Source organism: Myzus persicae, unplaced genomic scaffold, assembly GCF_001856785.1.
Source record: "Myzus persicae strain clone G006 unplaced genomic scaffold, MPER_G0061.0, whole genome shotgun sequence".
NCBI classification, from domain to species: Eukaryota; Metazoa; Arthropoda; class Insecta; order Hemiptera; family Aphididae; genus Myzus; species Myzus persicae.
The window spans coordinates 115,301-187,389 of NW_019101632.1; the positions used below are offsets into that span (position 1 = coordinate 115,301).

Sequence of the window (72,089 nt, forward strand, 5' to 3'; positions counted from 1 at the left end):
CTTATGCATACCATTTATTTTTAATACAAATATTCATCCGGACAAGATGAAACCAATGATCTTTTTAACATATTATTACGCGTGTTTAATAATAGGACACGACGATACAACGACCTGCTGCAATGGGATTGGAGGGAAATAACGAGATTTTCAAAAGTTATTGTGAGAGAATACCGCCGACATGGATGTGTCAAAAATGTAATATTTCTATTAAAAATTGAACGAGAAAAAATATGCACTAGGTGGCATAAAAAAACGGTAATTTAAAATATAAAATTACCTCTAGAATAGCTTGAATAAAAAAACGAATACCTATAATATAAGTTACACGCCTTTGAATTAATTTTTTTTTACTTCGGAACCCTTTTGTTTAAGATTTTACAAAAGAAAATGTGTTTTAGTAATTAAAATTAACACGACGGCTTTACATAATAATAAAGCATTATACATTGTAGACGACAGAAAGGAAATTAGCGATTACAAATATACATACAAATCGACTATAGAATATTAACACAGGTATCCGAAAATTGGAAGAAAGGAATAATTAATAATCTGTCAGGTTCAGAATTATACCTATTTGAATAACATTTGATGTTTTAATTGAATTGTAATATATATAAAATCGGAATAGTGGATTAATTAATCACTAATTGCTTTGAATCGTATAAAAGGGTAAAACCTTAAGAAAATATTATTTTATCAAAATGCGTGTATTTTTATTACAATTTTATGTTTGACATTAATCTTAGACATTGTATACTAAGAGAATAGAGGATATAGTGTAGCCCATGCCTATGCACATAGGTACTTATTTTAATAGAATTGTAATTTGTAGACTTGTAGTAACACATTCGAGTATCACGTTATACCTATAATTATATATGATATAATATATCCACGATGCAGAATGGCTACTTTTCTTTATACATTGATAATAAGTAAGAACATAAGTTTATATCTTGAATTCTTGGCTGATGACTTATGAGTTGTGTGATCATAGTAATGTTGAAAGTGTGTGATCATAAAATAACTTTTTACACGACTCACCAGTTTTTTTTTTTTGCCGATGTATACACATCAGTGTACTGAATTATCAGAACTAAACAAATAAATAGTTCGAATAATAAATTATTTACATTAAAGCAATTTGTTTGATGTCTTACAACAACGTATGCTTTTTGAATTCCTACTACATTAATATACCTTAACCTAACGCTTTTAAGTTCTAGTTTTTATAGTGGAAATTGTTTCTTTTAAAATAGCCTATGACATATATTCCTGTAGGTATTTATACCTTATAGGTACCTATATACAATAGTACTACCGTCTACCTTATAATAGATGCCTATCTAGTAAATAATATGCGATGTGCACACATTTTCAATATTTTCATTTACCATTTTTTTATTTCAAACTCATTAATTTCTATTAAGTATTTTATTTCACCAGGATTAACAGTATATAATATATTGTTATGTACATTGTACCTATATATTATATATACATACTAATGTATTAAAATTATTTTATATTTTTGTTAGATCCAATAGTAAGTTTATTAATTTAAATAAAGATTTACAATAATAACTGTTATAAAAATAAAAATAAAACAATTCAAAGTAGGTAGTAAACCAAACATGATAAACCACTTACACAGTCACACAGTTTAGTAGGTATACAACTACGATTAAATTGTATACACGTATTTAATTATTTAATTATTATAGGGTTAATTTAATAAGAAATAAAAATCATAGTGCTCACAGTTCAACTATAGCTTTGAAATAAACATATACGCAATACAATTAAGTAATAATAGTAGATACCTACCCATAAGGTGCCTGTAGGCTAAAGTATATAATAATAACTGAATTCACAAACATTCCTATTTAGGTTGAATTAAAGTTTGATTTTCAATACATGTCACGTAAATACATTGTCACCTTAATTTTGTACAGCATTGTGCTGTTATACATGAGTAGATGGGTACATTATTATTAAATGGACGCAATACATTCACGAGTATATCTATTCCATGGTCACCGAGTTTCGCTCTAAAAAATCAAATCAAATTGTTTTCATTGCCTGTATTATATAACTTTTATAACATCTTTAGACTAAACAATTATTTTTAAACATATCCTTGCTTGGGTCGGAAATTGGTTAGCGATAGCATAAAATGTATTCAACCCTCCTTATTGGTTTGTATTAGAACTTTATTTTTTCTTAACATATCAGTCCACTATTTCAGTCTTCAGGCAAATTGAATCATATTTTAATTTATAGGTATATTATGTACTTATCGCAGTTCAGTTTAGTGTTTATTACGAACAAATCTTGAGAGTTGAGATCAACAATCATAGATCTTATAGTAATGTATTTTAATACGTACCATAATTTATGGACTCATAACAAATGTCAAATCGAAAATTAAATTTGATGTGTTTAGAATATAACATGTTTTCTTACATTTTGTGTTTGAAGTATGAACCATTTTTTTAATGATCTATTTTTCAACTAAAAGATGTAACGTCACGAATGAATTGTTTTTTTATAATATGACACGTAAGAAATTTAAAACAAAAAACTGATGTCATTAGTATTATCCAACTATCGATCAGTTTATCCGACAGTTTTATTCCGGGGAAAATAACAATTTAGGTACTACAAATACATATAACATACAAATAGGTAGTATAAAACGTGTTATATTATACACTTTAGTTGTTGTTCGTTTCAGTTTCATGGTGCAGCAGCAGCAGCAGTTGTATCACAGAATTAATACTCTAAGTCAGCAATACAAAAGTGTATCAGAGAAAAATAACTCGCACCACTGTCGCACCACTGTGCCTACAGAAACGCTCGATTAAAATATCCTCTTGCAGCTTATCAATATATTATAATAATTACATTATCCGATCGTTTCCGATGGTTCGAGATTAATCCGTCATCGAGATCGCTGCGGAACGATAACATTATTATAACCGTTCAGCCTCTGACGGTGTGGCGCCACCATACGTCGGGCAATCGTGTATATACCTAAACGTACCTTACCAACACCGAAGACAAGACGACTGTGGACAAAGTGTACCCATGCATATGGGCATATGGCTATATTGTCCAAAACGGACCTCTGCGACGGTTCGGAGGAGACGTTTTGCCGGGCCGTATACATTGTATTAAAATAATATTATATATTGTTGCCGACGTAATATTATAAAGCTCAAGTCGTGTGGTCGTGAGAACCGAATCGCCGTCGCCGCCACGTCACGGGATTCCGAGATCGGAGCAGTCGTCATCCATCCTCACCGGCAGCAACCGCAATTTATGTGGATATTCGTGTGCAAAAGTCGCCGCCGCTATTGTGTTTTCCGTTTGGGACCTATTCAATTGTCATGTGGACCCGATAAACGCGTCTCGTCGCGTCTCATAATAATAATAGTAATAACAACATTAAACGTATATACAAGTACTGGTATATAATATATATCTATGTCACGGGTGCCTATACATGTTATATATACATATAAATATACAATATATTCTGCGAGACTCGACATTATTACTTATATATATATATATATATATTTATATAGATACACATACATAGGTACACGTGTTTACGCGCAATATTGATATGTCTGTCGGGTTTATGTACATAGAATATTATATACATAATACATATATATTATAAGAGAGCATACCGTCGGCGTTTAAATTTATGACGGTCAGCTCTCGCACTCGATACAATATTATAATATCACACATACACACACGCACACACACACATACACGACCTACAACCGTCTCAACTCTGGGCCTTGTGACCGTCGTTGTCGTCGTCGTCGTCGTCGTCGTCGTGCCCGCGGTGGTCTACGCGATATGGTGGCGATTTCACGCCGTCTTCAGGACGCTGCTCTGACACGTAATATAGATCTCTGGTCACGATCTATCTCCCAGGACTCGCGTTTTATTATTATTATTATTATTATTATTATTAATTCCTATATTATTATATTGCCGAATAGCCAGTTTTTTTTCCGGAATTCTTGCCTCCCGGCGATCGATGAAATTTAATTCGCCAATAAATATCCGTGTTTATTATTTGAGTTTTGAACACTGAACAGTTTAAACACCTATACATATTGACGTTATATATCATTATAAGTGTATAATATATGAGTTATATGTCTAAATTACACCATAAGTGTGTAATTATAATTAGATTAATTACAGTTTAGTGGATATTATTTTTGAGAATTCATATTGAAAAAAATCAATAACTTCTCATTTGTTGTATCTTTATCTTGACAGCTATCTTGACTGCACTGCGAAACAACAGCAACTGCTGCGTAAGAGCTAGTTCCGTTTTTTACAAATATTATGTAACTGATTTTCGTATTCCGTTAATTTAAACGATTTTGTGGCTTATATAAATATAAACGTCTGGAAGTCTAAAATAATAATAATATATTAGAAGGTATGAAAAATTACTCAAACAAATAAAAAAATATGGTGACACATAACTAAGTAGGTAATACAGTAATATACGCACGTCAATAATTTATCACACAAATTAAAAAAATTAAGTATGTTTTAATATTAGCAAACGTTTTAAATTGCACAGTATTTTATATTTTTTAAATATTTTTTACTAACAAGTTTAGATATCACAGAAAATAAACAATTTTAAATTTTAAATACTCAATATTCTACATTTTGGTTTAGTGTGTATATTGTTTTTGTTGCTATTTTTTATATTACTGACTACAAAAAGGGATTCCTACACTACGTACAATTACCCACCAGGAATTCAACTTACCGGTTAGACAAACCGATCTGTTCTTATTCCAATGAATAAATCGTTATTATTTAGTGAAAAAAATTCTCTACCGACCCGTATAATAACGCTCAAGCTTATCGACGTCATATGTGTTCAGTATAAGATGTAAGTGGTGTAAACGTGCGCACTTCATATATAGGCGTCAACGACCGGTTTTTTTTAAATGCCAGTTGATCGAAAACCAATGTCCCTCCCTCAACCAGCAATCTGTTAGAACATTTCAACAAACTCGCAAGTCGCAATTGTGAAGATTAGACCTTTATTTTTTTTATTCTTAAGAATAAGAATTAATTCTTAGAGAATTCTTAGAGAATTCTTAAGAATAAATACGGTATAAAACGAAAACTCATATCGTTCCAAAAAGACTCGTCGGACCGATTAAGTCTTTTAGGGTAATTTAAACGTTAATTTCGTATCGATTATAACTTCACCATATTTTAAACCACCATAGCTTAAAATCCATTATACTAACATTAACGTCCACCAAATTATTAGCTTTTAAATATATTCGTGAAATACGTAAACTGCAAATGTGATATATGAAAGTATACCTATGTGTAATAAAAGGTTAGGTACACCGGTACACGATATTATTTACACAATAACAACGATGTGTAAATTTGGTTTTATTTACAATGAAAAAATTCAAAATCTCGGAGAAAAAACTTACCATGGTAATATTTTAAGTTGAGTCAAATATTGATTCCTTTATGATATGTAATAGCTGGTATGTATTTTATAAAATTGTTGATATTATTGTAATGGACTGTAACTGGAAATCAATAGGGTGAAAACGTTCAAGTGTATAACAAGTTAAATTTATATAAAATATTTTTAATAATTTTTAAATATTCAATAAATCTTTTTAATTTAACATTTAAAAGGGTAAAGTACATATAGGTGTGGAAATAATATAATACAAATTACAATCATATTTTAGTAAAATATAAGTGGGTACTTTTCCATTGTTCGATAAAAACATTTTTTTTTCGACTGTTATATAAGTTGTTTACTTTTATATATATAATGTCTTTATACGTAATATATATGTATCTATAAAATATTTACCTTATTTATCTAGTTGTTATTTCTATATACGGGTAATATATCTTTGATAGGTGTATTTAAAAATGCGGTAAGTTATAAATGTAAGGTTTTCATAATTTTTTCAACCGTAGTTTTTTTCGTAGACGTTTTTTTTACTTTTAATGTGAATCGTTTTTGCTAAAGGTAATCCAAATGAGGAAATAAAGAAGTTAAAGAATTTAGATCACGTTATTTGATGCGCACAAGATCATTCCCCGGGAATCATAATATATAACGTCATTACTCATTACAAATGCAGTCTATAAAGTACATATAGGTACATCTGAACATCCTTAGGACGTATTTATGCGTAATACATTAATGCGTTTATAACAATGTACGATTTTTCCAAGCCTTTTTATTTATTTTATTATGTTGTGAGCTATATAGTTATTACGTACTTTTCTCGTAATTAATTTTGCACCACGAATCTGGCAACGACAAACGAATACCTCCTCAAGTTACATCGATATTGCAAATATAGCCGTTCTGTAACAAAAAAACAGTTACAGCGTTTCGTAGAATCGAATCTTGACTTATTGTTATTTTTTATTTACGGACATTGATCCACATCAAATAATATTTATTGGTAAATAATTTTATGTATTTACTTAAAAGTTTATTATTATGTTTAACATGATTGTGCACAGTAAATATATCATTATAAAATTTACATTGTAACCTGAAAAATGTATTCCATAAATCAAAGATTAAGTTCTACTCGATAATAATGTAACATAGTGTTGAAATTTGGTTATTTTCGGTGCTATTGATGTATCTTTGATACTTGGTAGTTGATGGTGGTCCACGCAAAACGTGTTTTTGTGTAATCAAATTACGACGTGTTGAGTCCCCTTAATGAATAATATTTTATTTCTTATGGCAGTGTGTGACATTATATGTGCATATAATTAAATTTTAGTACACATATTTAAAAATAATAAATTTAAACGTGCACATAATAATAATTACTATCAATGCTCCTTTAATACACGTGTATTAACTATTTCGGAAAAAAACAATTTTAAAATAATTGATTATATCTAAAAACTACATGAGAGTACACATGTAAATATGTAATACAGTGGTCTAATTATTACTTTGAGATAGTAGAATTTTGAGTGGGTACAAACGTAGTATAGTAAGCATATAAAAAATATTACTCGTAAGATATTATTAAAAGTGCACTTGATTATTATTTACCTTAACTTAATATATAACTTAATTAAATTGAATCACTATATTATAATTACATTTCAGATCAACTAATTGAATAGTTCATAAACGTTTTATTACGTTTTTGTATAAAATACTGTTTAGTTGTTATTTTTTTAAGGTAACATCGATGACAAAGGCTCATTGTTTAGTAGGTACGTCACTTTTGTAACTGATAAATTAATACTAAATAAAAATATTAGTTGGAATTTGAAAATTGTATATTTGTGTTTATAAAATAATACATTATGAAACACTTTTTATTTAAAATATATTAATATAGGTTGATCAATGAATGATTTCAACTTTTCAAATATATTTATATATAATATATAGGTACTGGAATATTATACGTTCAGTATAGTTTATGCGTGACTACAAAACGATACAATTTTTACCTATTGTATTTTTTAATATCCGTATGATATAAATGCATTATAATTTATATTTTAATAATACATGATGCATGCATATTAAGTTATTTTATACATTTGGCCACTATTACTTTTAAAGGTTTAATTGGCCTTGATAATTAGGTTCCTATCCACAGAAGCGCACACAATTATTCCACTGTATTTAAAATAACTTCAGACTTATTTGTATCATGATCTTTTTTAAACATTCACATCCATCTCGCATTTGATCATAATTCTTTCAAGGTCTAAGATTTGGTCACGCTAATAATTTTGAAAAAAAGTAATGGGTGAATAGTTTCCTGAGAACTCCGCTTCAACGTGTTCGATTGCAAGTAAGTACCCAATACAATTTAAACCCATGAGCCATATTCAATTTGATACACATAGAATAATGAATGAAAATATTTTAGTCAGTTCTTCATTCAGTTTATATCATATTGTACAAGCTTCGTTTAAATATAAATCTAAAATGTATAATACGGTTTTTATAAGACGAACCTAATGCTAACAGCTCGATTCATAATTCATTTCAACATTATACGCATTGACATGAAGGTATTGTGTAGTAGTGTAGTGCCTATAAAATAACGGTCACTCGATAAATATTTGTTTTTCTATTAAATCGTTAAAAAATTATCTTAAACTGGAAAAGTAAAATAACGTAACAAACGGTTAGGTATATTGTATGAACTAAATTATAATAAAATGATATATATAATGCATTTTAGTGTTGAAATTCGTCATCTATGATCGTATACATAGGTACATTACTTTTTAATAATATCTACCAAAATTAGCTTAGATACATACCATTTGTCTGGTTTGAATAGACATACCTATCTATTCTATTGAATAACAAAACATTCGATTACAGTGCCAAGATTTTTTTTCACGACATAACATCCGCAAAATCCAAATACATTTTTCATTGTTAAATATTATAATTTAACACCTACCGAATAAACCGAACAGCATATATTATAAGTAATAACTAATAACTGTCGTCATAATGTTGTCACCAAACGAAACTTAAAGCCTTAAGGCTTAGGCTTAGCATTTACAATACACCGAAATAGTTGCTAAAATATGTATTTGCGCTGAAAAATATAATTTTAGGGTGTGTACTGTGTTTAAAGATATAAAACACTTCATCATTTTACAAACGTTTGAAATGGAGAAAAAAAATTTTCGCATAGTAATTATTTATTATAATATTTGAACTATATTATTATTACGGACACATTTAAAGCTACATAATAATAGCCATGTTGTCAAATATAATATGTTTAGTTCAAAACAAGTAAACAGACACGTATTAATATTTATTTTTTTTTAATGCATAATAAATAAATGACCGGCGTTCTCTTTAAACATAAAAACAGATAAATGTATTATTAATATCCTTGGATTTTAATTTATGGAACATAATACATAATTACAGCGGTTATTGATTTCATTATTATGTACAAGCTAATGTATTGTATATAATTAAGATTAGGCTACTTATTGTACATACGATTTATGGACCGTGAGTATGGTAGGGCCTATAGGCGATTCGAGTGACGAGCATTTCTTAAGTTGTATGTAGGTATACCTATTGTAATAGTTTCGCGGTCTTCCGCGACACCAGTGTGAGAGAATTTGTCAGAAGAAGAAAATCTCTGAACATAATATATGATGGACTCAACGAATCGATTTGTTCGGAAAAATCAGAGAGTATTTTTCCGCTGAAGAAGTCCCGGGCATCGTCCGTCGTCGGTCTGTAAACTGATCAGTGATCACGAACTGGATATCCCTTTCCAATTCCAAGGCACCAAAGCCGTCGATTGGCCGCGGAGATTCCGGTCGAGCACCCACCGACCCGACTGAACGTATACTATAGTTATACCCTTTCCGGACGACCTTGAACCGGTCGGTGGTCACACTCCCCCCCGGACACGATCGATCCGGAACGGGGTGGAGACGCCGCTGCCGCCGTGACCGCGGAGGCTTACCGACATCATTCTACCGCGGGCCGCGCCGTCCACCGGACACATCATGCCTCGTCGTCGTGTCGTCAACCGCCCAAACAACCGCCGCTGGTCGGCCATCAGCAGCACCACCTCAGGTATATTATAAGCTCGAATATTATACTGTTTCGTGTAGAGTAGTTTCGATTTTGTATAATAAAATCGTACCTATTCGAAATATTATTATCAACAATCGTCGTCACATCGTTGGGTAGTTAAAAATGTATATAATAATTGTATTGTACCGTTGATTAGTAATCAGTAGTGATGACGCGACGTAGGACTATACGGGCACGCGACGTGAATCCTAAAACATATTATTAATACAATATTAGAGAAAAAAAATCCTATACGTTATAGCTGATCGGAAAACCCGAGCGGGTGACGCCAGTGCGCGATCAGTGCACGCAGGACGCGGTCGTCGCCGTCACGAAAACACATCATTGTAACGGTGTACATTATAATCATAAATCGTAAGCATTATTACAAATAACAATTCAACATTTTCGTCTTCAACTGTTACACCATTTCTGGAGTTTTTTTTTAGATTGTTTAATAACGATTCCATGCTACTTGTTCGTCGTTCGTATAATATATAATATTCATACATTCGTTTTCCGTTTACAAATTATACAAACCCGTACTATAGGCTCTGTAGTGTTAGACGCGATCACTCAAGGCTCAAGGCTCAAATCGTTTTGTTTACTCCCGTCCAGATCGCCCGGGGATCATCCGCGGTGTAGATTATGTATATTATATTGTATTTTTAATCCGTTCGAGATTTAATCCATTTCGGGAGTTTGACGAGTCAGCGACTTCGATGTAGGTAGGTACCTGACCTGTAAGATATTAATAACTATAATCTCGAGCTTTTATACGACACGACCACCGGAGCCACTCGGTCAGGTCTTTCTGTCATCCGATGCGATCTTGAATAGAGGTACGTAACATAATTATTATCGGTTTAAACCGCATACATAGAATTTCCGTCTCGAAATTAATTTGCATGTTTCTTTTTTGTCATTTGTCGTCTTAATGTGTTCGCATTTTTTTACATACATACTTGTTTTGTTTCATTGTTGGATATAAAATAAAATTACGTTCAACACATTAAATGTTAACTTGTAATGATATTATTAAATCCCTATCTCTCTCTCTATGAAGTACATTATGTAAACTTAAAATATATTCCGCATTTATTTGTAATTTTCTTCATTTGACTTAGTGCCTTCTCGTTTTTAACATTTTTATCGTTTCTAAAAATGAATGCTTTTTTAACATCTCGTAAGACAGTTTTTCGAATATTTTTTCTACGAGATTTAATAAATAATCAAATTACATTTATTATGAACAAAATATAATTTTATAAACTGACATTAAATTTTTTTGTTTGTTTTTACGATTTTTATCATTTGCTAACTCACTGTCATCTCTAATCATACATATATTATTTTTAAATAATTGTTTAATGTATTAATACTTTTTTTCGCAAGAATTCATACATACTATAATATATACGATCCATGAAAAAAAAATAATTCACCAATTTGTATTTTGTACGTAACACTGGTAAGTTATAACCTTAATAGTGTAGGTATATTATATTATCTTCTGCTGACGGTTAGTTGCCTATATTAGAATTACAGAATCTCGTGCCAAGTGGAAATTGTTTTTGAAATTGTATTTACATTTTATTTGGTTAACAAGTTACATTAGCTCATTATAATTTGATAACAACAAACATTATTATCGAAGATTAAGATGATGAGAGATGACGTACTTTTGATGAATATTTTATAAGCTTCTTATAAATGTTAAACAGTAAATTTACCTATTAACGGATAATTCTATATTATACTTTAGTATATTTACATTTTACATTTTTAAGTATTTACATATTTACATTTTGCATGATTATTAACTATTAAAATTTAATTAAATTATATACTTATAAGTTTTAACTATACGATGTCGATAGATTTAATATACATAATTTACAACTCATTTTGAGATTATTTAAAATATATTGTATGTAGGTATTAGTTTTCAGAAAATCAATTTTCAAAATAGAATCTAAATGTTTTATTTTTCTGAGTTTCGCTATCGAATATGATTTAATTTAATGTTGTTTCTCGTCTCATAAAATATGGTGAATTTAATTTTAATGCTTTTTTGTTCCAACTTATTATACGATATTAGACCGGAAGTTCAAACGCACGTAGGTACCTATTGGTAATTTTTTTTTTATTAATTTCTCACTTTATAAACTGTTTGAGTTGGGAATAAAAATAAAAATTATTGTCACCTAAATACGAGTATCGTTAAGACTTAAAAATATTCTAATCGAGTTTACAAAAGAAATGAATAAAGAAAACACTAAAATCACTCCAAGAACCATTCAATGTTATAAATTATGATATATTGAGGAGTGGTGCCTTTTATTACCTGCGTTATATTACAATATATATATTAATATAAACACATTTTTGGTTTTGTTCTTACACAACATTGAGGCGTAAAAAAATCGCACGTCTGATTGGGTTCGATTGTTTTGCGCATAGTAGCGGTGGCATGGCGGTTACTCATCTGGTGACGACGGTATCCCGCCATTATTATTATTGGCCCATACTGAGTGATCGGGTGTTCTTATATCGCCCCGAGGGCGAATATCAGCGGCACATCTGTAATGTAATGGTCCAGTTGTAATGCTACTACGGGCGCGTCTCTGTGCGATTATGTAGATTTGTCGGCACTCCAATTAAACCAACAGATCGCGTCTAATACGAGATAATTACGGAATTTGCCCCCGAGTCATACGGTAGTAGTACCATATTATGTACCAGGTGTATATTATATTATTTTAGTCACCGTCCAAACGATGTTGCCCGGGCTTTATTGCACTTGACCTCTCGCAGTAACTAACCTGTTGTCCATATGCATTAATACGCGTCTCAGCATTTGATACATATCGGTATAGGACATCTATAATAGACAATATTATGTGCACTGTGCAGTGTAGGAAGTGTTGACAGATTACACGACAAAAAGGTATTTACCAACGGACGTCGGCGGTTAAAAAACAACTCCGGGAACGTTCGTAAAAAAAAATTGATCGACCAGAGATACAATGATATATATATTATGTACATAATATGATATATTTATGTATATGAAATAAACATTATTTATCGTCACGACCTTGAAATCGCTTTGCACAGTCTGGTAAAAAAAAAACACAAATAAAACGTTATGTATTTGGAATTCGGATCGAGAATAAAATCGTATATCGTGATTTTTAACTTTTGTTGTAATAAAAATAAAAATAAGTAAGTAACACTAATTGTATTAGTTTGTATTAGCGACGATCCTACTAATGGTGTCATACTTAAATCATTAATTTGGGGTGAAAAATTTGATTGCTTAATTTTGGACAGGTTGCGCGCCAAAATTACATAACATATTAAAAGTATTAAAAGTATTAAACTAATGGAATCGATTTGTAACGTAAGAGTTCGTGAGGGTCGTGAAACCACTTTTTCTAGAGAAGAATAATCCTTAATTCTGTGGGTCAATGTATTTACATACTCCGCACGAATATTAAACAATAAGACCGTCACTAATGTGTTATTGCTGTTTTTTATAGATAAATAGTGATTTTTTTATGGTATACAAACATTATTTTTTTTTTATATATATCAGACTTTTTAAATGAAGGTCTATAGAACATATCATTATCATATTTTGTTTGTATTACGGTAAAATCTAAAAATGATGCAACATAATGCGTTTTGTTCATAAAACATACATGCAAGTACGTGCAATGACGGTTATTTAAAATATTTTCAGCCATGAGGATCATCGGTGTTTTGTTTACCGTTATCCTTTTTTTCATACCATCACGAGGTTCGACGTATATAGATGAAAATGAATCATCGGATAATCACAACAGGGAATTCAATATTTTACCAAGTAGAGCGGCTATTGAACGAGTACCTCATCAATTCGAAAGGTAATGTTTATTAAACCAATTAACCAAAATTTATTCATTATTATTAATACCTACCTATATTTTTATCACTCTAAAAACTGATTTCGTGACGTTAAAATCAAAGTCACTTATGTTCAATATAATAAAAATTCCAATTGATTACTCATGTATAAAATACTTAATATTTATTTTAATTTAATTCTAAACAAGTATTTATTTATATAACATCTCAATTTACATATTCGTGGATGAATACAAATTATATTGCAGAATATAGTTCTATTTTCGACCAAAATTATAACCATGAAAATAGTGCAATATTTCATATGTTCTCAGATATAAAATTCACGTTCCTGTTCGCGATGCCGTTGAAAAACTTCCATCAAAAAAAGATCCATCACCCTCAAAATATAGACTAGCGTCTGGAAGTAATGTTTTTTTTTTAAATATTAAAATATAAATATATAAATAATATAAATATAATAAAAATAAAAATTATTTTAAATCATAAAAAAATGTTTAGGTGCCAATGTTTTTTGTCATCTTGACTCTACACAATATCATAAAAATCAAATTCCTCAAAACTTGGAAAAAATAGTTTTGTCTTCATGTACTCATGTATTGTTCAGTTCTGCAGACACAAATTTTGACACTATTGCTAACAATTGGTATTCTAGTCAATCAAATGGTATAAACATTGGAATAAATATTCTGTGTACATTGCTCATTCGTTGTTAATTATTGTTTTATTAATTTTTAGGCACATTTGCTTCAATTGCTCGTTTAAAAAAGAAAAACCCTTCCACAAAAATATTATTATTAATTAATGAAATTTTACCCGAAAGTGTATTGTTTTCGAAGAGAGATTTTATAATTTCAGTCTCGGAAGTTTTGAAAACTAGTGGATTTGATGGACTAGTTTTATCTGATGTTACACCAACAACTTATAGTAATACATTTTTATAATAATGCTAAATTTTAAGTTTTATTGCTAAACACATTTTTAGACGAGTTTGGTGAAGACGAATACACTAAAGAAGAATTTCCGCTATTGATTGAAGAATTGGCCAGTGTGCTAAAACCAAGAGGATGGTCATTATCACTAATTGTACCACCACTGGATCAAACGTCAAGAAATTATGACACGAAAAGAATTATTCTAAATTTAGATTTCATTATTCTCAAGAGTTTTGATTTCCGACAAGATGAGGAGAAAATTATTGGTCACCACGCTCCACTGTACAGTGCAGTAGATAGAGATCCATCGTCAAAGTATCGCAATGTGGTAAATATTTTTAATATTTATTAAATTATTGCTTTCATAGACAACAGATATTATACATTTGAGTTTTCAAGGATTATATGGTGAAGCATTGGATACACAATGGTGCAGATCCAAATCAGATAATAGTTGGTGTGGCACTATTCGGGAGAAGTTTCAGATTGGCTGACCCTAAAAATTTCCAACCAGGTTCTCGAACAACCGGTGATGGATATGCTGGTAGATGGACCAAAACGTCTGGATTCCTATCGTATTACGAAGTATGCGATCGTACAAAGAAAGATGATTGGAGGCAGTATTCGGACAAATCTGGTTCCCCGTTTGTTGTTAGAAAAGATCAATGGATCAGTTATGAGAACCATCACAGTTTAACAAGAAAAGTAAATTAAATTAAACGTCTGAAGTTGAACTTAATAATAAAATTATTGTATTTTAGCTCGAATATATGGAAAAACTAGCGTTAGGAGGGGTTATGTTATGGTCATTAGATTCAGATGATTATAATGGACTTTGTGGCACTCCTTGGCCACTTGTAAACACAGTTAAAACATATATTAGCAATGGTAAGTTTTAATACTACAAAAATATTTGTATACTATTAAATTGAATTGTTTTTACTATTTTTAAAGTTAATAGAAAAAATTCAATGGCAAACGATTTACGAGAAACACCGTTACAATTTGGTAATTGTCATTAGCAGTCTAGCATTTTTTGATTTTGGTACCTAATAGTTAATTTGTTTTTAGATCTAAACAAAAAAGTGGTATGTTACTTTGCCAGCTGGTCATGGTATCGTTATGGAGAAGGAAAATTTGCTCCGGAGTACATCGACAAAGGACTATGTACACATGTAGTTTATGCATTTGCGTCTCTAGATCCCAATGATTTAACAATAACATCGGGAAATGAATGGGAAGATTTTGAGAACAGTAATAATCGATTAATAGTACAAATTTTGAAATTTACCTTTAGTATAAAGTGATAAATAAGTACTTTTAAATTTTAGAATTTTATGAAAGATTGGTGTCCAATTCAAAATCTGGGGATATCAAAGTTATGATCTCAATGGGTGGATGGACAGACTCGGCTGGTGACAAATATTCAAAATTAATTAGCAGTGGAACTTCTAGAAGAAGGTAAATTTTCAGAAAGGTATGGTAAAATAAATTAAAAACAATTTATTCTATTACAGTTTTGTAAATTCTGCTGTTGCATTTTTGAGAAAATATAATTTTAACGGTCTCCATCTGGACTGGAATTATCCTGTGTGTTGGCAAGCCGATTGCACTCAAGGTCCATCTTCGGACAAAACAAATTTTGTTAAATTAATACAAGTACTGTCTTGTTTATATAAAATGCAATAGGTAAACATTTAATTGATTTGTATACTATAGGAACTTAAATCCGAGTTCAATAAACAAGACCCGCCATTTGAATTATCAGCTGCAATCTCTGGTTATGAAGAAATTATTAAAGAAGCTTATGACTTTCCAAGTCTAAGTGAATATTTAGATTTTATGTCTATAATGACGTATGATTATCATGGCTCTTGGGAAAATGTAACTGGACACGTGAGTCCAGCTTATTATAAAGACGGTGACGAATTTCCAAAGTACAATATGGTATGTTAATAGAAAACAAAATTACATTTTTGTAGTTTCAAATAACAATTTTGTTCATATATTTAGGATTCCACCATTAAATTAATACGAAAATTGGGCGCAGATCCATCAAAGATCGTAGTTGGGCTTCCATTTTATGGCCAGACGTACACATTGTCATCAAATTCAGAACACGGGCTTGGTGACCCAGCTAAAGGATCAGGATATCCTGGTGAATATACACAGCAACCGGGAATGTTGGCGTACTATGAAATTTGCAATAGAGGTACAATCGAAACTATATTAAATAATTTTACAGTGCCTATGCATGCATAATATAATTACACCCATGTCACATATACGATATTCCCTTCTGTATATCACAGAACATGTGATTAATTTCATTAATGGATACAACTTTCATCATGAGTGATACTTTGATTAAATGCATATTACAAGAGTACATGTAGTACTTTTTCCTTGGCTAATTTAAAATTATTATTAATTGTCATCATATATATTTATTTACTTATTTATTTAACCCAATGAATTATTAATGTGAATAGAAAATCTTTATTTATGTTAAATAATAACGTTATTATTTTTTACTTTAAATCAATTGTATTTATGAAAAAAATGGTTATTTGGTAGTTCGTATCATATTTATTTATAAATACTAAATATATATTTTAGTTTCTAATGAAAAATGGCAAGTATCAAGGGATAAAAACAGTGGATTTGATCCATATGCGTATGAAGGAAATCAATGGGTCAGCTATGACGACGAGATATCTATTAAATTAAAGGTAAAATAAAGTACAAACATTAGAATATTTTATTCTTTAAGTTTAGAATATTGTTTAATTATAAAATCAATCATTTAATTTCAGTCCGAATATATAGTGAATCAAGAACTTGGCGGAGCTATGGTTTGGACTATTGATTTAGACGACTTTAACAATATATGTTGTAAAGGTTCTTATCCACTACTGACAAAAGTTAACGAAGTGTTTAAAAGGATTCCAATTAAATCGTCAAATTTGATATGTAATAAACCAGATTATCCAACTACACCAATTTATCAGATTCCTACGACTACAGAAGAAGGACAAGGTTTGTATTTTATACTATAAATTATAATGGAGTAAAATGTTGTAGTCCCGATGGAAATCTATATGTATCTATAGGTAATAATAATAAAATACTGAATAGTGGAGTAATACTTCTTTTTACTAGTGCCATTTCAATACCACTATTAGCAGCTTCAACTATAGTACTTTATATTCAAATCTTAACATACATAATGAAAATAAATAAAAAGATAATTAATAATTATACTGTTACAAGCTAATCAAGTAAATGTATACAATTTTACATATTTTGTAGCGTTATTAATTTAAAACAATTATTAAAATATTATGTAGATAAATGTATGTATATAGACTCAATTCATGAATATTGTTATGGGTTTATTGTTTATTAGTTAATAGTTGGTAGTATATATTATATAATTATATTATAATTTATAACTTTTTTTTATTGATCTTTATATATAACACAGCAGCAAAAGCCATTAGTTAATCTCTTGAATGGTAATTATAGTTTTTACAATTTTTGTGAAGTTTAAATTATGTTTACATTATCTTAACAGGTTATAATTTTCGTATTTTGATCGGGGTTTGATCGGTTTTTATTTCACAACAAATGTTAAAATTAAAATTTCATACTATCACCACAATTAATTTCTATTGACAATGATATATTTGAATCACTTATAGGTTCTTGGGAAGAACAATCTCCATCAACAGTAACAACAACACAACCTACTAGACCGACAACACAACCACCTACTAGGCCGACAACACAACAACCTACTAGACCGACCACACAACAACCTACTAGACCAACAACACAATATATAACTAAACCACCAACACGACCTTCAACAACAACCACTACTACAAGTACAACAACAACTACAACCCCTCTGACTACTTCAACAACAACCACAGCTGAACCGACTATTGATGAAGTAATCGAAATTGAACAACCGACAACTCACAAGCCATCTGTAAATCGTCCTTGGTGGTCCGAATATCATACTCAAAGACCAGAACAACAAGAGTTATGCAAACCAGGAACGTATCAGTCTTCTAAAGACAGTTGTCAGAATTATTATCAATGTAAAAACGGACGTTATAGAAAATACGCTTGTAAAGAAGGATTGCTGTGGAATAGAAATGCCAACAAATGTGATTCGCTAAGAAATGTTGACTGCAATGAACCCAGTGAGTTTTTAGCTTCATATAGTTATTATTAAATATGTTAAAATTAATGTTAAAATTATTCACAGCCAACTCTCAAATTTCCGAAGTAACCACAACTACAACTACGACACAAAAGCCTGTCACTACATCAAGACCGACAACAGTTAGACCAACCCCTACGTGGCGACCAACGACAACAACAGGTAGGCCGATAACTACATGGAGACCAACTACAACAGCCAGACCGATGACTACGTGGAGACCAACAACAACTGTAAGTCATAATATAGAGAAACGTTTAACATTTCAATTTCAAAATGCTAATTTTGTTTTATTTGTATATTGAAGACAAAAAAATATAGAAATTGCATTGAAGGTGAATATGTCGCTGCTATTGGTGACTGTACATCATACTATGTATGTTCGTACGGTTATTTCGTGAGACAGTTTTGTTCAGCTGGATTGGCTTGGAACGATCAAAAGAAAATGTGTGACTGGAAATACAACGTGTATTGCAACTACCAACGTTCAAATAGTATATTTACGTACACCAGTAAGAATGCCTAAAATAATAACTGTATTCGTTATATGGCTACATAATAATCATTATATCATTTTTTATTTGTCAATACTCTAGGTATGTCAGTCAAATCTTCGGTGGAATGTCAAGAAGGTGAATTCGCGCCTCATCCAGGAGATTGTAACAAATATTTGCAATGTTTATGGGGAAAGTTCAAAGTTAACTCGTGTCCTTCTGGTCTCTATTGGAATAATGTAAGATTTAAATAAAATAATAATTATGGTTACCTTTTAATAATTTTATTTTGGGTACAGAGGTACAGGCTTTGTGACTGGCCAATGAATTCTGGGTGTATGCCGTCTCAAGAAATTAACACTTATCCAACCGATGAGCCAGAAATCCCATCATCGCCTAGTCAACCATCAAGTACTGAAACAACCACAAAACCAACTACTTCGAAACCAATAATAACAAAGCCAACTACGTCGAAACCAATAATAACAAAGCCAACGACTTTGAAACCAGCAACACTAAAGCCAACGACTTCTACTTCTTCTACTACAACTACTACTACTAATCCAGATTCAACTACAGAAGAAAACTATATTCCATGGAAGCCAACAACTGGAGTTCCCACTACGGAAGATCCGTGGGCATGGAAACCTACCACTACAACTGCCGCAACTCTTCCCACAACCCAGTCGAACTATCATTTGACGGGTAACTTAAGACAAAAATTAAATCTTATAACACTTGTAATACAATTATTTGACCTTGTAGGACAGTATAAAGTTGTATGCTATTTCACCAACTGGGCATGGTACAGACCTTCACCAGGTAAATTTTTCCCAGAAGACACTGATCCAAATCTCTGCACTCATGTAGTGTATGGATTCGCAACTTTGGATTACACAGATCTAGTTATTAGAGTATTCGATTCATGGGCAGACATTGATAATGGTAGGCGTGAAGTTAAGGTTCGATAACATCAAAAAAATGCTAAACAAGCAATTACGTTTTTTTTAGGTTTCTACGAAAGAGTAGTGGCACTCAAACGACGTGGTGTCAAAGTATCTATTGGTTTAGGTGGATGGAATGATTCGGCAGGTGATAAATACAGTCGTTTGGTCAATAATCGTTCCAGTCGCAAAAAGTTCATAAACAATGTACTCGATTTTATGCACAAATATGGCTTTGAAGGTCTTGATGTCGATTGGGAATATCCCAAATGTTGGCAGGTAATAAACTAATAAGCACCTATAATATGTCATTATATATATTTTTTTGTTATTTTTCTTTTATCAATAATAATTAAAATTAAAAATACAGACCAATTGTGACCAAGGCCCAGATTCTGACAAAAATGCATTCTCCAATTTTTTGATTGAGCTTAAACAAGCTTTTAAACCCCATGGATACTTATTATCTGCTGCTGTTTCTCCCAGTAAAGTAGTAATAGATTCGGGTAAATACATTTATTAGTTTAATATTTTTGAAATCATCATATTATTAAATATAAAATTATTTTAGGTTACGATGTGCCTATATTAAACCAATACTTAGATTGGATTGGCGTTATGACTTATGATTATCATGGTCAATGGGATAAGAAAACTGGTCATGTTGCACCAATTTATCAGCATCCAGAAGACGACATTGAGTATTTCAACTTGGTAAATTAAATAATATAATGTTATAATAAAAATAAATGATCTTATGTAAATTCATTTTTTTTTAAAGAATTATACTGTCCATTATTGGATCGAGAAAGGCGCAAACAGTAGGAAAATTGTTCTTGGGTTCCCATTGTATGGTCAATCGTTCACGTTATCTAATCCTAAGGTGCACGGTTTAAACGCACCTTCATCTGGCGCAGGAGAAGCTGGTCCATTTACCCGATCTGCTGGATTCATTGCTTACTACGAGGTATGGTCTTAAAAGATTATAGTTTTAAATAAATTGTTTAAATAATTATATTGTTATATAGATTTGTCGTAAACTAGCCTCCGAGCAATGGACTATTGTTCAAGACTCGCAAAATAGAATGGGGCCATATGCATATAAGGGTAACCAATGGGTAGGATTCGATGATGTAAAAACAGTAGCACAAAAGGTAAATGATTAATTCACAAAACTTAAGTATTCAATAATGTCTTACACACATATTTATATACACAATTTTAGGCAGAGTACGTGAAATCTATGAACTTGGGAGGAGCTATGATTTGGGCTTTAGATTTGGATGATTATCGAAACGTATGCGGCCAAGGAAATTATCCACTACTCAGCACTATCATGAAAACACTAGGTCAAAAACATGGTAAGAGTATACGAATTATTATTTCATATTTTGATAGTATTAGTAGTACTTACAAGTTACAATAGAATACGGTGATGTATAGAAACAATTTTTCACATATAATTTCAAGTATATTTGTTGCATAGTAATAAATGGGTAAATTTCATATTACCTACTCTACACTCTACAGTGTTGTAAAGAATACTTTAACAGTACACTTAAATTTTAGTTAGTATAACAATATATATATATAAGGTACGTAACTTATTTAAACAAGCCATTGTAACTCTTTATAACTTAAGTAGGTAACACAATTTATTCGGAATTTTCAAAAGCCATCTGTACATAGAATATACGTATTTATTTAACTATATTGCGTTACATTTTGTTGTTTCGGTACAATAAAATATAACTCTTAACATGACTATAATATTATTATGTCCAATGAAAGTTGAAATCGCAATTCACAAAACTAATACTAAAGAAATAGAGTATAATGAATAACCTAAAAATAACATTTAATATTCAATACCATTAAGCATTAATTATAATTTATAAATATTGAACAAACAATTTAAACACTTCCTCATTAAAAAAGTTTAACAAAAAAGTATGATATGAATAATGTAAATCAACAATATTATTTTAGTTGTTCTAACCAATATTGTGGTATAATTATCATACTGTCGTTGTAACCCGATATAATCCGATGTCTTTATTCACACAGGTCATCCACAAACAACTCCGATGATACCTGTAACAAGTAAACCGACGACTACGACGTCATCGCCGCACTACAACACTTCAACGACCCAAGTGTCTACGACTACACTGTTACCGACAAGACCAACAAAACCTTCGTATACGAAGCCGACGACGACAACAATGAAGACGACTACCACTACTACCACGACGACCACAACTCCGAAACCAACGACGACGACCGTACAACCCTCGTCTGCAGAATACTTTAAAGTTGTTTGTTATTTTACCAATTGGGCGTGGTACAGGTTCGTAACGATTATTGAAACTTAAGTAACTGCAGTTGGCATGTCCGTTGATTTATTTCGTTTGGGTCTTTAGACATAGCGGCGGAAAATATTTACCCAGCGATATCGACCCGTCGCTTTGCACACACATAATTTACGGGTTCGCGGTACTGGACAACGACGAATTGGTCATCAGGGCGCACGACACTTGGGCGGATTTCGACAACTGTACGTTTTTGGCCGGGGTGGTTCTGATAGGGGTGGGCGGCGAGCGATGCGATTGCTAATTTATTGTCACGTGTGTTTGCAGTTTTTTACCGCAAAGTGACGGCGCTCAAAAAATTCGGTGTCAAGGTGCTGTTGGCGATCGGAGGTTGGAATGATTCGGCCGGCAGCAAATACAGCGAGCTGGTCAACAACCCGTTGGCGAGAAGCAAGTTTGTGGAACACGTGGTCGGTTATTTGAAGCAAAACGATTTCGACGGACTAGATTTCGATTGGGAGTATCCAAAGTGCTGGCAGGTAATAAATCGACGACCTATAATAATAATATAGACATCCGTGGTCTGTCCGCAGCCCCGCAGGGATCGAAATATAATAAATTATGTTATTAACTCTTATCGTATTAATGTGCATCGTAATGGCCCATTATAATATGAATAGGTGGAATGCAAGCGGGGCCCGAAAAGCGACAAAGAAGGGTTCTCGAGACTAATGTTGGAACTGAGAGAGGCGTTCGACAAAGAAGGTTTCCTATTGTCGGCGGCCGTGTCGCCCAACAAAGTTGTAATAGACGCTGGTACGTGAACAATAGCGATATTACAATTTATGTACAATACACACACACAATTAGTCATGATGTCTTATTCGATTTCGTTTGTTCCACGATTAGGCTACGATGTGCCACTACTCTCGGCGACGTTGGACTGGATATCCGTGATGGCTTACGACTACCACGGACAATGGGATAAGAAGACCGGGCACGTGGCGCCCATGTACTCTCATCCTGACGATTTTGACATGACTTACAACGCGGTAATTATACAATAGTTATTTATTTCCTCTGGGGCTCTGTGTTTAAAAAAAAACTGTTGAAAAAGCATACAATTATGCCCAGAACAAAATCGGCGAAATATGAGCTAAAAATAACAAAATACCAAAAACACGTGATTAAAAATGAATTAAAGTTCGAATTATTGTTTTTAAAATAAATGAATAAGATACTCGTACCTATACGAATTATAAAAATACGACTTCTATAAATAAAACAATTTTCGCCAGTTCTATAAATAGTTGGTACCGCCGAATAATAGTATTCCGATGAAGAATGCAGTTTCAAGCTCGTGATAACCTCAAACATATATTATAAATATAGAATTTCTGATTCCATATGATATGCATTATGCACCATGATGTGAAACAAGCATTGAATCATATCAATTATTAGCCGTATAGAAAGTAGTGGATAAACCATTGCCACAATGTTCAAAATTCAAATGCATTAAGCTAAAACCCCTGATCACACCTTATATATGCACTATGTTATAAAACAACGATGATGCTTTTTTTCAGAACTTCACTTTGTACTATTGGGTGAACCAAGGCGCTGATCCCCGTAAACTCATAATGGGTATGCCCACGTACGGTCAGTCGTTCTCGTTGGCTTCCGGCAAGAACAACGGATTGAATGCACCGACCTACGGTGGAGGTGAAGCGGGCGAAGCGACCAGATCCCGCGGATTTTTGTCCTACTACGAAGTGAGTACACATCTTACAGTATAATCGAGCGGTGAATAATTATCCTTAAGGAGGATTTGAGTTTTCACACGTTCGTCGGGTTTTCAGATCTGCCACAAAGTGTTGAAGCGCGATTGGCAACTGGTCCAAGACCCGCTGGGCAGGATGGGCCCGTACGCTTACAGTGGCAACCAATGGGTGTCGTTCGACGACCAGGACATGATCAGATTCAAATCCGAATTCGTCGTACGCAATGATCTCGGCGGCGCAATGATATGGGCGTTGGACTTGGACGATTTCAAGTGAGTGAAAAACACATTTCCTTCCAGAAATAGTACTCATATTTAGGTAACAGCCAAAAGGTAGACGTATATTATATGGCACGGCGGATTGTTTTCAGAAACGTATGTGGCTGCGAAACGTATCCAATGCTGAAGACCATCAACAGAGTGCTGGGGAGGTTACCCGGTCCGGGACCAGACTGCTACCTGGACCAAGAACGAAACGACTTGGACGGGGTCGTCATCGACAACAGTGACATCGGGAACGAAGAGGAACTGGGCAGAGGGCAGTGCACTGAACCACTGTTGAAAGGGCACGGGACGGACTGTAACAAATACGTGATTTGCGAGTTTGGATCGTTGCTCGAACAGTCTTGTCCGTCCAATTTGTTCTTTAACAAGGTACGAAAAAAAAATGGTTATAAGTATAATAAGGGCTCTGTTAAATCTATAAACGGCTTTCAGATGAACATGCTGTGCGATTGGCCTGAGAACGTTAACTGCACCCAAAAGAAACGTTTGTCATCTTCTCACAGACAACTGCGACTGTTACATTGACGAAACTCGAACCCCTTGGAATTTGCGCACATCGGTTAATTTAGGTTTACAGTTTGAAATACGACGATTATCATATTACACCTAAGTCTAATTATCACAGTATACACTGAACAATTAAATTCTACATACTGTCCCTCTGTGACTTGTGTTCCCTTCGTCCGTTTCGTTATACCAAACAATATATAAAGTCGCATCGCGACACTGATTAATGAGACGAGTCACGTGTTCGTATTTAGTTTTAATTTTGAACCGAAATTATTGTAAATAATAATGTTACATGAATGATTTTATTTGTATTATTGTACAACAACAAATTAAATGATTAACGATAATCAAAACTATGAAATGTAGGTAGGTATATTATAAAAATTAAAAAGGTAAAAACACATCTTAAATTTACTCGACATTATTTAAAACTCGTGTTATTATTATAAATATTATACTTCTGTTTTGTCTGAGCTCGACTGAGTCGTAACGGTATTTTATAATATCGCTTCTGCCTTCGTCTGGCCTCTAACGTATTGTTATAATAAAATGTATAATAATTGTATTCCTCTATAATATAGTGATATTAATTATTATTGAATGTAATATATGTACTACCATTGTGATTTGTGTGTAATATTTATACCTCAATACCTACATTAAAATTAGGTCAAGTTTATATTATTTTATAGTTATATCATTTTTCCTATAAATCTTAATATCATGAGAGTTTTTAATAATGTCTAATAGTTATTTCTACATTTTACAGTTCTAAAACTTAAATAGTAATTACTGATATTATGATTAATGTTTACTACAAAACATTATGTACCTACACCTAATTAGTAATTACTCAGAATTTTTATTCATTGATAAGTGATAACGAAAAAAGACTTTATACAGGACGCATATTGAACTCTGGTTTTAAATACTCTATTTTCAGTAGTTGTTAAAATCAAAATTATTAAAAAATCGTTGGTATTTTAGGACTTTTCCTGACATCATATTTAAAAGTGTTTTAAAGTTATTTCAAAAATCAGAACCAAATGCAAGATAAACAAAGTTTTTCTGGTTCAGGCGAAAAAAAATCACACAATTTTACTAAGTAAGGAGTGATATTTTATATTGTAAAATGAATTAAGATTCTTGAATAAATTGATTTAATTTGATTTTTCGGTACATCTTATGTATGGCCGCCGTGCCACGAAATTATTAATTACCTAAATTATTGTCCATTCAAAATTAGGCAGCTCCAGCGCCTTTAACAATAAACTGAAAAGTGAGTATTAAAGAATTTTTCAATAAAAATTACATAGCCATTATACAAAACATGTAACATAATCATACATATTTTAAAGTTAGTAAAATTTAGTTTTAAATATTGCAACGCCTTATTCTGGTCTAGCAGCTATATTGTACTTGTTAGAATATCATTATTTAATAATGTTGATCCCTGATCAACGTTTAGTATAGGCAAACTATAATACAAGTACGTAAATTTAAATGCAGTATCAATATTCTTATGTTTTAAATGGATAATGATTTAATTAAAATTAATGAATCCACAAATAATCATTAAATAAATTTAAATACTGCAATAAAAATTTTACCAAGTAATAATTTCAATAGATTATTACGGTAATCAAAATAATTATGAAAGTCATATTAAGCTATCACAAAAATAATTTTAATTATTAACTGCATACCTACGCAATTTGTTGTTTTTTTTTTATATATACTATAGTTATGAATGAATTTTCATTTATGATCATTTTAATGCAATCTTTTTTGTGAATAATTTTAAGTGAGTGAGCGCCTTTAATGTATTTGTTTTGTAAAATTTATCACAATCATAACGGCTTTTATTATTATATTTATTAAGCACTATATTACTATTCCTAATGAAAATTAAACTAATCAAAAGCAATTGTTATATAATATATTGCATTAATATATTAATAAACCTCGTGAACCGAGTAATAGGTACTATTCGAATTTAAATTAAACTAAACTGTATACAAATACTTATCTTAATCTTAATAACTACTACATTTTTTTCGATGAGTAATATATTTTCAGACCTAATTCTAGGTGTTCTATAATAGGTATCTATTGATTTTAAAAAACAGAAACCACTCTCGTTCAATTTTTGAGATGAATAATAAATCAGAAAGTTTATCTAAAACCACCCAGTGGGTTGATTCCTCAAAATAATCTTGACATTCGAAATCTTTTCCGATCCCTTAACAAAATAAATGTGTTTTCTTATCGAGTCAGCGTATATCAATGCCTATTTTGCTACTAAGATTGAGTATATATTTTTTTTTGTATTATTATTAATTATACATTTAAGCGCAGTTTAAAACATTAAAGTATGTGGTTTTATGGATTTTTCCTTATTTTATGGTTTATGTTCTTATTTTTATTTTACTTTACACAAGTGATGTGGATTGGCTTTGCAATTATATTATTAACAATTACAAATAGGAACAAAGACATAATGAAAACCAAACAGAAAGAAGAACTAAAGATAAGCATTGCAATCTCTCATTTTCCAATTCAAAGTTATTTTTTGACTAGTTGGTCTGACTTGAAGGCAAGTAAAAAGTGTCCTGTAACCTGGTGTTGTTATAGGTAGCCAGGTAGGTACCCAGATACTAAGTCCTTCTAGACGACGTAGAACATTTATTCAACTTTTCAACAGTCCTCAAATAAAGCGTGTTCCAAAACTTTTACTTCTTTATTCTAAAGAAAAGGATTCTGCAACAACAGGTTCACATTATAGTAATGAAGAGAGCAAGATTCTTGAAAAAGTAATTTTGAACAAAATCAATCATCTGAGTGACAAATGCTGTTTAGAGCATACCCTATAGGCTATAAGTACATAATCAGTTTATATTATCAATTATTTTAAACTATATAATAATAAATAATTAATCATGCAAATTAATAATTTATTTATTATTACCAAAAGTGGTTCTCTTATTCATTGTAATTTTTAAGAAGTCAGAGTCATTTGTTCTACTTTTTTTTTGTAGGAATTTCACTCAGCTATTGGTTGTTTATTTTTATCCTTGTTAAAAGTATTTTAAACTGTGTGTGCAATTAAAAGCATTTTCAATTAGATATTAAAGAATAAAGAAATGTTTGGAATTATTATTAGAAAAACTCCAAATAATATGTACACAAATCAACTTATTTAGAATTAGTGTTGTATTTATTTAATGGATTTAAGAAATATAGCAATTAAATAAATTCACAACTACTACATAATATTATATGCTGAATACTTATTAGTCTACATGAATCGGTTAATTTTTACAGTTTATTATTTCACTCATTAAAAATTAAAATAATTAAAGGATTTACAATACAATTGATCAACAATTAATAATGTATGTATTCTATGAATACTCGTGCGTATATCCAATCTATTTAAGTTGTTTATTCTGTGAATCTAATAATAGAAAATACTTAAAATTAAAATTAAAATTAAATAATAGTATAATACAAATAATATTTATAATATAAAATACTTATAATAACTTATTACTCCTCTTGTTTATAATAATATTATTATTTTTTTTATATATTATATATTATATACATTGAATGATTTTATTGTATAGATCAATGTAATTTGCGTTACCTACTTCAGTATTTTTCAATTGATATAATTTTATTTATAGACATTATAATAGACGAATACAGCCATGCAAGTTACACAATTCGAAATTTAAATTGATATGTTGGGTATCTGAGTATTATAAGTTATCATGAATTTATATAAATAATGATAATAATTTAAGACTATGGCTTAATTGGTTATGGATTTTTTTTTCATTTCACGTACCTGACATGTATATTAATATGTACCTAAGTAATTTATTATTATTATAGATATATTAGACGGATTGTGTTGGATATTGTTATATTACATATAATTATATCATAGATTAAAATAATATACGTTGGTATAGTAATTAATCTTTGATTACAATTTATCCAAATATAGACTCATACCTAGTAATTATTGTACTCACATTCTGATGTAGGTACTTACTGCATGTCTCGTGCGTGTAACTTGTTGAGCAAAATCGATTTGTATGTTGAAATAAAATATAGTGCCCGTATGATATAGGTATTATCTATCTTTGAGATTTGCCCGATTTTAGTAATATTGGCTTATAGATTTTATCGTCAGATTTACAGACACCTCTTTGTAGCTTTTTATTCCACAACTAGCTCGGAAAGTTTCAACATTATAAACGTATAGGCATGTTCATTGTTCACTATTATAATAGTTTTTATTATGTAATATGTTGTGTCGTCTTTTTCCCTTTCTTTTTCGCATGGGCTGAAGTATGAGTACGGTCGGTACATAAACAGCGTGTGAGCGCGTCATTTGTAAGTAAGATATGATAGTCGGTACCTTCAAAATGAACTAATATATTAATATTTAATGTAGGTTTGCAATTTAAATTTATAATGTGTGGTAGGTCTTCTGCAGAGAACCAACTTTTAAGAAGGAATTCGGCGTAATAGTGTATATTTATGTCTATGAAGTTTAATGCGTCGGTAATATAATATGTGAGTGGAATAGTAGGAGGTACGTTTGAAATGATAACACGTTTAGTTTGATTTTCTAATCTACATATTATATTTATGTTGTCATTATGATTTATCAACTTTTATTGTTGAATAGCGATTAATGATGTCATTAACTATATTTGAGTTGGCGAAGTTGACGAAAAAACGATTGTTTGAAATTTTTGAGATAAATTTGATGTTTGAAGGATGTTTTGTAATTAGACTAAACATTAGGACTTTTAATATAATATTCAATTTGCGCAATACCGTCGTTTGTGTTAAAAATAATGACTTGGTTCAATAAAGGTTTGCTGGAGTTTCGACAGAAGTTTTTTGCAAGAGATTTTTCATTTTTAAGTGTAATTTACTGGTATATAATAAGTTGAGTACTTAAGAGGACGTGATACCTGCATGTGTTGTCTCTGTCTTACAAGTGCAAATTTTACGCTCAGCAGAACACGTGTAGTTCCGTTAATTTAAAAATTAAAGTGAACTGACATCTTATAAAATCTAAAGGTAAGATTATTACCTAGGCAACCTCATAGGTTTTTTATTATATTTTAATTTTAACGCGAGTTATAAGTATTTTAAGATATATAAAAAATTTACAATTTTAAAATACTCGCGTTAAAATAAAAATATAATAAAAAACCTATGAGGTTGCCTAGGTAATAATCTTACCTTTAGATTTTATAAGAGGTCAGTTCACTTTAATTTTTAAATTAACGGAGCTACACGTGTTCTGCCGAGTGTACAATTTGCTATGTTACGCACTTGTAAGACGAAGACACCACATGCGGGTATCACGTCCTCTTAAGTGTAAATTTGTTTGTGGTTATCTTAGATGTTACATTTGATAACGAGAATCTTAAAAAGGAATGCGTCATAATTAAAATGTTAAATGCATTCAACGTTGTCAGAACATGTGAGTACTGTGCAATTTTTAAATTTGAAAAAATTGTATAAAAAATAAATACCACAGAACAAAAAATAATCGTCAGCGAAATATAAAGACTGTCTAAATTACTTGGTTTAAAATTAAAATACCAAAAATAAATAAATCTTTTGTAGTGCCCTAGATAATCTTTTTGCCTTTAAATTTGATAATAAGTATATTCACTCTAATACTAAAAATAACAGAGTAAAATAAATTATTTTTCATGTAACATTTGCACATGTGACTACGAATGTGGGCATAACGTCCGTTTAATTTAAAAAATCCTCCCAAAAAAATGAATTCTAAAAAACTATAAACGCAAAAGCTTAATAACGTTTGCATTCTAAATAACAATGAACACAATAGTTTTAAAACTTTAAGACTGAATAAAATATTTTTTTAAGTGCAAGTCCTGGACGATAATAAGACCTAAGTTGCATGTATATACACTTTTGAAAACATGGAAATACTACGGTCATTGATTAAATATATATGTATATTTAATCAATGCTACGGTACTATCGCATATGCGATATACCTATAATTTGTGCAGAGAGCAGTGGGGGAGGTTAAATTTTTAACATCATACAATTACGGAATAATAATATTAAATAATCAAATTATGTATTAAAGTGGTTCTTACATATTAGAAGACTTTTCTGATTGAAGATTTTTAAAAATCATGGACCCTCTTCCAATTTTCTTTCGAATACCTTTTTTTCCAAAATATATCTAGTGTAATCATAATCAATATTTTAATACTTATTTTATATTACAATAATCATATAAGTAGGTACATAAAAACATACATGTATAACTCTTTTTACTACATATAATTGTTCATAAAAATGTAATTTTTTTTTAATAAAGCCGCCGTGAAATCCCGACATAAGTGTCGCGCTCGCGGACCCCCTAGGGGACGGTAGACTACGGTTTAAGAACCACTGATATAATATTGTGTTTTCTTCCTGTAGTTGTATTTCTAATGTAATACGCGTATAACAGGTATCTAGATGTATACGGAATGATAACAGTCTAGTGTCCTGCAACAGTGTTGCAGTGACTATATCATGGGCCACGGAGAACTTTTTTTTGAACAAATAATGATATTTACAATCTATTATCTTATTTGTATACGTACAATAAGTAACTTTAATAAACTTTTTTTTTAATTAATGAATCTCAGAAACTATACTGGACCTCACATGGACATTTTCTCGAGGTATGGTCTGTGGTTTTTACTTTTACATATTAACAGAATATGATGATTTGCATAATATGATCATAAGTCATTACTAGTAATTCAGAGTTATCGAGGAAAAACATTTGTGTCATTTTTAGTTACAGTTAAGCTTATAAGTCTCCATTTATAGACTTGAGTCGTCATGAAACATAATAATGGCATAATATATTAGAATATTACCATTAGATACGATAAATAATGCATCTGACATGTACATACAGCTAACAGCTATACAGGATACAGCCATGCAGTGATCTAGGTTTTTTTTTATACAATTAACTTAATAATTGTGTAGGTAGGTCGTAGGTTTACGTCAACCACACAATCGCATGCATCAATCAATGGTCTTCATAACGTTCATTCCGCATCGACATCGTTACAGCATCATTTACGACATTTCATTTCTAAATCGGTTATTGAATTATGGTTATGGTTTATTCGTCTAAATGATTAAAGTCATCAAACTTAAAGTACTTAAAACTACAGCTGTATCTGTGTGCATGAAAAATTGACGTATGAAATAATACATGTTGTGTTTAGTATGGTTATAGTTGAATTATTAATTGTTTGGCTTATAAACATTTTGGTTAATAATAATTTTTTTTTTTTAATGTACTCGTTGAAATTTCTTTGGAAAACAATTTTACCTTCTAGAGATTAACCTCCCAGTAAGAAAATGTCACATAGGTACGTATAATATTATGTCGACCTTATCTTACCAAACATAATAAATTTTATGTTACAAAGATTTCGTCTTACTCAATTATTTTTAATGATCAGATTGACATATTATTCAATTGAATGGTTAGAATATTATCTAGGGCACCTCCTAGGACTTTTTAAATTTTAAATCAAGGTATACCATTTTAAAATTTAACTTTCTTACAATCCAAATAATACAAATAACAGAGTAAAATAGATAGTTGTTTACAAAATATGTGCTATTTTATGCTTCTGTAAGACGGAGGCAACACGCGGATATGACGTCTTCTATTAAGTAAGAAAGGAATAACAAAAATAAATTACTTAATACTTGCAGAAAGGTGAATACTTCAATATTAAAATAAATTATAAGTATATACCTACACCTAATACCTGATGATAGACGATAGGTCGATAGATGTTAGAATTATTGTAATCAACACTGTAGGTAATGCTTATACTTTATATACATATTTTATCGTTGTTAACATGTTTACCATGATCAATACTATATAGACATAGACTTACCGTATGAAGCAAAGAAAAATGTAATGGCAATTTTCCAAAGTTAAGTCACCCATATCGGAGTCGAGACGTACAAGTCAAGATGAGCGTGTTAGCTGGTCGCCTGTGGGTATATATAAGTCGATGTCGTGCCTCCTCTTTTACGTGTTTATGCATTTTCAGTTTTTAGTTTTTACCGTCTCAACGTGTAGTTGCGTAACCGGTACAGCTCGTCGTCTTCCCCTTCTATGCCGACGGCGGCGGCGGCGGCGGCGGTGGGTGCCCGGCTGACGGACGTTCCCGTTCCCGTGCTTAAGATCAGTTTACGATCAACGGTCGGTGATCTCTGACATTGACATACCTTGTGTCTTGTATTATATTATTATTATTATTATTACTATTATTATTGTTACATCCGTTCGTACCACGCGGAATGTGCGGCGCGCAAGACTGAATTGAAAAACGGTCGACGAGTACACAGCTGCTGCATGCGGTGTACGATAAAGTAGAACAGACTGATCGTGTTGAAGAACAGGAGAGATCCCTGTTCTCAATTTGGAGTACGCTTTCCGACCTTGCGTCGTCGACATGGGCCGCAAAGATGAGAAGAAACCGTTGTTGGCCAACAGCAACGGCGACAATTCCCGACCAGAAAAAGAAAATAATGTTAACCGTTAACGGAGCCTGGTGAGTACCTGTGCCCTGCACAGTTTTTAACGGTCCTCTAGCCTAGGATGAATGATTATCTCTTAGAGAAGACAAGTGTGGTTGGGTTAGGCTCGTTTAATAGTATTTAGATTCTAGATAGATGCCTTCGGTTAAATAATCCGAAAGCAAATACTCTACAACTCTAAACCTATCCGTTAATAAAGCACCAAAATCAGGTCGAGAAATTTCGGGATCTCTTTTCCGCACTGAACTGTGTCGGAGACTTTGATCAAATATAGGATACATAAACATATTGTACTTCTAGGAGGGACTAAACTCTAAAAGGTTGAGTTGATGTCGTCAACTTCTATTAACCACAACATCACAGTCTAGCGGTATATTATGCTATGTAACTTGTACCGTAAACGCACAGTATTTCAGCAGAACGTTCATAAAATCGAATATACGAGTACCTATAAATTACAATATAGGTAGAAGAATACTTACAGTGCTGGCAAATACGAGTTTCTAATTTGCGGTGTACTTGTTCAGTACAGTATTACTGTTATTTTCCTTTTGGAAAAAACCTTATGTTTATACTTTATAATTGGATAGCAGGATAGGTTACAGGATGCAGAGGTAACTTACCGTCGACTATTGCTTACACTTCAATATGTCACTATAAAAACTTACTGCACCATGTCTCTGTATGATTGTTTGAGTTTAGTGATAAAAATGAATAATACACGTCGAAAACGTAAACCGATACATAATTGTATGCTGTTATGATGTATTTAATAGGCCTAAATCCCAATAGAGAAATTAGGAAGTACAACTGTACCAATACAATATATTACAATGAAACTAAAAAACAAAATAATGTTACTAGAAAATAAATGTAGGTACAACTCATGGCCCAGGTGTATGTTCATGTCTATGGAATGGATGTAGTCGTATTATTAATAGAACTAAAAAGTAGAATAAAATAAACGTGGGAACGTGTGAAACTGAAAGGAATTTTAAAATTTGGTGTGAAGAGAAAATACGGAGAATCTATACGTCCACTCGTCAGCCAGGAGTAGGAACTAAGTTGTCTTTGTATACTCTTTTACCCACTGAGGATGCAATATTGAGCTTAAATACAAGTAACACGGTAAAATCCAGTTCCAAAATTGCCACCTAGAAAATAATGTACTCATATGTAAAGGACGTATTAAGCTGTCAACTGCATACAAAACTTTAAATGAACATTTTCTGCGGTCTTATGGAGATTCAATTAGGTGAAGTTGTTTAATTTTAATATGAAATTGATTTACCACTGTTAAATAATATACATTATACTTACCATAGTTTCATGTTAAATCTACTATAGCCGGCAAAAATAACTCAATATGTAGTTCAACTACTTTTTATTTTTATGACTTTACATATTATTATATGTATTGTGCTCTTTATTTAGTACAATAATACTAGTTCAATAAATATATTTTTAAATTATTCCAAATTTTAAATAGACATTTAAAAATATTTCGTTTATTCTCTAATGCAACTGTAAATATTAATCCTATATAAACACATGATCTGTGTGTAACAAAATAGTTCCTAGGTAGTGGAGAAGGGGTGAAATATTTTTTACTTAAACTTGACTATTTTCATACAACTAATAATATTGAAAAAAAATCGAAATAGATCTCATTATATTCACTATTGAGATTTAAATAAATACTCAGATTTACCATACTTTATTTAAGTACGAAATTTAAAAAAAAAAGTTTTTACACATTCTATATTTCGGATTTTAAACTATAGAAAGTTTACTTTTGCCTAATTTAGATAATACATATTCTTTTGAATCGAATTTAAATAACCTAATTATAATCATATAGTTATATTATTCGTGATCCATACAATTTAATGTTTTAATTTTTACCTAAGAGCAACTAATCATTTAGTTAAAGAAGGAAAAGAGAAGGAGTTATCTCAGCCATTAACTTACTATGTTACAGAAAAATCTAATTATAGGGTCAAATATAGGAAAAAGTCATGGTTGATAACTGATGATTAATTAAAGTATATTACCATATTTATATCAGCGAGTAAATCATTTAAACAGTTTTTGTTTAATTCGAATAACGAGCACGTAAATTACATTACCATTTACCTCTGTAGACCGTAAATGTATGTTATTATTACATCAGAAGAAAATATTTTGCTGATCAAAAAGCTATAATTCAAAATTTGATCTTATCAAAATGTACACTTTGGTCGACAAAATTGAGAACCTATTACCCGTAATCAGTAATCAGTGTAGGTGCTACTAAACTGCAGGAACCACTACTATAGACTGGGCTCGATATACATACTTGAGTATTATTTATTACGATGGAAGATAATACTGTACCAATATTATTATTATACATTTGAAAGTGAAGATAAATTTCATTTGATATTGTTTTCGAATAAATGTCAATTAAACTGAGCTTGTTGACGTTTCTCCGATTTATTTTCAAATAATTAAATATATTAAATTGGCTATGGCCGGATTAATAGTTTTTCCTTACACTAACGAACATTGCTAAGGCGATCAAAAAATGACTTTTTCTAAACATAGACCGTATTGTTTGCCACTGGTAGATAATTGTTTAATAGTCTATTTGAAACCTTTGGAACCAATAGTATTGAACAAGACAACATTGTTAGATCGTTGTAATTATGTTTTTGCTTATTTATCTATAATTTATTCAGTTTCATAGTTGAAAAATGATTTTTTAAACCTCTATAAATATACCATGATGACTATATTATATAATGTTATTACAGTAGTTACTAGTTTTGCCTAAAGGTTAATAATCGAAATCAATCATTTCTTTGGAAATCTCATAATATCGTATTAGTTGCATCATGACCTTACGCCGGTGCATTTATTCTTGAATTAAAAATGCGTAACGACTAATTTACATATGCGTTGAGCAATGTACTTCTGTCTATCCGTTGTATGCGTGATTAAAATATATTGAAATAATATGAGCTACGACTTAAATACTATGCTCGTAAACAGTCTACTTACTTTTATCGACCTAATACTAATAAATAATCGGGTAAATAATTTATATTAATAGCGCAAGCGGAGTATACCTAATATTATAATACTTCTAAACAACGATAATAATTATGATATTAGGTATGTTGTATGTACGATGTATCTACAAACGAATATGATAATTTTGTATGATGCGTTTGTTGGCGTCGTCTTCAGTTCCTGAATGTGTTTATTGATATATTATATTATAATTAACACACTTTTCAGTTTCCACAACTAAACAGATAAGTTCACCGCTATTAGAACTCAATAATGCAATAGTGCACGTGTTTAATTAAATACATGACTTATCTTAAAGTAAACATAAACAAATGAAAGTACTACTAAATGCGAATATTCAATATAATTTTAACGCATTCTACATAAATAAATCTGCATAGATATATATATCGAAAGCTGAAGTACATGGCAACAACTCCTATGAGCATTTGAACCTCAAAATTCGTCGAAAACATGAAAATGTGCAAGATTGTTTTTCATTCGAAATTAATACAATTTTCAACTTTTTTAACTCAGCCTTGAATATTTAATACAAGTTTCATCATAAGTTGTTGAGTAATTATTTTCATAGAAACCTCAAAATCTCAAAACGACTTATATTTTTTTTTAGGCATTCAAGTTATTTTTACGAAATTCGATATTTTTGACGACAAAATAACTAGAATAGTTATTTTTCGAACATTCGTAGGCACGTGAAACTTATATTTTTTTAAGTTTATTAATACTTACTATAGGTACTCAATGACATTTTCAAATTATTTATATTAGTTTTAAGCTATATATTACCAACTGTTCACACCATTTTGCGGTACCACAGTATTCGCTTATAACAATTAATAAAAGTTATTGGACAAATTAGATCTTCCTACGGTATTACCAATAGAGAAATAAATCACTAATATCAATGTAAATAGGTATATATAATATTTCTTTAGAACTGTCTCCGATCAGAATCGTTTTTCATTGTATGCAATGAATTATCAATGAATTAAAATTTAACACATCCATTGCAGTGACCAGCCCTTCAATGACGACATACACTCACACATATTCTACAGCAGACTGCAGAGTGACTTTCCATTTGTATTAAATTTAAAACCAACCAAAGTGAACTGAGTTCAGTGTTCATAATTTCAAAATTTCCTTAATTTAAAAGGTTTTTTATTTTCTAATTTTTCCATCACTATTTTATGTTTTCTAGTATTATCGAAATCAGACGGCAGACGACGCCACCACCTTTGCGGCAATCATAGTGCACTAACTATAGAATTATCCTCATGATGACTATATAGGTAGACGGAGACTCGCTCCTGATAAATGATATTTTCTAAGTTGCAAATTCCCATAATAGTTGAATATTATGTATACTCGTTCGTATTCTTTGAAGTCTTCACTCTTTAATCTTACGTACTATGATAATGATATATGCGAATTGATCGACGAAAACGGGTGCATAGTAATATAATACGACGCCGAGCGAGTTATGACTTCCCATCATTTGACATTTCTGATCCAATGTCAATTGATACTTTTAAAACATAGCCTAAAGCTTGACGGGCATTTCCCCTCTGTGGTGGCGATCGGTCGAGCAAACCATTACAATATTGAGATACAGCGTGTATTGGTTTACACTGTTTACAGGCGGAGGGCCTGTAATGCTTTGCTATGGTTTCCACGATCACGTAATTTCACATTTTCATTTATCGATTGTCTAATATAGTGAGTGTTTGTATTAAAAGTTTCTCAAACATCGAACAGCGTTTGTGCAAAACCACGAACGTCATTGTTTCAGTTCTATACTCAAGATGGAAAATTAAAAAAAAATTAACATGAGTTAATCGACTTATAATTTAATAACTAACAAACGATATAGTAAATTATAAAAGTTTGAAGTTAATATGGGGAAAAATATTAACTCAACATAATCAAAAAAAAGTTAATCATTTTCGATCCTGAACGAAAGGATCAATGTATTTTAGTTTTACAATTAAGAGTCGTTGTTTTTTTTCTGTGACACTTTATAGTAGAAAAAATGCTTCGATTTTTATCTCCGAGAGTGGTTTCTAGTGGGAAATTGAATGTATCGTTAGTACCTACTACGAGAGCCAAAAATAAAAACTTCCCATCATTTTCTCAATCATCTAGAAAAAATCACAAGAACACGTGAATATTTAGGCATTGCCAACTTTTGACAAAATCAATTCTGATATTTTGTTGAAAATTGCAATTCAAAAACAAATAACCCGAGAATCGAGATACCTAATAAAATATATACAACAATTAATTTTTATATTTGCGTTTTCTATACGTGATTTTATCTTGGCTCTTTTTAAAAATTTTTTTTGGGTGACAATTGGCGACTTTTTATCTATAATTGTTCATTGAAATTATTACTCTCGGACAAAAACTTGAAATTCAATAAATGGAACTTTAAAAAATATTCTTACTAAAATTAAAATGCATAGTTCAGTGTAAAGACACATACATTTTTATGAGCGTATATGCAGTAAATTATGTAGAAACTGGAAATTCACACATAAAATAAAAATATCGGCCTAAACGATGCCAAATTCTATAGTTCACAAAATATTAATCATAGGCAATTTAAACATTCCATTATTATTTAAATAAATATTTTCTATACACAAATATATTTCCAAAATACCAAAACTAATTTTATGCTATTTGTAAGCATTTGATATTTTCATAGTTTTGCTGGATCAGAAATTTGAAAATAAATACATAGCCCCTTATTCATTGTTACTATATTAATTTTAAAATATCGAAAATACATAAATATTATGTAATTTTCTATAACAATTTGAAGTTACTATGAAAATATCTCGAACTAAGAGTGATTTGAAATATTTAAATATTATTCTAATTATAATATAATATATCTAATCGTATCCTTTACAAATTACAATATTATCAATAGGTCGACTATTATTCGGCTGTATTATAATATAGCTGCTCAACTGTAGCTCATTATACCTACACGTTCACGTTGTTTGTTCAACTCGATAAAAAAAACCCGTTGGATATTTCTTAGACCCACTGGTTAGTAACTCGTTTAGTAAACGATTCAGAATCGACTTCTATACGAACGTTGATTTTGATTTTCTTGCCTCTTCAGACTATTGCTTAAATATAATTAAATATAATAATCTACCGAGATGATTCCTCTAAAACATTAATAATTTGGAAGGCGGTTTTCTACTTTGGTGAACTTTGTCAAATCAGCAAGTCTGTGGTAAAGAACGGAAGCTATTATTTCTACGAAATCTACACACTTATTTCACATGACTAATGAGTTTCTATAAAAAGATAACTAATAAAATCGTGCGGTAAATTGTTGACACCTTTGATAAGTGATAACACGGAACACATCCGAATACGTTACTGTATAGCCGGGAAACGTTATCTCAAGAAAGAAGCAATAATAATTTATGAAGTAATATTGCGTTAGATTATATCATATTTTCCTCTATAGTTGTCCTCGGGCCATTGCAATAATAAATCCGTTGGCAGACTAACTAATAGCCGGCGCTACCTTAATGAACCAAAAAAATGCCTAACACCCAAGACCGTATATTTCTTAAGAAAATATTTTTGGTTCAACAAATTATTGATTTGTTGTGCAGAAAACATGGAACGTTGAAAATAAAATATGAATCACGGTGCCCTTTGCGCCATTTTGTGCCACTTAAACCAATGCCTTTTCTATATTATACATATAAAGAAATTAATTTGTACAATAATTGATCCTGTATTAGCTATATTATAATATCTACTATACATTAATTATATTCACAATTCTATTGATGGCATTGGTCGCATTCATATAACTATTTGGAAAAAAATGTAAATATGTTTATTATTTACATATAATTAAATTCGACCATTAAGTTTAACAAATATAGAATGCTGCAATGTTCAAATAAAACTAATGAACCAGCTAGAAGTTCTGAACTCTTAATCCTATAATAGTGATAATTGATAGGTTACATTCTACAATAGTGGCACATGTGTAGTAGAACCACGTGTGAATAAAACCGTATATTTCATTACGCAACCAACTGCAAGAATTAGTATATTCATACATGAATGGTCAATATAATATCTTCGACAGCAACCGATATCTGATTTATTCTATCAATTGACCTTGTTATGCATGGTGGGATAAAGACTAGACTAGATACAGAGACGTGTTGAAATTAAAAATTAACCTTAAATTAACATTGTCACCAAATATCTATACTTACATTTTCTAGAAACGGTTTAGTGCTTGAAATATTTTTTGAAAATGTTGAATTTTTATTTTTTTTTCTTTAAATGTCAATAACGATTCATATATTCGGTCAAAAAGTTTAAAAATGTAATACATGGTTCTTCAAAAGTTTTTCTTTCTGGAATTTAATCTCAGTGTATAACCACATTATTTGGTTTATCATATCCATAGGATAAACATAGAATTTTAAAATTGTAAATTGTTTGTACATTTTAAAATGTCCATAACTAGCTTTAAAATTGGAACATATAAAAAACTTGGTCGCCCACTACATAATATTCGTACTTTTAAAATTGGTAATAGGTCAACTCACTCTAAAATTAAACATAACAGAATTAAATTAACTATTCAAAACGTACGATTTGCTATATTATGTGTTCGTATGACGGATACAACACGGATTTGTCTGGGTGTCATCCTAAAGATTTAAGCAAGAAGTGTATAAAATCCCGTATATTTATATACATAATAATGTATGTTAAACTAGTAATTCTTCGTGAGACACCCTGTATACTAATAATATAAGGAATTAAACATTTTTATATTTTCTTATCTTTAAGCGTATTACTTCATTTTTAATCGATATTAAAATCGGGTTTATTCAAATATTTTGTACTACGTTATACTAAGGTACAAATGTTCAATTATGAATATTTCTATGAAAAGTCAAACGATTAAATAATACACACAATAAGGTATAGCATTTAAAACGCAATTTCCCATTTTTAGCAAATATTTGAAAAAAGTGTAATATTTTCAAGAATAAGCTGCTTAAATAAAATATTATAAATTGATTACACATTTTCACGAAACAATATGTTCGTCTATAATAGTGTGTGTGCAGGTCGATAAAATATAACTTTAATAACTGATAATTATTAGAAATAAACGCACGCGAGTTCAAATAAAAATACTCCCAATGGATGTAAATAATAGATGTATGTGTTAAGAGTTTATAAATGAGCGTGACTGACAGTTGACGAACATCTATATTTTGTAAACCTAAACTTATTGTACAAATGAATGAACATCTTCCAGTACCTATAACTACGAAAAGTGTTAAGTGTATACTCCAAGGTTGCGCCATAGTATTAAATATTATTATATTGTGTGTACCTATATTATAAATATGTATAGGTATAGGTGTATATAATGGTACCTACTATAGTTGAAACTGGAAATAAATTCTTCTTCAAACCGGTTTTAGATGTGCGTATGTTGTGCAAGATTTTTTTCACAGCCTTTATTTTTAATGCAATAATATGTTAAATTATTTAGTCAATGTAAGATGTGTACTATGCTTTCTAAAATAAATGCTCACAAACCGACGTCGGATGTGGATGTTCATGTCAAAATAATATTTTACAGTTTCAATATGTATATTTATAGAATAAAATAGGTAATTGTAGAATTTTTTCGACACCTAAAACATTTTTTAAGCAATAATATCGTTTAATAATGATTAATAACTTTGCAAACATATAATAGTAACCTTGGTCTGAATGAAATACCTGTAGATAGTCCCCTTCAAAATTATTATTATTATGGTGTATTAACCCATTAAAAATTGTTTCTAAATATTTGAATTTGATTACTTGGTGGAAGCTGCCTATTTATATATTAGAGTTAAAATGTCATTAACAAAATTATATACATACTCAAGGGTGTAATTAAGGGAGGATTTGGGGAATAGACCTTCCAGGGCCTTTATTATATATCTTTAGTTATTAATTTGTAACTTATGGAGTTATTTGCTGACAATCTGACATCATTGCAAAATAAATTTAAATAGAATTTCCTTAATAATATACTTAATGAATATAAATAAATCTATAAATAGGTATGCACATGGTAAAAAAATGTCTATCCCCTCCCCCTAAGACAAATTCCTAATTACACCACTTTACACAATTATTTCATGTCTGTGGGCAAATAGAGGCATTTGCATTCCCGTGGACTTTTTTCTTGGTACTTTTCACTGTTAAGTTTCAGGTCAATTACATCGACATATTATGAAACTTTATGGTAAGAACATTATCTGTGTTTGTTTGTTTTTTAGGATTTTTAAGTGAGTTATGAGCATTTTTAATTAACTCTATATTGTTTACGCTAACTTGCTAAAAAATGTAACCATCGTAGAAAACACTCAAACACAGATAATGTTCTTACCATCAACTTGCATACTTAAAAATTCTTGAAGACACCTTTGATTATGTGTTTCAATTTATTCAATTTATTTTCTATAGATACCTCTCAAAAAATTGTATTTATATAACTATAATACTTATGAAACTTATCTAAGCGATACAAATTGATTATTCACTTATATTAGATTATCACGAGGGAAAATATTTTAAAAGTAACCCAACTGTCCGAATACAGTTCCTGGAAACATTTCTTAAAGGTTTACAATATAAAATATGTATAAAAAAAGTCAATACCGATGGTTACAAATGGTTATTTTAAAATATATACCTACAATGTACAATACATTATATTATACACGTTATCATAAGATGTGACCGCTGACCGAAATGTAAACATTAATCTGAATGTGATTATAAATATCTTTCCGAAGACAAATCACCGGGTTCATTAAACAGTTTCGTTATGGTAATTATTTTCAGTGGTTGTTAACCGGTGTTACATAACTTCGTATGCATTTATGTATAATTATAATTATTGATACTTTATGGTTTTCATCATTGCATGACGTAGATGTACCATACTACCATGTACATCTTAATCATATTACAAACCATTAAAATCAAAAAGCAATTTAATAAAATATTAAAAACATGATTAATATAATTTATTATAATTATTTTTCGTATATCACTTCCTTAATAATATGAACAGTAATATATGATATAAAAAACTGATTTATATAAACTAATCTAATTATAAATTTAAGAAAAAAATATAAACACACATCACGCTTGCAACCATTGTTGTTGAAGCGAATTGAACAATAAAACAAAAATATTAATATATGGTCCAAATCCGATCTCCAATGACCGTCGACTGATCTAACTTAATTACTATATATACTACTACATATATTGTGGTATGTGGACAATATACTAATGTTTAAAGACCAAAGTCTAAGTTGAATATTTGTAAAATGCTTTAAGCGTAAATAAGTCTTTATACAAATTCTGTTTTTCTTGAAAAAATTATACTTGGGTACCTACTTCAGGTACAAAATAATGAAACAATCAAGATTTTTAATGAAGATATGGAGTGTATCGTTACGTATTAGAATTTGGTTCAATAAAACGTTTTAATAAGCGTTCAAGAAATTAAACGTTCAGTATACGTACCGATACGCAACGAATTTTTCTTCTTAAAAATCTTGAATATTTAACTAATCATATTATGTTGACCATATTAAAAGACAGTTGAAAAATAAATGTGCGTAATTTATAACTATGCTGTATTTTACTATGTACCGCGGTTATTCAGAATGAAATGCCTGTTGGCAATAGGCTAAAAGAAAATCGTAGGTAGCGATAAAGTTGGTATTCGGTGCATTATATTATTATCATATATGTCATATAAGTACTAAATACCTATGTGTATACGTATGTGTATTTAGGGACTATAAATTAAGTCCTGAGAGAAATATAGCGGGCTTACTCGGTCCTATTCCAAGTGATATGGAGGGATTTAGACAAAGTAAAAACACGAGGGTCACGGTGACATAAACTACCGATTTGAGTACTTAAATTATACTGAATTTATAGGTGCATTGATTGAATTTAAATTATTACCGTCTTGCGAAAGATCATTCGTAATCCTTTTAACAGTGTTTTCCAACCTTTTTGTAATTTTGACCCAGAAATTTAATCTTTGTTGGGTGCTTGACACCTCCCCCCCCCCAAATCAATCAAGTATGCCATAATATACCTAGTATTATTGATAACCATTTTTTATTATGAGCAATTTTATCATTTAATTTGAATATAATTATGCAATAGTGAATAATGAATATACATGAGTCTATTAAATATAAAGATTATTTTTAAATTGAATTAATATTTAGGTAAAATAACATTAGGTACATACTTGAAACAAAAATAAAATACAAAAATGATATATATTAATATAATAGTAAAATAATATTGTATTTCTGATTTTAAATGGATATTCATCGTAGTATAGATACTGCACACCAAAAATCGATTATAGTTTCATTTTTATGTCACATAATCCTATTAAGATTACTATAAAGTTTTTAATATACATTGTAAGTACACAATTAACAAATGAAACATATTTTAAATATGAAAAAAAAATTAAAGTTTTTGTTTCAAAAATATTCTAGAATCAGCGTAAATAAATTCATACCTATCAAGAATAATTTTACCACTCACAAAAATGTGTTACATTTGATTATTAATCGTTTTGAATTTAGTACAGCAGCACAACACTCAGTTTTATGTAGATCGGTGCTACCAGAATGTGCCTACTTCTTTTAGGGCATCAGGCAAAGAAACACACGTCCGGAAATTATTATTACCTATATAACTAATTCAAGACACGTGTCCTGAAACCGTCAGAGATGTCAAAGATAAAAATAACCTGTTGAATTTTGTCCTCGACTAATATGCAGCCATAAGACTATTAGACCACAATATTTGAACTATTTTAAGCAGACATTATTTTTACTTCTGGATAAAATATAAATTATAATAAAATTGTATTTTTCAGGAACATTCCAACGGAACGGGTACCAAAAAGCAAACTAACCACAGCATCACGTACACGTGGACTAACATGAACGTGTACACGAAAAACGGCAAAAGCCGAAACTTTTACGATACGCTAACGTCGTGCTGTTCGGGTAATCTAAAAATCAAGACTGAAAGAAAACAATTATTAAACAACGGTGAGTTATAAGTTCTACACTACCTTTACGAAAATATTACCCACGTCGGGTAAGAATTGTTTTCCGTGCAGTTTCGGTATATATTTTTATGACTATATAATTTATATAATGACACAGTTAACAGTCGATTACTGTTTTATGATTCCGCTTGTACGTCGTGTTGTTTAAGGGATACCCGCTGGCCAATACTAATCATAATTATTACGAATTATATTCTTCGCTGTAAATATCACACGTATGTTATCTAACGATGCCGGTTTTATGGTGGGCCAGTGTCGACATATTATTATTTTATTATGCGTATAAAATTAGTTCAGGCAGGCATCTCTCTCTCTCTCTCTCTCTCTCTTTCTCTCTCTCTCTTTCTCTCTCTCTAATAGATACTACAACCACGAAAACGGCAACACGTCGTTATTTAATAATTATTATTTGTGTTATTTATTTATTACCGAGCGTATAATATTATATTATTATAGTAACATATTGATTTATGGTTGCAGTGAGCGGTTCAGCACGACCGGGAGAACTGTTGGCTCTGATGGGCTCCAGTGGCGCCGGCAAAACGACCTTGTTGAACTCGCTGACATTCAGAAGTGAACACAACGTCATGGAGTCCGGAATTAGATCTATCAACGGCATACCGGTCAACAGCAAACTGTTGACGGCCGTTTCTGCGTACGTCCAACAACACGACCTGTTCATCGGGACGCTCACCGTCCGGGAACACTTAATATTCCAGGTGAGAATAAATAGGAATATGGGTCAAAGCCCAACATTCGGATGAGGGGTAATTCGAGTAGGACTAGTTCCTCTCCTGTGTCACCCTTAGATAATATTTTATGCCTACATGGATACAGTCATAAAAGTCGTGTAATCAGACAGCATACCTACTATAGTTCCCAAAGTAATTAAATATTAAATGCAATTATAAGGTTATGGCATTCTCACCACCGATAATTTATTAAATGATAATAACATAGAATAATAACTTGAGAACACGATATGAGTGTGTGATAAATGTAATTGCAGTTGTTACAATAATAATAAAAAAAAAAATAATAGGTATCAAATTGTATTGAATCAAAAATTTGGCACATATACCGATATACCTACACCAGAATGATAAATTGTTTTTCTCCATCATAAAGTCGGGTTTACAGCTATGTCATCTGACGTATCGAATCCTAAAGTTGAGCTCGATCCAACCCGGTAGATCTGGGTTTTTAGTGATACAGGTGATACAGTGATTAATACAATAATACCATTACAACAATCTGAATATGATAAAAATAACACAATCACTCGACAAATGATGTAGCTAGTAGCTATGAACCCCGCCTAGACCGTACCCACAACCACACAATAACCAATAAAGTAATACTAATAGATTCATCGATCACAGTATACCGTGTATATTAGGTTAGGTAATGGTGTTATACAAATATACAATATGATGGCGCTTAATCCGACGTTTCCACGTGGTGGTCTTACCGGTCAGGTTTATAAATTCACCGGAGGTCGGCGACCGCGCCTAACCAATACGACGATAACCAATGACCAACGTCTATTCCTACGGTTTAGCTGCTTAAGTTAGAAATCGAATTTCTGCTAACATTCCAGTGATCCAGTATTTTAATTTTTAAGACTAATTCCGGTTTCCCTGTAATTTTAATTAATAAGACAACTTATAATAAATATTTAGCCGCACACAAAAAATAAATATGATATAGCGTAAACGTGTAATAATAATAACAGAATAACATGATGCGTGAGACTATATATTGATAGAACCCTTCAAAACCAATTAATATTGAGTAATTAATTTGAGCTGTATTAGTTTAAAAGATCTCGACGCTTTCGACACTCTTTTGAAACTACGACTTTGAGGGTTGTAGGGCAGTAAGTATGATTGAGAATAGGTATATGAGAAATGAGAGGATTTCAGTGGTACTGGAGTTTGATGTGGAATTTAATATAATATTTTTTTAGTTTTAATCTGAACACGCAGAGACGTCGGGATCGTGTAACCGCATCCTCTCCCTCTACTCTGTACAACAAAAAATTAGTAATTTGTACTAATGTTTTATTTTGATGACTATAATAACTGTATGCAATAAAATATACAACGGTTTTGTAATATAGAAATATCTAAAACAAAATGCATAAATATACTCCACCAAAAAATTATAATGATTTACTTACACGAGATTATAGTTCCTATAACTGAGTTTCAACTTTTTAGCACTGTGTCTTACGCTACACTTTAACTGTTATGACAGGCGTTGGTGCGGATGGACCGACACATACCGTACGAAAAACGAATGGCTCGAGTCGAAGATGTCATACAAGAGGTGAGTTTCAATGATGTTAATATATAATATGCAAGTCGGTTACACATATAATAATTATGCCAATTTGTTTTCCCCCGATTCAGTTGTCATTGAGTAAATGTCAAAACACTATCATCGGCGTGACTGGCAGAATTAAAGGTTTATCTGGAGGCGAAATGAAACGTTTGTCGTTTGCTTCCGAGGTAAGACTATGATTAATTATTAAAATATAATGCTGCAGATCCTATTTATTTTTTCAAATTTATTAGAGAGCAAATATAAAATAAATTATATGGTTATTGCGATTTGTGGTACTTCTTCTATGAACATGATGATTATGACATCGTAAATAATAAATATACTGTTATTATATAAAGCTAGTCAAAATACATATTTTGTTTTTACATAACATACCGTTTGTTTTTCGACTGCGTCTCACAGGTGTTGACAGACCCTCCGCTGATGTTCTGCGACGAACCGACCTCTGGACTGGACTCATACATGGCGCAAAACGTCATCAGTGTGCTCAAGTCGATGGCGTCTAAAGGCAAGACAATCATTTGCACCATTCACCAGCCGTCTTCCGAGGTGTACTCCATGTTCGACAAGATACTATTGCTGGCTAGCGGTCGGACGGCTTTCCTGGGCACTCCCAACGATGCCATCGAGTTTTTCAAAACGTAATAACCCCTTATATTGTAATGTCCGATACAAGGATCTATAAGTCCAGAACAAAGTTACGGATAATCTTGATCCAGAATAATAATAGAGAAAATAGTCACTTGTACTAATGTTTAGCCATCCCGCACTGACACGAAATGTTGAACCTCGTCAAGAGGAAGACTGGCCCTGCAGGAATTTAGGATAATATATACTAAACAGTAGATATAAACTCTTATGTCCTAATACCCCCTTCCACGGTGGGTGTACATTGTTTCCACTAAAATGAAAAAGGTTTGATCTTCGTTTCCGCCAAATCATTTTTCGTCTAAAATTATCATTTGAAAAACATTAGTCATAATTTTGGATTTGTGTTGTTATTGTTTCATAGTATATTCTGAAAACTATATTTCCGAAAACAGTATACCTATGTTTCTACCCACAATGTGGTCCAATTTCAGTGATTCAGAATTCAAAACCACGAATAGTTTCATTCCATGTACATTTCAAATCTACAAATCGTATCTTAACATTAATATAGTTTTAATAATTTTAATAATTTTAATTCTTAACGTTCAAACTATTATAATGTATATTAAATACAAATAAACAGTTCTAAATTAAATATCCAAATACAAAAAACATAAATTACCTATTCAAAACAAAATAATTAACACATCAACTGCAATATCGAAGTAGATAAAATATTTTTGATATTATATTTTATTACTAACGATGAAAATCACCAACTACATAGATTATATGTTTGTTAATAGGATTCACTATCGTTATACCGGACTCCCTGATCTCTACTGCATATATAAGTTTACAGACATTTATAAGTATTCGGAGTATTGATTGTTTAATTTATTTTATACTTTTTGAGCATTTTATAACATTGCCCTGTTTATGTTGTAGTTATAAATTAAATTAAACCAACAAATCATTCATCAGCATTTCTTGATAAAATAATAATAGTAGTTACATAATAACTCAAAAATGCAACAATGTATAGCAGTAGTTCCCAAACTAATTTTCACATTACACATTATTATTCCTACTAAAAGTCACAGCATACTTTAAGTATTAATATACCTTTCACACTTCTCAATAACAAATAATTTTAAATCCAGCAAAAAAAAAAAGGCAAACCAAATTATCTTTTTTATTACCATACAATACTTAGTTATATACATAGATTGTATAATATATATTTTCTATCGTTACATACCAATTTATATTTGCATTTATGGTTCTTTACTAAAAATGTTGCATCTCGAGTAATACGTTTTATATATGTATTGAAAATGATTTTCCAATAATTAATTGTATGGATTTAAATAAAAATGTTTAAATTTGCACGGCACAACCTTTGGCCTAAACTCAAATATGTACACCTATAAGTACTTCCTAAAGTGGCACCGAACTATTTACAGCTGTTCATTTGTATTTTGAACCACGAAAAAATTTGGGTGGTTGGGCTGGTGAATAGATGTAAGAATAATTAACCAAGTTCATTGTACCTGATATTTAGCTTCTATGCTAATTGGTTTAATATAGGTACCGTTACAGTAAAGGTGGATAGATAGATCTATACATTTTGTAAATTGAATCAGTTGGTCAAATATAATTACCGCCACTGGCGCCACTGTATACTTACTAATTACTATCGATAGCAAAATACAATACTATCAACCGGAGTCCAATAATTGGAAAAAAAAAAGATTTGAACAACTAAATTATTTATTTTGATTAAATTGAGTTAAAACTATACGTCTATACGTAATATTATTCCATCGTGTTAGTTCTTTGCAAGTGTTAAACATATTGTTTGTTAACGATTAACTTATAACGTTAGCACTGCGTTCTTATGTCGACTTGACTTAATTAACTCATGTTCTGATTATTTTAACTGTCATTACTTATTAGTTTGTCATTGGCCTTTGTACATAATTATATATTTTATCCCGTCTGTAATTTCGTATAGGCTCGGCGTTAGCTGCCCGAAGAACCACAACCCGGCGGACTTTTTCATTCAACTGTTGGCCATCGTACCGTCACAAGAGACGTGCTCATACGAAACCATCGATACTGTTTGCGAGGCTTACGAGAGCTCAAACTACAAGAGTGACATGATTGAACATCAAAAACAGTTAGCTATCGCCAGCAAAGTAAGTGTATATACATATCTATATGTTAGATAAACCTCGGCTGAATAAGTATCTTGAGAGTATATTTATAGATCCAACAGACAGAGCCGAGCTGTAATCAGTAACCAATTTTGTATGTGAGATTTAAAATAATTTTGTAATTGACTTGTCATACGGAGACGGGATTTTCACTAAAAATATGGATTTCCAGATTTCCTGTAAACAAATTTTTTTATAATATATTACATTCGTGTAAGGAGTGGCCCTCCTTCACCGCGAGGCATATTTTTCAACTTTTGTCAATATATTTTACGGCAATTGTTGCCAAGGGATCAATTTCGGCTTAAACATCCCACGCTTACTCAAATAAAATAGGTAACTTTGGTTTTCTGCTTTTTTCCAGAGCACGTTGGACTGTTGGGGCTCGAACGGTCTGGAGAACGTCTCGTCACCGTACAAAGCAACATGGATGGAACAGTTTTCGGCAGTCTTCTGGCGGTCGTGGCTCAGTATCAAAAAAGAACCAGCCCTCACCAAAATTAGGCTCATCCAGACAATGGTAAACTGGTAAAACCACGGCGATGATTGACCCGATCTAACCCATACATTTTCTTATAATTTCAGTTAGTAGCCGCTCTGATAAGTTTCATATTCTACAACCAGCACTTGGACCAAGACGGTGTGATGAACATCAACGGAGCACTGTTCATGTGTATATCTAACATGACATTCCAGAACGTATTAGCAGTTATAAACGTAAGTACCTATACCGGTCTTATTCAGTCCGAGTATAATTACCGTAAATCTGGCCAGGGGAGGGGCAGTGGTGCATATCGGAGGTGATGAGCGCTTGGGCAGCTTATAGCCTCCCAATCCCAAAGTATCTTTATAAAACTTTTCAAAAATATTGAGTAAAAAATGTTCAACTCATTACAAAGATTTTTTAATACAGTAAAAATGACTATACGTTCATGCTTAAACTTTTATTAATTTCTAAAGTTATCATATTATTAGTTTATTATTTCAAGAACGAATAAGATTAAGGTTAATACTCAAGTAAGTTATTTATAAATAGTAAAACTAAAAACTAAAGGCTCGGGTTAACAGCCTTGAGTATTACCTACTCCTAATAATATATATTTATAATATTGGTTACAGTATTAGCCATTACGTACAATTATTTACAAAACAGCAAACATCACTGCACATATTATATACAGTAAAGTTACCATATTATTATTAAATGATTATTTCCGCCAACACAGGTATTCTGTTCCGAACTTCCGGTGTTCATGCGGGAACACCACAACGGCATGTACCGGACGGATGTGTACTTCCTGAGCAAGACCCTCGCCGAGGTACCGATATTCTTGGTAATACCCATACTGTTCACGTCCATCATGTACTACATTGTGGGCCTAAACCCAAAGTTCATACACTTCCTCACGGCTGTCCTGTTCATAACGCTCGTCAGTCTAGTCGCTGTGTCGTTCGGTAAGTGAAACTTCCGAATATCGGAATTTCTACAAGATATGTTAAGTACACCTATATCTAGCCACCTTTAGGTATAGTACACATCTCTACTTCCGTACCCCGATCGCTTGAGTCAGAAGAGGTCATACGACCGACTTTTAAGGGGTTTTGAATGGGCAATTTTAACTATATTCGAGTATACGTTAACTTATGGTTGCCGTGCAGAATTAATTACGAAATTTTCGTCTGGAGCAAACCAACAACATGCAATAAATATTTACAAATCTATAAAGAAATTACCACATGTGAAAATTAGGTAACTTAACCTGCGATGTAACATTTTCTATTTGTTCAATAACCTGACATACAGCCCATATAGGTAACATTTTTATAGATATTTTATATATGTCGGCACTGAAAATCAAACTTAGTTTTTAAGAACAACACAATTCTCAGGCTTTGGTTTAAAGTCTATAAATCATCACTTATCTATTCAGTAATTTTCTGTCATTATTAATTAATTTAGTTAATTCAAAAGGGTGAGCCCAAAGCAAGTTGAATAAAGTATACTGCTTTCGGATCAAAATATCAATCAAAATCCTACTATTCTGCGAGATTCTAATAAAATGATTTTCTGATCAGCTTCCTGTAAAATTGTTTTCGATTGTCATTGAATTAATGGTTGATAATATGATATTTGTCGTACGTCGAGGCGCTGTGTAACCATAACAATTGCCTAAACTTAGCCCCTTAATAAATAGCCAGTTATTTTGTTTTTTGGCTCAGGTGCCATTAAAATACATTTTAAAAACACTGAGTAAATTTTACTAAGTATAATGTTCTACTACACGATTCGTTTGGTTTTCTCAGGTTACTTTGTATCGTGCGCCAGTGGTTCCATATCGATCGCACTTTCTGTGGGGCCGACGATCGTCATACCTTTTCTGCTGTTTGGCGGCTACTTTTTGAATGTTGGGTAAGTTGCGGTGTACACAAAACACGGTGCATTTTTATATTATTATCACTTTCGTATATTATATTACAATAAAATTAAATGTATAAATAATTAAATATTCTGTACAACGAGTTTGTATCGAATATAATAGTATGACATTATAAAAATAATAATAGTTAACGCTAAGTATAATAATAAATTACAATTGTTTGATTTCAAGATCGATCCCGTACTATTTCCGGTGGCTGAGCGTCTTCTCGTGGTTCAAGTATGCCAACGAAGGGCTACAAATCAACCAGTGGGCAGACATCGACACCATTCAGTGCAACAGGGTGAATACGACGTGTCCCCGTTCTGGTCACGCTGTCTTAGAGTCGAATAGTTTTCTAGAGGTAAACAGACAACAACGTTTTTGATTATTATTGGTTTTGAATTCAACATAAACATAACTGTAGGTCCACAGGCAGCAAACAATTACTGTCACCAAGAGATCTCTAACTTAAACTTCGACCATATTTTATTATGTACCGAGTTTAAACGTATCTAATCTATTCGTGTTCGTTTTTTTTTTCCAGTCAAACCTCACCATGGACATAATTTCATTATTTTTATTAATCATCGCCTTTCGGTTCATGGCGTTCTTGTCACTCCTGGCCAGAACGACACGAAAATAAAACACACGTGATAATATTTTCAACGATTCTGAAAATGCATCACTGCTACAATTGCCTACACAACACACATGTTTGTAAACCATCGCCACAGGCGTACACTACTTGGAATTAAAAAATAAAACTATATACATTAATATATATTTATACAGAATAAGATCGATTAAGGTTGTACATATATTATTCTATATAAGATCATAGATAGAAAAATAACGTAATGTAATTTAAATGTATTTTAAACGAATAACTGTATAGTTAAATGCCATATCATTCATCAGTCGAAGACATCTCTGAAATGGCATTTCTGTAATTTATAAATTGGTACTTATAAAATTTTAATTTGTAAAATATTTTATTATTTATACTTAAGTAACTGAGTACTTGAGTGCAATAGCCAGAGTGAATGCCTGTGACTGACCATTACACTCAAAATCTCATGTTTCTCTTATTAGATAAATTCACAAAAACTCACTGATATACCTAAATATATATTATTATTAATTTTCTATAATTTTGTATATTAAAGTTCCCAGCCAATTGAAATAAAACTCAAAATACACGGTACTGGCGTTGGTATACTAAAAAAAAGTTGGTTGTACGGTGGTATTCAATCCGACTGTTTTAATGGTCCTGATTATTTTAAGAGTATACATTTTATTTTTTGTTTGATGATTTTTTTATTATTATTATTATTATTATTATTATTATTATTATTACTACTACTATTACTTTTACAATATATAATTTAAAAATTATTATATTATTGATTGCACATTGTTGAATTATTATACAAAATTTATAAAAAAAAAACGTGTATTAGTCAAATTAATTAAATGTTGTTGAGCACATTTTGTAAGTAATTTATGTTTTTGCTTTAACATAATATATTATGAATTATGATATATATATATATATATATATTCTGAATTACAATTAACAATGTAGAAAACACACATATAACAATAGATATTCATATAATATACAAAGCACCTAATTCAATTTGCTTAAATTGAGAAGCATTAAATGTTCATGTAATAAATATTAAAGAAAACAATAATCAGAAGTTAGTCTGGCTGTATAATATTATTTGTTAGTGTGATTTAGAACTTAAAATATGATAATCTATCTATAAAGCATACAACTAATGACAACCACAAATTAAACAACAAAGAAAGAAATAGTTATGAAAAAATAAAACTGTATTTATAATATTAATTAATCATATTTATTTCACTTAAGTCTTTTAAAATTTAAAAATATCAACAAGTTATGATATTACTTTGAGTTTGAACATAATATTGATTAAACTGTGTTCTATAACTAGATATTATTTTATTATAGAATAATTAAAAAATGAATACACTAAAATTGATTCTCACTATTAATAAATAATAAATATTTTTAACTCTAATTATGTTACTACAATTTGGTTATAAAAGCAAATATTTCAAATTTTAGTTTATCATATTTCATAACGTAAATTATTAAAAATTTAAATATACTTTTAAGTATTCCACAAATCATGATTTAGGAGAACTTACAGCATTTGATTACATACACATACAATTTATTCAAAGGCTTAAAAAACAAATGGAAAAGATATAACTTACTGTGATGATCTAGTAATGATATACATTTGAATGATCAGAAGTAGTAAATTGGATGCATACATTGGGATATTTTAATCGCCAAGCTGCTACGTCAGGTTCTTTAATGTTTTCGCAAAAATTAACATCCATTAACTTTAGGTTTTCACATTTCTCTAGGAACTTGGAGCAAGCATCAACTGTAATTGCTCTGAGGCCAACTAAATCTATTTGTTCCAACAGTGGGCAGTAGTCAGCAAACGCTAGTAGATCGCGGTCGCACACGCCGCGTAATGACACAACAATGATTTTTTTTAACCTTGGACAAGATTTGACCAAGTCCAATAGACTATCGCCAGGAATACTCAAAGCTAAACTGAAAACATAGGAAAGATGTTAGCCAAGTCAACATTTGAATATGGTATTTTATTTATTTAATCGTATACCAACCACCATCCTAGATCAATTTCTTCAAGTTGTTTGAGAACAGTTAGAAAGCGCAGTCCAGTAGGAGACAGTGTATAACTTTTCCAAAAATCTACAGATACCAGTTGCTTGTTCGATATTGACAAATTATAAGCAATATGATCCATGCAACCAATTCGTTTACACGAACCTAACCATTTGAAAAACAACCATTAAAATGAGTTACCACCAACACATATAATCAATACAATGGAATAAAACTATATAACATATATGTGTTAACTATTTACCAAGATTAATATGCTTCAACTGAGGCATACAAGTTATGTAAAAAGCTAAGCACTCTGTGGTAATATTTGTTCTATAAAAATCTATACGTTCCATTTCCGGGAAGCTCTGTGGTGGACATATCAGCTCAAAATCAATTGAAGTGCAACTTCTTAAACTCAATTCTGAAAAACCATAAGTTGCATATTACACATTTAGTGAAAACATAACGAGGAAAATATGTTTACCTTTCAGATATTTACAATATAAATTTATTGCAATTAATGTGGCATCATTGACAAATCCACAACAGTCTAATCGTAGGTTAGTTAAATTAGTACCACATTTCTTTATAAATCTAAATATTCAATAAATAATTAAGACAAATGATTATCAATGATAAGTTTTGTTTATCATAAATGACATACAAGTTAAATGCTGTGCTCAATATTCCTTTTGTAATACCACACCAGGATAAATCCAACTTTGTTATTCGGTCACAGTACGGCTCTAATGAAATGAGCATTGAATAGGAGAATGAGCTCCAATAAGGCTATAAACATACTGCAATGAATCCGTTTTTCTTCAAATATGTAATTTTTTAACATTTGTACTCACTTTTAAGTTTAATTCTCTGTAGAAATATCCGTCCGTACAAATGTTCTTGAAGCGCTTGCACACCCTCATACAAAGTCGCAATGATTTTAAATCCAAGTATGAAAATATTTGCATCAATGATTCATTCTATTTTTGCATAGTTACAATTTAGGAATTTAGTTATGAATTTAATAATAATAATGTAATATAATAGGATAAAAAAAAAGTGTACCGGTAATTTCAAGGTGTAATCAATGTCAGGTACTTTACGCCACTCGTTTTCAAGTTCTTCTATATTCTTGATCAGTTTCAAAAATGGATCTAGACTTGTTGACATAGGTATCTAGAAATTGACACACTAAAATAATTATATGTTCAGAACAACACAAAATTAAAAGTCATTTACATTTGAAGCCATTGACGGAACCCTAACTTCTGACAATAACTCCTGGTCTTGTTCTTCATTATTATCATAAACGTATCCTGATGTTGTATGACTAACCATAGGTACAGACATGATTGGTAGTTCACCGTCGTCTGGATACTTTAAAATACCACCCATAGATACAGCATCTAACTCGGTATAATAGTCCAATTGAGAATGATTAAATTCTATGCATATCTCTCTGTGGGCAAGATTTTATAACATTGATATTAATCAAAGCAATATAATTTAGTAGACTAATATTTTTGTCTTACTTGACCAGTTCCTTAATGTATTTTAATTTTGGAGCAAACAAACGAGAATGTCTCATGCCATTACAGTTCTGAGGCGGCCCTTCCCAAAGTAATCTCCATGCCATCGTATCAGGAAGGTCAATAACTTTGCCTGATATCCGTACTACAGACCCGGGAGTAAACGTTTCAAATATAGAGATGACCAGAGGAACGACTGGTATATCAAATGATAATACTGTAATACACAGGTTAATAATAAAAATTATATTTAATTTGTTTTGTTTTTATTCAATCTTACTAATATAATCTTCGCTTCTTATTCTTCCTGCATTTTGTGGCATAATTGGACATTTTCGAGATGGTGCAAGGTCTCTCCATGGTCCATAACTCCTCTGAGTAAAAAAAAATTTAAGAATATTATTGCCTGATAAAATAAAAACCTATAACTTATTTAAAACCATTTGATATAAACAAAATAATAATCTCTTGAATACTTAGTTATTTCAAAAAAATAAAGGATTAAGTGCAACAATAAATTTGAATAAGTTAATAGAAATAAAAACATTTAATATTATTGATCACACAAAACAATTTGATCCAGGATTGAAATCAAAGATTTCAAATTTAATAATTAATTCAATTTGTTTGTGAAAAGGTAACATTTGTGCTGTAACAAATCAGTGCTTGTAGTGAATACCAAGCGCACAGGTACTAATATAAGTCACCAGGAACTCACCATAACATAAGACTGGGGAAAGTCTCCGTAGTTAGGAAACTTGCTAGGCCTACCAGTGACATTGCTGGCTGTGTAAGATATGCTAATGTCGCTGCCATATTGAGAGCTAAAGTCCACCACTTCAGATGAAAACTGGAACACAAAGTTGTCCAACGTAGACTGCTCCTTGTTGATTCGCCTGACTTCCACACGATCCATGTATGTACGAGTATAATCAATGTATGACTTGCAAAGCTTTCTTAAATCAGCCAAGTTAAAGCCAATTTGTTCTTCGTTCATGACCAATTTTGTTGGTACAAATCCCGATAGAACGAGCACCTTTGAATTCCATCGAGCACACTAATTCTTATTACCGTACATTGTAAACCCAAACGTCTGGCAGGTTAAAGTTGTCGAGATTCGAAATGACTAGTTGACAAATTATACTTAAAGGACAACTAAGTACTAACTATAATAATTACAACTATACTGTTACCTATTTACTATTTTGTCGTATTGTATTTACACATTATAACAGTATCACACGTCCTTTGACCACTGAGATCATTGTTCGAAATCGGTTTGATAATGCCTACCAACGCTACCAACTCTGACGAAATTATAGCAAGTGGTGATTTTGAGCCAACCAGTTTTCACATTTTGAATGCTCGAACGCCCGGGATATTGTGTTCTACTACGCGAACTCTTCGTTATTTATATTCTGGAAAAACTCATGAATTTTGTATTAATACACGTGTTGCTAGTATTGATAATGATGTTGAAAGTTTAATAAAATATAAAAGAACAGATTGTGACATAATTTTAAGATCAACCATTATTTAGTTTATCATCATACAGAATTTGGATATAACACAGTAGGTACATTTTTTGGTTTATTATATCCTATTATGTTCGGCTACAACTTGGTTATTATACTTAGTAGACGATGTCAAATGTAATGTCAGAAGATCAACATCCGATGAGAATATGATTTCATGATTTAAGTGCACGAGTACGACGTAAATGTGTGCAAGGTACATGTGTTCTCAATGATTCACCAAACTTCACACCTCACCCATAGCTGCTGTTTAATGTCTTACTAAAACCAGAATGTATGAATATTTAATAGGTACATATTACTGAAAAATATGAACCACGATACATTTTCGTTGCCAAATGAACTATGTAGGTATTTATGAGGTTTCCTATATCTCAATCACAATAATACTACCTATGTAAATTAACTAATAAATAAACTAAAAAATTTAAATTTAAAATTAATTTTATGTAATAACTACATTCATTTAAATATTTACTTCCACTTCATAGATATATATATTATGTGATAATGTAATACAGTTCCCACTTTAAAGTTATATGCTATGTTAATGCATGCAATTTGAATATCAAGAAAAACATAATTTTAAGACTTAACATAAAACTAATTAAATTTTTTAATCCTGGTGCCTGAAATTTTTAATTTAAAACAAATTATCCTATTGTTGTTCATTCCATTTATTTATTCACACAATTTATTATATATTAATATGCATTTAAATGCTAAATAAACTCTCAATGCATTCATTCATTCTCTTCTGCACAGTTATAAATCCAGATCCTGCTTATAACCAAATGATTATCTCAGAGACATGGGGGCTAGAGGTCCAGAATACCTAGATTTATTATTTCTCCAATTTTTTTTTATTATTCTATAGACCTGAATGTTACTTTGAATTTTTTTATTTAATATTTGATCACTAATTTATTTATTACATTAAGATTATACTAATATTGGAAAAAAAATTTTAAATTAAGAATAAAATGTAAATTGTATTTGCCTTCCCCCCTCTTTGATCTTTGCTCTAGTTGGATGGATTATCTAACTGGAATTTAAGGGATATGTCTATTATAATATTATTAGTCATTACTTATTACATAATATAAAGTAATTTTATTTATATTATTAAGGTCAAAAACTTTTAAAAGTTAAACAATATAAGTATATTTTAGGATTTCCACACTTACAACTGTAAGTATTTAAGCACCGTTACTCAGTTTATACTTTTTGTAGTAATTAACTTGCAATATTATGTAATTTTTTTTAATAAGTAGTAGGTACCTACTAAATGATAAATGATAACTAGGTCAAGGTATATGATATTATTACATTAATACCTCCTCTACAAAATATTAAAAATCACATAGGTTAAATGATTCAGTAATATTATTGAGGTAAACTCATTCCTTAGTTTTTATATCTCCTGGGGCCTGGGAACTAAATATTTATAACATAGGTACATTTATTTACTTTCATACAGATTACTACATCATAATTTAAAATATTAAATTTTCATTTCATAATTATGAATTTTTACTTTTAAGTAAATAAGTAATTATATCATGTGCCTTGCCAGTTGTAAATTATAAACCTAGCAGTGCACTAAAAACAAAATGGTAGTTTTTGAAATCAATATAAAAACATAATTTATTATAAATAAACCAATGCATTCATTTTTTCTTATACAAAAATGTATGTAATACTCATTAATTAGGTCTTAACCCTTAGACATAGAAATTGTATGATGAATGTATGAAAATATGAACGTAGCCCGGAGGTTAGTAATATCTGAACTGTTATATGTTACTGTACCAAACCAGGAACCAAAATCAAATACAAATACAGAACATTTAACATAGGTCTATAAAGAGTTTTTTTTTATGATTTATTTTTATAGGTATATCATACATGCGTTAGGTACATGTATATTTTTTTATACATAACCATGAAGAATAGAAATCTATATTGAATATTTGTTTTATATATAAATTTATATAACTAATCTTTATGGGAATTACTATTTTAATAAACAGGTGTATATTTGTTTAAAGCTAATCTTTAAAAGAAACAATTGTTTTCATTAATTAATAATTAGTAGGGCTCAATTCCAATCAAAAACATTTATATAAAAAATGCATTATGTAATGTATAACCCAAAAACTTAAAAAAAAGAAATTTATAAATAATCAAATTTATACAAAACAAGAATACACATTTCAAAAACATTGATGTCCAACCCCTAACAATTACTAATTACAGTTTTGAAAAAGTTAGGATACTTTAAATTAAGACTAGATAATAGATTCCAGTAACTACTTTATTTTCAATAGTCAATACCATTTTGAACATATTTTTGATGTATAGAACCTTTTGCTGTCTTACTTTATAGCAAATGATGTAGACAGCAAAATTAAATTATTATCGTTTACTAAGCACTTCTTTTAGATTGTTTAAATTTGACTAAGTGTTTTGTGCATAAAACGCAACATCAATTTTACATAGTTGTCAACTTTGATGTATGTCACTGAGGAAAATATCCTCACAATCTTTTCAAAAATATATTACAATAGTCATTTAGTTTGATTACTCTAGTAGCCAACTTACTGTTGGCGGACACAATGAGTAACTAAAATAAAATATAGATAATAGATACGATAATTTATCAAATAATTTTTTTTTATTTTAATACATATTGATTTTATTAAAAATAAAAATGAACAAAGATAAACTATATTATTGTTAGCATGCAGAGAGTGATTCAACTCTTGCAATAGCTGTTTCAAGTAAAAAACTTTCAAACAATAGTAAAAAAAAAAAAAATAATACATCTTTTTTTACACATTAGGATCTAATATATTATTTTTACAAATTGCATACACAATTTTTTTTAGTCCATATACTTCTTTCAAAATAACTTCAAAAGTTCATAGAACTCTCGGATTCTGCGATATTGAGGAGGCAGCCCATGCACAATGTTTTTACTGAGTTCCAGTTGAAAACAAGGCAATCAATCCACTTGCAATTCCAACAGAAAATATGTAATTCCTATAAATAATTGAGTTAAGGTCATCTAATTTAATGCAAACTAAAACAATAAGCGTCATTCAACACTTAAGAAATGTTATAAATTATATTTTTAAGTGATTTGGTTAACATTTGAAGAAATAATTCTCACTTGCAAACCACAAGGTATAAAAACATGTTGAATAAAGGAATGTAAAACTATCTAAGCAAAAAACTGTTTTCTGAAGGAAAAAGAAAAAATTAAATTGATATTTCGTTATCAGAAACAGAACAAAATAGATTTCTATTTCATTTTGTAACAGTTCAAGGATGTAAGCTAAAAATGGTAAACCATGATATTCAATATGGTGCCAAAAATTAGACACTTTTATGGCAATCAGTTCTAATTATCAAAGTTATGATAAAATATGAAACATATTTTAAAAGGATACGCTGTTGTTGAGAATCCCTTCAGGAGATAGAAACTGAGCAAAACCACAATGACCAAAAATAATGCATTGTTGTAGAAAATTGAAAATGCTGTTGCTTCATAATCCGCTACATCGTTTTTTTGGAATAGAGCTCTAAAATCATACAATAAAATAACATCATTAAAAAAGTCTGAATTATTTTACACTTATAAAATGAACTAAAGAAAATATAGGTAATAACTAATATTCTATAAATTTCCATTTGCCTAAAAAGTGAAAACCCAACACTATATCTCATATTTGTATACATTTCTTTATAATTGAAGTAATTTACAATATTTAGTTCTAGATAAAACGTAGCTGAAAACACAATAATTTGTTCATCTTACTTATAATTTTTCAGCATTATTAACCTAAGGGCACATAATCAAATATAAAGGTAAGAACATTAGATTATTATGTTTGAACTTAAGATTTTAAACTAACATCAATATGGTATACCTATAGTATGTTTATTACACAGAGACAACACATGCGGGGGTATTGCATCCTCTTATAAATCCATATTTTACTCAATTTATCATTTTGATGTCCATTAATTATCTATTATTTAACTTTCCAGAACTCACTGAACAATAATTTTTTATGAATCAGTTGTTTAGCAAAATAATTCATTATGGTATTTATTGCAATATGAGCATTAAATAATTTTAAGAAAAAAATAATTGAAAGCATTTTAATTAAATAAGGTAACTAAATATTATATACTTTTCATCCTTTTCTTTCTTGCTAATTTTTTTGTCATCGGCATATTTTCTAGTGATTTCCCTGGTCACTGCTTCTTCCCTTTTGATCGCGATCTAAAAAATAAGAATGCATAATGTACACGCACAATATTATACAAGAACAGAAAGTACAACACACATACTTTATGTTTCAATATGAACTTGGTGTTTTTGTAGGCGAATGAGATGAGGTAAGTGCTACCCAAAGTGACAAGAATGAACCAAACAAGGGCCGGCATCATTTCGATCATGTGTATTCTCCAGTATAGCCCTGTACAAATAAGTAGATACGATTAGATGTCAAAATCGATTTAGTAGTAAGATACCAAGTAACTATAGATACTTTAAAAGTACTTACATATGGGCAATGCAGACACCATAAAAGCGCTACCGTAGAACAGTGCTGAAGACTTGGTGGAAACATTTCTGCTAAAATCAGACAACAGTTGTTCTTCCTCTTTGGTGAACAAAGGTTCATATTTCTCCTTTTTAACCATTTTCGAGGAAAAAATTTAACTCAAACGATGATGGGTTGAATGCAATATGAATGCACTAAAATTTAAAAAAAATGTTCACTGACCAGTCTACTATGCGTACAATGCATAATATGACTTATGAGAGGTGAAACGTGTACGTATCTTGCGTTACAGTTATGTTTACGTATCACCGCTTGGAACTTAGGTCACCAACCGTGCACAACGTGTTCGTTCCTGCGCAGTGTGACCGCCGAGAATTTCCGAAATATTCCCTTCGAAACTCTTGCCCGTCGCATCTCGACAACGAGTAACGACACAGGTGATAATTATATTCCACAGTTATATAAAAATTGTATTTTTAAAACACCCAATTTATTTACCATTTAATAAGTACCTATAAAATGTTTAAAGTTTATTGATTCATTATATTATTATATATTATTAAAATTTCTAATATAAAAAAAATTAATAAACGACCTAGTGAATGCATTCATTTTTTTCAATGAACGCGTTCACGTTAATTTGAAAAAACACCAATGTGAACTTGAACGAATTCATTTTTTTAGTGAACGTTCCGAACACTGGATATGTTCATAATTTTACGCGTTAACAAACTAAGATTTACTTAGTAGAAACACTTAGTCCTAGAATCCTAGCCACGATGTAGAATATTACATATTATTGAGTATATATATTTTTATACAGTAGATACTCTGATACTCAATGATATTATCTAAAGAAATGTATTGTGGATTTAAGCTAAACTTTTTTTATTTTATTTAAACTAACAACAACTTACGAAGAACCTTGTATTACATTTTCAAGTTTTTTGACTAATTGAAACATTATTTAACGACAATAATTAAAGAAAACTCTTGCAATTCGAAATTTTCTTATGGCTATAAATAGCTTAAAATACGTCAAAATATTTTGAAAATATTTTTATGTATTGAAAATGCCAATATTAACACTCGGAAAAAAATGTCACGTATTAACAGTATTGTTATTATTTTTGACTTCTCAAAAAAAACATAATTGATTTTTCCAAAAATTGGTTTTGTACAAAAATCCCAGCTATTCAATAATTAAAAAAAAAACACACAAGCATCATCGTAAAATCAATACATTTATTACTCCACTTCGAATCTAAGATTCCAAAAATCAGATTTTGAATAACTGCATTGCTAAAGAAAAGGAGGGTTAGATTGCTTGGTGAATCCACTATGTGTAGAGGTGCAGAAAAATCTATTAACATCAATGACAGTAGTACAGTACCTACTTTTATTTTTTAAGCAATAATTCTGTTATAAGGTGGGTTTTTAATAAATTTCATTTACATTTTAGTATTTTACACTGATTTTAGATCAACCATGATCAGTTGTCATTGATTATAAATATTATTATAATATATTCATAATTTTTAATCAATGGTAGATGGTAATAATTGGTAGTATTATAAAAAATTATGTCACAATTGTGATCGACATAATTCAAAGTGGGTCGATTTTACATAATAATATAATTTATTATAGTCATATAATAAAAAAAATTATCAATCCACAAGCACCTAGCAAATCAAAATGATCTAAACAAATTAATATTTGAATGAATACGTATTTGAAAGGTGTGGGTAGAAACTTGAAATAAAGAGTCGAGTAACTTGGGAAATTGTGAGCTGCAGAGATTATAATATATAATTATCAGAGTGCAGAGTGTACACTGTATATAATTTTTAATTATCTATGACTCTATGAGTGTCGAAAGGCAGAGTGGTCACTGATTGAGCTTTGAGAATTTGAGTGCAAGCGGCACAGTGTACGCGCGCGATTCGAATTCATATCACCGTTCAAGATTCACCGGCGTCTGATTACGGTCAGCTGACCGGGGCTGTGTGGTGGCAGTGTGTACACAGGTACGGTACCGTGCGGTAACGCGTTGCGTTCGGTTTCTCTTCCATGTCAACGGAACATACATGATCCTTGGGGTGTGCTTAAATCGGAGTCGAGCTGAGTCATATTGTAAGAATCCAATGCCCGTAGTAGTACAACACTGTGCCGTAAAGTACAACAAATTGTCAAAGTGTTTTCCTGCGGCGGACGTCGGGCGTTTTATTCATATTATTCTCTCCGATCTTGTGTGTGAGTAGTTTACCGCAAAAAATCCGCGCTCCGTTCCGTTTTTCGCCCGTCGAAGCGATAAACGTTTATTGCACACCCGCACAATCTAATCGAAATCGTAAATCGGTCCAAAATGGCATCTGGAGTAACAGTAGCGGACGCGTGCAAAAAGGTCTACGAGGAGATCAAAAAGGACAAGAAGCACAGGTACGTGGTGTTTCACATCAAGGATGAGAAGCAGATCGACATTGAGGTGATCGGCGAGCGCAACTCTACTTACGACCTGTTCCTAGAAGACCTACAAAAGGCCGGCCCGCAAGAATGCCGTTACGGTCTGTTTGACTTCGAGTACACTCACCAGTGTCAGGGCACATCCGAGAGTTCCAAGAAGCAAAAGCTCTTTTTGCTCTGCTGGTGCCCAGACACAGCCAAAGTCAAGAAGAAGATGGTTTACTCGTCCAGCTACGACGCGCTCAAGAAATCACTGGTTGGCGTACACAAGGCGTTCCAGGCCACTGATCATTCGGAAGCCTCCCAAGAAGTCATCGAGGAGAAGCTCAGGTCCACCGACAGACAGTAAAAATAATTCAACAAAAAACTTATATACAACAATACGCATATGATGTTTATGTATATTTATAAAACAAAGTTTTCGTCTTTTACGTTTTGGTATTAAAAAAAATAAATAAAAAAAAATATATATATAATATTAGTACTTCCATAACGTAATCTTTTATATTACAGAACAAAAAAAAAATATTTATAAATTCAAAAACATATAATACTAACATTTCAATAAAAAATCTAATAATCATATTATTCATTGTTATAAAGCGATATGTTCCCGTAGGAGCATTTATTTTATACCTATATATTATTTTAAGTATTTTAATTCATGCGTGTTTAATTTCTCGTCGACAAATTATACGTATTTCAAACTTGATGCTCTCTACTTTATTTTGTTGGTTATTTCTTTAATATTATTTATTTTGTATCATTCGCCACGATATGCGCGGGTATGTGTGTACAATTCGAGAATAAGACATCTCATCACAAATTCACAACACATTTATATTATTAATTAATTTTGTGCTGTGTTGTTTCTTTCCTTTTGTGTGTCGAATTTGAACTTTGGAGTCAGGACTGTTTTGTTTCTTAAGTTTATTTTTTCTTTCTCCCATTTCTTAATCTATTATCGGCGTTTACTCATCCAACCGATGCACACACACACTCACACATACTAACGGTTGGCTAATTTTATTTGGTTTTTTTTCACCGTTCTCGTCCGCTTCGCCGTCTCCTTTCTGTGGTCGGCGGGTGGAAGAGAGAGAGATAGAGGGATTAGAAAGTGTCTAAGCCTGAGTGAGAGAAAACTACCGCCGTAGTGAATTGATTGAGGATGGACGCGGCGGCGGAACAGACGCGTAGATAACGCTATGCCACTAAAACTGATACGGTGGCGGCTCCGGCAGTGTTACCAACTCGGGCGACGGTGCCGGTCCGACGGAGCCTTTAAATGGAACGACGAGACACTCGCCGCCGTCGTAGTCTCAAATTAAATATTTCTAAAATAAGAGCACTCACTCTTCCCACACACGCTGCGTACGACCGCAGCACGAAATTCGGTTCAGGCGAATAAAAACAACAACTCGCCGAAGTAGCATAAGAAATACGATAAATGGGTGAAGACTAATTTAATAATGTTAAATGATCGGTGTCGCGACGAAATCATCATGTGTCTTGGAAAACTTGGTTTTCATTTCCGCAGGAACAGCGACGATATTAATATTATTATATTCGGACGGGCCTACGCTGAGAAAATCTCGTTTATAAATATAAAATGCACGCCCGCAAAAGGGCCGATAAAACGCGTACGCTCGTAAAGGGGGAGATAATAATAAAAATATCGTGCGCACGATGGAGGGGACCGCCAAATGAATCATCCTCGTAATATTAATATGATGATGGTTGCTACGAAACTATACGCGGCGGCGGCGGTCCACAGATTGTAACTTTTCGCTCTCTGCCGGTTCGCAAATTGTTTTTGTTTTCATCAAAACAATATTTCATTATTTTGGGCGACGACGACGAGAGTTGTGACGAAAAAAAATGTAAAACAATGTACTAATATTATTAAATGGGATAAAAAAAAACCCGGTGAAAGCGACTGCGGCGGGCGGCGGCTGTCGCCTTGGATGGACCGCCGCGGAATATCGTATTGATTTTTTCCGTTTGCTGCGAGTCGCGTCCTTCTCTCCCTCTTTGTGCTCTCCTCATATTCGCTATTACAGTCTCGTCCATTTTTATTGTTGTAGTCCCGATCGCAGATTTACACGTCCTATTTCTCTTATTTGAACTTTTTCGTGACGCACATCGTATTCTCGTGCAAATTGTATTATTCATTTGTGGTGTCGCAGCCAGGATTTTTTATTACGAGTTGTCGGAAGCCAACCGCATCTATGACGCGGAAGATTTGAAAGAAAAGTTCGAATACTCAATAGTTTATTGTTAAACACTAAAAATGAATCAATAAAGTAAGTGCTCGGCAACTTGCTACGCACACTTCTAAGAGTGAATTTCAAACATATTGGATTAAATGTGTGACTTCGAAATAATTATGAATAATATTATTAATAAATGTTCAGCTAAAATTTCAAACAAAATCAGTATAAACGTCATGGGATAAATTATTTTCCTCATTTATGCGTATTCTATTTTTAAAGTATAACTATACAACTAAAAATACATTTATAGACATAATACATTGATATTTCTGTTGTACTTACTACCAACCAGGTTATCTTGCCTACCACGAAGTTAAAATCAGGTTTATATTTTCTCATATTCACTTAACTGTTTATAAGTTGTAAGGATCATGATCCGTACCTTAATAGAAAACCAAAGAAATTAAAGACACTAAAAATCAAAAATAAATTTCAACGAGGGGGGTTTTAATAGTCCTCGGATTCCCCCCCCCCCCACCACACACACACATGTTGTGCCACTGACAATGTTTGAAAAGTTATCATTCCAGCTGTTGAGTAAAGTACGTACTGCTGAAGAATTCAGTGGTCTTCATTACTTAATTTCGGTGATCTACGTTCGCTGCTTGAAATTGCAGCAATCAAAATGTGTGACAATATTATTATTATTTATTTCAGTATTTTGATCGCGTATAGCCACGGGCCACGATAGTCGGTAAGTATTAACTTATAAATACATTTATATACATTATTACAAAGAGTGAACATCTAAATATAGTTTAAACTTTAAAGTCTCAAAAACGTGTAGGCGGGTATATTACAAAAGGTATACATTTCAGAATAGTTCTGATGTTGTTAATCTATAAAAACAAAATCATTAAAGCACTCGGTTTGTGTATAATATAGAAAGTATGTTAATAATTGTCTAGTTAAGTAATAATTATATTATACAATGCTTAAATTAATAAAAGATAATGTAGTTGCTTACTATGCTGGAAATATATAAATTAAATATTTAAATGCCAATGAAATAATAAGTACACAGATATCGCCCTTACGTTCTATCTTGTAAACACTCAACAGTCTACAGTGGAATAATATTAAAATTTGAGCTAAGTTTTCTAGTGGTTATTGGGTATGGACTTACAAGTTGTTATTACTGTTCCCAACATTAAAAAAATTATTTTCTAAAAATTTGCATTTATTAAACACTACTTAGTCAATAAAAAAATAGTCAATTTCATAAATGATAACTTGGTTTCGAGAAGGCACGGATCTAGAGCAAAAACACAAATAAGCAATTACAGTATTATACTATTATACCTATATACTTAATTCTTGTAGAAATGTTTGTGGAGTATTGTATTGACTTGTATTAATTTTCAAATTTTAGATACTAAAAGAAATGAAATTAAAATCATTTTCAAATATTTGTGATGTTGACGAATTTTGTTAAAATTCTAACTTCAGGCGCTCATAAAAATTATTGTGAATTTACTTTACTTTTTTTTTAAATTTTCACTAACCACAGCTTAGGAGGAACGGTATTATATTTTAAACTTTTTTGACCGAACGAAAGTTGTTTTAACAACAACTAGCTGTTTCACCCGCCATGCATCGTTTTCCGTGCCAAAGATTTGTTTTTTTATAAACATATTTGTAAACAAATGTATACACCATTTTCTACTAATTTATAATAATAGTAATATAATATGTAACCAACTGCAATCATATAAATAAACAAAAAAAAATATTCTTATGTGAGCTACCTTTTAGCTACCTATAAGGGTTGAAAAAATAAGCCATCAACGCCCCTCCTAAGTCTATTGATATAACTTTTCTTGAAAACGGTCCAGTAGTTTTTGAGTGTAATAACTTCGGATAAACCAACGCGGGTGAAAAATAAAGTGACCTGGAAATATCAACATATTATAAATGAAAATAATTATCATATCATAATAACAATTATATATTATGTGTACCTATTGCCAGTAGCAACTATTTATATCGAAAAAAAATACTAATTTCTACTAATTCTACTATTTTTTAGTTTTGCTATCTATTACTATTACAAACTGTAAGATGTAAGAATGTAGTCAATGTGGCAACCTTTTATAAGCAAATAAAACATTTTCGATTTCCATCGTGAATCTCAATATGCTTCTGTGAGTGTGATCACCTCTTTCTGGGAAACTATTCCAGTTTTTCTTTCAGTAAAAATCCTATTCGGACTATTACGAATATTAAAAAAAATGAGCCACGTCGGTCCGAGCGATGCAGTTACCCACGGACAGCATTTAATTTTTATTATTATATAATTAAAAAAAAAAATTAGTAAAAATGTCTTATGCTGTAAACCTAATCTTTTTAAATGGCTCAAAAAGAACCAAAATATTTTGAAAATGTTATGGCGCAGTATACACAATGTTTGTATAAAGAATCAGTGAACCTTTCTTGTATGTATGATTATTTTTTTTAGAGATTCACCAATAAATAAAATTAATATAGTTAAAAACTGGTTTTGGGTAAAAATACCCGTATTTTCCTATTTTTTTTTCGGTATAATTACTGAGAATTTCTATTTTGATCTCTTGAATACACAAACTAGACTAGCTTTCTATATATATAGCTAACCAAGTTTTTTGTTTTCGGTTCTCAGGATATACTATTATAGTGTCGACTGAGCCCAATTTAATTTTTAAATACATAGGTAGGTACTCTTGCAGTGGTGCAAATCACTCCACTGCAACAACAACAGAAGAAGTGGACGGGTATCATAGGTATATAGTTGTGAACGTCTTAAAATAACGTGATTAATTTAAAGAGCAGCTGTCATTGTCATATAGCTTTTTCTATTCTACCGTATCGAAATGATAAATATACAACCGCTGTGTGGCGGTGCATGCGGTCAAAATGTCTCTTGCGTCGTTGTTTATTTTAAACGATATTACTCATTGACAAAAGCTGTAAGTCACCCGGTAAATCGTATATTGCAGGTATCGATGTGTTACGTTGAAGTGCGTATACCTACTACTGTTTAGTTTACTAATCTTCTTTAATCGTAGTATAAAATATTGTACATTGTTATAAATGAAACGCTTAATATATTTCGATCACTGCAGCAGCGTCATCCGACTCATCCGAGTACAAACGTATCTGTATACTTAAGACTTAAATGCATATTATTATATATTTATATTGTTTCTTTTTATGCAAACTAAATATTTATGATTTTGGTACGCACCTGCAAATTCAAATATAGGTATAGTTGTGCTTGTGCAAAAACGCACAACACCGAGATGGGCATAAAGATTAACATGATGTAATAAAAGAATAAAAGAAAACGCATTCAGACTTTCTGAATTCTAAGTAAATGCTATTCGACCCGTCCAACGTTTTATAATTTATTATTATAAAATATAAATTATATGTTATGATGATTATATAGGTAGATACACTCGAC

At 31.0% G+C, this 72,089-nt stretch overlaps 5 protein-coding genes across 7 annotated transcripts; 3 read left to right on the plus strand and 2 right to left on the minus strand.

Annotated features, from left to right (window-relative positions):
• Positions 1 to 9,567: 9,567 nt before the first annotated feature.
• LOC111029895 (probable chitinase 10) lies at positions 9,568 to 25,705 on the plus strand. Of its 3 annotated transcripts, none has more exons than XM_022309132.1 (37): positions 9,568 to 9,670; positions 13,419 to 13,581; positions 13,897 to 13,988; positions 14,084 to 14,248; positions 14,321 to 14,509; positions 14,568 to 14,845; positions 14,917 to 15,222; positions 15,279 to 15,405; positions 15,472 to 15,525; positions 15,589 to 15,771; positions 15,849 to 15,978; positions 16,035 to 16,176; positions 16,237 to 16,464; positions 16,531 to 16,729; positions 17,137 to 17,249; positions 17,334 to 17,556; positions 18,222 to 18,731; positions 18,797 to 18,984; positions 19,059 to 19,263; positions 19,348 to 19,484; positions 19,545 to 19,950; positions 20,011 to 20,190; positions 20,257 to 20,468; positions 20,560 to 20,695; positions 20,761 to 20,903; positions 20,971 to 21,156; positions 21,218 to 21,343; positions 21,415 to 21,550; positions 22,257 to 22,539; positions 22,613 to 22,746; positions 22,829 to 23,040; positions 23,182 to 23,317; positions 23,411 to 23,553; positions 24,091 to 24,276; positions 24,364 to 24,557; positions 24,656 to 24,938; positions 25,002 to 25,705. In XM_022309132.1, exons 1-37 carry the CDS (start codon positions 9,601 to 9,603, stop codon positions 25,092 to 25,094), a joined length of 6,891 nt encoding a protein of 2,296 aa, XP_022164824.1. In that variant the 5' UTR covers positions 9,568 to 9,600; the 3' UTR covers positions 25,095 to 25,705. The 3 variants fall into 3 exon arrangements, with proteins under 3 accessions (XP_022164824.1, XP_022164825.1, XP_022164827.1); XM_022309133.1 differs by lacking the exon at positions 9,568 to 9,670 and adding an exon at positions 9,964 to 10,045; XM_022309135.1 differs by lacking the exon at positions 9,568 to 9,670 and adding an exon at positions 10,355 to 10,512.
• Positions 25,706 to 33,371: 7,666 nt separating this feature from the next.
• LOC111029892 (protein white) lies at positions 33,372 to 54,281 on the plus strand. Its single transcript, XM_022309130.1, has 13 exons — positions 33,372 to 33,742; positions 45,808 to 45,985; positions 46,486 to 46,724; positions 48,265 to 48,336; positions 48,420 to 48,518; positions 48,757 to 48,995; positions 50,963 to 51,146; positions 51,529 to 51,684; positions 51,750 to 51,881; positions 52,391 to 52,619; positions 53,469 to 53,574; positions 53,774 to 53,945; positions 54,129 to 54,281. Exons 2-13 carry the CDS (start codon positions 45,874 to 45,876, stop codon positions 54,225 to 54,227), a joined length of 1,839 nt encoding a protein of 612 aa, XP_022164822.1. The 5' UTR covers positions 33,372 to 33,742; positions 45,808 to 45,873; the 3' UTR covers positions 54,228 to 54,281.
• Positions 53,773 to 59,008, minus strand: LOC111029891 (F-box/LRR-repeat protein 4). The gene is made up of 12 exons (XM_022309129.1): positions 58,515 to 59,008; positions 58,077 to 58,170; positions 57,800 to 58,013; positions 57,507 to 57,726; positions 57,333 to 57,443; positions 57,122 to 57,247; positions 56,932 to 57,056; positions 56,752 to 56,861; positions 56,527 to 56,688; positions 56,261 to 56,426; positions 55,835 to 56,186; positions 53,773 to 53,939 (listed from the first exon to the last, which is right to left on the minus strand). Exons 1-11 carry the CDS (start codon positions 58,791 to 58,793, stop codon positions 55,844 to 55,846), a joined length of 1,950 nt encoding a protein of 649 aa, XP_022164821.1. The 5' UTR covers positions 58,794 to 59,008; the 3' UTR covers positions 53,773 to 53,939; positions 55,835 to 55,843.
• A 3,150-nt stretch (positions 59,009 to 62,158) lies between these two features.
• Positions 62,159 to 64,206, minus strand: LOC111029900 (translocon-associated protein subunit gamma). The gene is made up of 5 exons (XM_022309141.1): positions 63,909 to 64,206; positions 63,694 to 63,821; positions 63,534 to 63,625; positions 62,787 to 62,918; positions 62,159 to 62,376 (listed from the first exon to the last, which is right to left on the minus strand). The coding sequence occupies exons 1-5, from the start codon at positions 64,045 to 64,047 to the stop codon at positions 62,310 to 62,312; spliced, it is 558 nt and encodes a 185-aa protein (XP_022164833.1). The 5' UTR covers positions 64,048 to 64,206; the 3' UTR covers positions 62,159 to 62,309.
• Positions 64,207 to 66,039: 1,833 nt separating this feature from the next.
• On the plus strand, positions 66,040 to 67,084 carry LOC111029899 (cofilin/actin-depolymerizing factor homolog). Its single transcript, XM_022309140.1, has one exon. The coding sequence runs from the start codon at positions 66,277 to 66,279 to the stop codon at positions 66,721 to 66,723; it is 447 nt and encodes a 148-aa protein (XP_022164832.1). The 5' UTR covers positions 66,040 to 66,276; the 3' UTR covers positions 66,724 to 67,084.
• The last annotated feature ends 5,005 nt before the right edge of the window (positions 67,085 to 72,089 follow it).

Excerpts from the sequence above, each read along its gene's own strand:
- LOC111029895 (XM_022309132.1), top strand. The coding sequence starts at position 9,601 with ATGCCTCGTCGTCGTGTCGTCAACCGCCCAAACAACCGCCGCTGGTCG. Across the intron at positions 18,985-19,058 it reads CGTGGAGACCAACAACAACT|ACAAAAAAATATAGAAATTG; the intron begins GTAAGTCATAAT and ends TGTATATTGAAG. Across the intron at positions 24,277-24,363 it reads GATTTTTGTCCTACTACGAA|ATCTGCCACAAAGTGTTGAA; the intron begins GTGAGTACACAT and ends TCGGGTTTTCAG.
- LOC111029892 (XM_022309130.1), top strand. The coding sequence starts at position 45,874 with ATGAACGTGTACACGAAAAACGGCAAAAGCCGAAACTTTTACGATACG. Across the intron at positions 53,575-53,773 it reads GGCTACTTTTTGAATGTTGG|ATCGATCCCGTACTATTTCC; the intron begins GTAAGTTGCGGT and ends TTTGATTTCAAG. Across the intron at positions 53,946-54,128 it reads AGTCGAATAGTTTTCTAGAG|TCAAACCTCACCATGGACAT; the intron begins GTAAACAGACAA and ends TTTTTTTTCCAG.
- LOC111029891 (XM_022309129.1), bottom strand. The coding sequence starts at position 58,793 with ATGAACGAAGAACAAATTGGCTTTAACTTGGCTGATTTAAGAAAGCTT. Across the intron at positions 57,057-57,121 it reads ACAGAGAATTAAACTTAAAA|CCTTATTGGAGCTCATTCTC; the intron begins GTGAGTACAAAT and ends GTATGTTTATAG. Across the intron at positions 56,427-56,526 it reads GTTGAAGCATATTAATCTTG|GTTCGTGTAAACGAATTGGT; the intron begins GTAAATAGTTAA and ends TCAAATGGTTAG.
- LOC111029900 (XM_022309141.1), bottom strand. The coding sequence starts at position 64,047 with ATGGTTAAAAAGGAGAAATATGAACCTTTGTTCACCAAAGAGGAAGAA. Across the intron at positions 63,822-63,908 it reads GGTGTCTGCATTGCCCATAT|GGCTATACTGGAGAATACAC; the intron begins GTAAGTACTTTT and ends TTATTTGTACAG. Across the intron at positions 62,377-62,786 it reads AAGGGATTCTCAACAACAGC|GAATTACATATTTTCTGTTG; the intron begins GTATCCTTTTAA and ends AATTATTTATAG.
- LOC111029899 (XM_022309140.1), top strand. The coding sequence starts at position 66,277 with ATGGCATCTGGAGTAACAGTAGCGGACGCGTGCAAAAAGGTCTACGAG.